Source organism: Cupressus sempervirens, chromosome 7 (assembly GCF_028749045.1).
Source record: "Cupressus sempervirens isolate cs-2001-9-10 chromosome 7, ASM2874904v1, whole genome shotgun sequence".
In the NCBI taxonomy this organism is placed as follows: domain Eukaryota; kingdom Viridiplantae; phylum Streptophyta; class Pinopsida; order Cupressales; family Cupressaceae; genus Cupressus; species Cupressus sempervirens.
Genome location: NC_143124.1, coordinates 437,021,657 through 437,093,745, shown reverse-complemented (window position 1 = coordinate 437,093,745; position 72,089 = coordinate 437,021,657). Strand labels below are relative to the sequence as shown.

At 32.8% G+C, this 72,089-nt stretch overlaps 1 pseudogene; it reads left to right on the top strand.

The window, feature by feature from the left end:
- Positions 1-36,754: 36,754 nt before the first annotated feature.
- On the top strand, positions 36,755-69,001 carry LOC149547452 (cellulose synthase-like protein E6; annotated as a pseudogene).
- The last annotated feature ends 3,088 nt before the right edge of the window (positions 69,002-72,089 follow it).

The window sequence follows — 72,089 nt, the reverse complement described above, 5'->3', positions numbered from 1 at the left end:
TAATGACATATAAATTAATTTAATAAAAATTATAAAATAAAATAAATATTAAAGTTTGAGTGACTGTCACTTTTTAACATTTAAGAGATAGTTTTGATTAATAAATAATGAAAAAATAGAAAGTAAACTAATAACACTATAAAATTTACATTTTTGGAATCAAAACAGTAAGACCTATAATGGGTTTTTGTTTCATAAAAAAATTCAATGGAGACGACTATATAAAATTATGACAAACCCTGAAATTGTCGATTAAATACCTTAGAAAAAATGTATCATAAAGGTGTGGTTTGGTGGGACCAAGCCTATGCCATTCCTTTGCCCAAGGCAAAACCCCATGCAAAAGCTGTATGCCATTCCAAATTCTTGCTCATGTCTCAAGAATTAGGCTCCTGATGTGTAATTCAAAAATTGGGTGCCCGATTGCATGTTAACCGTTGTAAGAATCAAGTACCCAATTTTTTAAACATTGGGTACCTGATTTGTAAATGGGTACCCAATTTTTAAAGAATCAGGTACTTGATTTTTAAACGATTAGGTACCTGATTCTTATGTACCTATTGGGCCCCAAAAGTTGCCCCACGGGTTGACTTTCAATGATTGAAATGATTGAATAATAGTTTCGATCTGCAACAACGAATTCTATCATAGTTATTCTATTTTCTTGTCTTCTTCTACAATTTGCAAGCTATTGATTCAAATTCAAAACTGGTCCAAACATGGGATCAAAACAACGAAGAAAGAAGAAAGAAAAAGTTTTGACAAATGAGGAGATTGCAACAAATAAAGAGAATGAAGCACGATGTCAACTAGAGAGAAGATAAAGAATTAGATAGTTGAACAATGTTTCAAAGGAGAAAGACATTGAGGATACCATGATGGATGAAAAGGTCAAAGAAGAGAATGCAATACAAGAAAATCCAAGTGCACATTCTAATCATGCATTCAATATAGGTGTGTCTTCAAACCCTCGAATTTTTTCTTGTGATGAAATTGGTATTTTTTAGAAGCAGGTTACGATTTAAATGATTTAGATTTTCTTCATGAGAATAAATTGTCAAATGATCATGCACAAAAAACTCCAATGGAAATGCATGCCCCAAAAGAAATACCAAGAAAAATTGAAAATGAGATTCAAATGCCAAATAACAGTGAAAATGAAATGTTAATCGAAAATAAAAATTGCATAAATGTAGACATAGAAACACCAACTACTAAACAAACATGTTAGAATGATAGTAAAGTGTATCAACATAATTTTCATATTCCTAATGATGTGCTAGATAATCTTGAGGGATTGGTTTTATGGAGACAAATTAGGACGCATGCTAATATATTGTATAGAAATTTTTTTATAATAAGAAATTTAGGTTTCAACACCAGTTGATGTTGCAACTAATTAAAATGTCTAAAATGTGAAAAGTAATGAGAAGGTTGGGAATGTATGCAAAACCCAAGAATAAAAATGAGTCTTTAAAACAAGTTGTATCCACTGTTGCTAGTGACTTTGATGTTATTGGAAAGAGAAGTCGGTCTAAAGATAATAATGCAACACGATGAGCAATAACAATAGCTTTAGTTAACAAATCAACAACTAATAAAATATTGATTAGCAATAGAAGTGGATATCTTAATGTGAATCATAAGACTTTAAAAAGAGTTGTAAAGAGAAGAGTTAACTTTGAATTTGATCTAGTAAATATTTTGTGGACTTCTAGTGGTAGACTCCAGAGATGTGATATGGAACTTACTAGTGAAGTCAAAAGTTTGGTTGAAAAATTTTGGCATGATAATACAAGAGTATCACCTAATTTAGGAGATGTTCTTAAATTGAGAATTGGGTCAAAAATATGTGATCCACATCCTAAACACCTTTTGGACATGACTCAAATTGAATTGTTTATAAAATTTGTAGATGGTAAGGTATTAAATATTACCATTAGTCAAAGATCTTTTGAAAATTCTAAACCATGGTATGTAAGGATTAACAAGGAAAGAATCACATGTTGTTGTAAAACTCATATTCAATTTTGTTACCATTATGATGTATTTCAATCTATATGTGGTACCATGCATAGTAAAGAAATGTTGCAAGAATGTGGTATAAAAATACCACCTCAAACTATAAAGGATTTCATATTGGGTTTGTTTTGTAAGCCACCTAATGATCAATACTTTCTTTCCAATGCATGTCTTTCTGGTACATGTGATATGTGTGGCAATATTTCTTTCTTAGATGAATATTTGCATGAAAATGCTTTGAGTACTTTTGGACAACAATCAGTTGAGGTGAAAAGATTCAAAACAGTTGAATATCCATTAAAGGATGGGAAGGTTGGAAGAAGGTGTGATTTAGTTACAAATAAAGTTAGTTGTCATGCATTTATAGATGAGTTTAAGAGTGTGATTATACCAAAATATGTTAAACACTCTCAATATGCTAGATGGCTTGATGGACAATTTTTTATATATAAGAATACATTTCCAATTGGTACTATACTTTCAGTTGTTGACTTTGTAGAGAACTACACACTTGCATCGCAAGAAGAGGTACAACCACAATATTACAATTTAGTGCAAGTAACAATTTATTTTCATATAGTTTATAGGCATGCACCTGATAGTTCAGAGAAGGATCGAAAAATATTGAGAGAGTACCATTTTTATATGAGTGATAATAAAATCCATTCATCTTAGTTTGTCCAATATTGTTTCAAGGTTTTTTATGATAATTTAAAAGAGAGACAAATTCAAATAACACAACATTGGATATGGTCAAATAATTGTACAGGACAATTCAAGAATGCTAGAATATTCTATTGGTTGAGTATGACACATAGGCAAACTACCATCCAACATGTGTGCAGTTTTGCTAAGGCTAGACATGGTAAAGGAGAACATGATGGTGTTGGTGCATACGTGAAGAGAGCCCTTAGTAGAGAGAAATTAAAATTTGAGGAAAAAGCTAAATTCAAAAATTTATATGAGATTGTCGAATGGTGTAACAAATATTTATACACGGGATCAAATGAGAACTCTACAATCAAACATTTCTTCTACCTAGTTGAAGAAAAGAATATCCTTTCAAAATATGACTGTGATATAATTAGTGGGTCAGCTAAATGACGTTCATTTAGGAGTTTAGACTCTAACACTATATGGACTAGGGAGCTTGCTTGTTTTTGTCAATTTTGTCTTGCGGGTGAATGGGAAGAATGCGAGACTACATAATGGGTTGAAGATTGGCAACAAAAATCATTAGCACCTACTAACACGCATTTTCAAGATGATATAGTAAATGAAGGCTAGAATGTTACTTTTGCATCAGAAGACTATGATCATATTTTAGACCTCATAGAACCTAGTATGCACAATTTAATTAGATTGTGTTGTGATATCATGCTTCAATTTATATCATTTGCATATGTACTCATGTGATTAAAGTGTTTCTATACTTTATCTTATCTTGTAGGACATGTTTATGTTGTTATTGCACCTAGTAATAATGATGAACAAACTGAGTATTGGCTAGCTAGATGTGTGGAACCTAAGAAAAAATTGATATGTCATCAAGCAGACGATGATGGTTTTGAGTATCTAATTGGGTCTATTGTTGTAGCTGGCACTTGGCTACGTAGATACCTAGCAAGAAGAAATGGTTTACCAGCATTTGAAGACTACCAATTCCAAAAGAAGATTTTACACTATTCTCATTTGGTTGTGGCAAAGAATATCAAATTATAAAGATACAAAGGGAGACCTGCCAATAAGGTATTATGGACAATTTCAATGGATGAGCACAAGACAATCATAGATGCATTGTAAAAGTGAGAGGATGTAGATGGTATAGTGGGATGACTACATTTAAATCAAACACATGTAAGTTTTTTCTTTATTGTGTTATTTTTATATATGTACTTATATAATTTAATTACATGTATGTTTGTGCTATCAATACCAAATTTGAGAACTTATATATATTCCTCAATTTCAGGTCTCAACTACAATTTATGCAAATTTAAATGTTAAAGTGGATCGAGCATCAACATCTTGTGCAATTCCACATAGTGAGTACATAAAAATTACGCATATATTTACATAGTTTAGATACCTCATATTAATTTATGCATTTATTAACATGTGGTTTTGTTTTTCAATTTTATTTTACAGGATCTCATTTGAAGAGATGTGTTGAACCAATTTTATATTTTGAGTTCACTTCTCTAAATTTATCATTGACATTGTCTTACATATATTGTGAAATATGTTGTACAAACAAATTTAAAAGTAGGAGTTTACTTCTATTTGAAAGTTAAAGGTGTGCACTTGATATTATAAATTAATTGTCAATTTAAGTAATGACCTCCTATTTTTTTCCATTACTTTTACATCCAAGCATGCTTAAATTAATGCTTGTTTGAAGTTTCAAATTACTATTGATGGTAATTAATAACCCTTCACTTGTACATGATAATTTAAAGATCATTACTCATTGTATTGATTATATGCTATTATTATGTTGATAATTGACATGTATGTCTAACCATGTCAACCATATTAAGTGAGAGGGAGGGAAGGAGGAAGAGAGGGAGAGAGAGGGAGGGAGGAATATGGGGAGCATTATAAGTGCTTGAAATTTATCAGAAAGGGGTCCCATTAGGACACCTTAGGATAAATTAGCACCTCTCACTAATACATTTGGCGTCAATTTGTGATGGCTAAGTGTCACAATTACGACCACAATGTGTCGCCACTATGACAATAATAGACGTCATTGTTTTTTAGTCACAAATTACAACGTCTACCCTCTACCGTCGCAATTACGATGCTTATCCATCGCTATAAAACTAGTTTATGATGGCATGAACCCTGTCGCAATGCTTGTGACATACGTCGCAATTGCGACGTTCTCCCCAAACATTGCGATGGGGTTGCGACGGCATTGGGTGACAGGGTCGTTGTGGCGACGACACCAACGTCTGTCACAATTGCTTGCCCAGGACGTGCAATTACGACATCCAAGGAAGATTGCGATGGGGGTCGCAATGGCAGCTGGCGATGAGGTCTCTATATTGACGATGTCGATGTCCATCGCAATGCTTGCCATGGACGTCACAATTGCGACATCCTCAACAAGCAGTGCGACGGTGCCACTATGGCGAAAATGCCAAGGGTTGTCCCAATGGTTGGCTGGCATCACAATTGCAACGTCCAAGGGAAGCATTGCGATGGGGCCGCTGTGGCGATGACGCCAACTACCGTTGCCGCCACAACGACCCCGCCGCAAGCATATTTAGCCTGCTACTTTAGCCACAAACATTAGCAATGTTACACCCATTCTGAACCACACCAGCTGTAATTTCTTATGTAATTTTATTAGCATGATGCCGAGTAATAATACCTATCAAACCATTTGTAGAATGTTTGACATTCTCATGACTGTTACCATTAATTTTTGAATAAGCTTCAAAATTTCTGCCAATATAGTTCTCATTATCATTGCTCACATCACAGTTTTGAGAATGTCTAACAACCATATCATTAAAATTACCCACAGAATCAGTTCCCTTTATTTTAGATTCCTGCTTCTTAACATTGTTACTAGACCCATTCGATGTGCATCCATTACTTATGGTATGACTTGAGAAGACATTATTTCTTTGAATACCATTGGTTCTTGGAGTCACCATCTGTAATGTAGCATCATGATCTGCTAATGATCTGGATGTACTGCATGACTGGCCAGAACTTGTGTTCTTTTCTAGACTTTCTGAAATGAAATTGACATTTGACAAATTTTCTATCTGTTGGGGTATCTTGTTTACACCTACAACACTAAAAGAGATTGTTTTCGTTTGGAAAGAATGCATGTTTTCTATCACCTGGGGGGCATATGAATCTTGTAAGTGGTTTTCCTTTGGATGTCCAATGTTCAATGACACCGTCTTCTTTAGTTTAGAGCCATTATACTGAGATTCAGACCCACCCGTTGTTTGAATACTAGTTTTCTTATCTTGTATATAGAATAGCATGTAAGCTTTCTAGGAAAGCACACTTTTCTCACTGACTGAATAGACCTAGAGTACAAAATTTCATAAGAATAACTTCAATCAGTCTAAGCAACTTCAATATAATTAGTGTTACCATATAAAGAAAAGGTTCTACATAAAATTGTAGTTCTTTTGTGTATTCTGTTATACACAAATTATAATGAGCTTGCTCCGCAAGATTAAACATGTCTTCACAACTGTAGCAAATGTATACCTGATTATCATCTAAAGCATGCCAGATGCCTGTGGATGAATGAATAAAGCAGAAATAATGACCAGAATGTGTGCTCCAGCCATCATGAACAAGAACACCATAAAGAGTGTACTTAAAATTGACCTCCTCTGATTGATCAATAGACAGAGAAACTAGAATATCATTCAAATGTGCAAAATTTATTATAAAACTAGTAGATATTACAAAAACTATATTATTAGATTAGACTAAAAATGTGATCCACTGGCAAATAATATTGTAAGGGCTACTTATATGTGAACTGCTAACAAATGGTTTAAGATCCAACGTACAACCAAAGTCTACTTTTTTGTCAATTTTTCCTCCAAATCCATTTAACACAAGAAAAAAGAAAATTACACAACAATATTCTATTCAAACAAATTCACAACCGTCTATAGTCATTCCAGATAAGATGGAATTCAGTCACGATACACAACTAGATAAATGTAAAGTGAATTTTCTTTATGATACCATTATAAGGATACTAAACAATGGTTGCCTGCAGAAAAAACCAATCTGAAAGACATGTCACAACATAATTAATGAATCAAAAGAAATTCTCTGATTAGAAGAATTAAAACAGAATATAAAGATGTCTTCAAATATGTATATGGACAATAACCAGCGTTTCACCGACAGCTAATATGGCTTCAATTTCACTTGGAAAAAATGTTAGCCCAAAATCAGAACTTGAGAGTGACCAGTTCTTTGAAAAACCATAAAAAAACTCTTTCTAAAAGTGTTAGAATTGTCTAAATTACAAATTCTGGCAAGGAAGAAAATGATTCTGAATCTGACAGCTTGTGTCCTGTCTCTACACTAAAAAAAATCATCATAATCCAGATATGCATGATCATAGTATAGTCAATCTTTCCACTTTACCCAAATTATTACTCTTATATCAATTGATAAGGTTGAAACATCAATGAATAATAATATCCCAAATATTAACGAAAATATGCAAGGCATCAATTAACAGATTACACAACAAAAGAGATGTTTATGGGCCAACCTAACCACATCCAATACATAGAAATAGAATAATTTCCCTTGAAGTATGATCACACCAAACACTACTACTTAGGAAGCAATCACTTGTCGCATATTTCTCTCTTGAGAATCAACCCATATAGAATACTCTCCTCATATCCCTCACAATGATATGCACTTACCATGCATAATTTACTCTAAAGATAATTGTAAATTTGTAGTAATACACATGATCACCGCACAGGACAACTCATTGCACAATATAACTAATTTCAGAAGTTCCCTTCTGGCATTCGTTACAATGATATTCATATAGCATATGTACTTTATAATCACCACCTGGAGTGACTCATTGCGCAATATAACGAGTTCCAAGTAACATCTTGGCATCCTTGGCAATGATATACATATGCTATATATTCTTTCTTCTAATGATAATTGGTGGGTAAACCTGTTATCACCACTCAGGTCTGGTTGCCCAAAAAAACTAATTCTACAAGTTACCCATTTGAACAAATACAACTAACATGGGGGATTAAACACTGCATATCATCTACTCTATCACCTTGTATACATCATAATATGATATGCATGGGTAGAACATAATGAGAATGGTTCTATGAATAAATATTTCAATCAACCCTGCAAAATCATCCAATGAGTTGCAGCTAATAAATCAAGATTGAGGACAAAATTAGGTGAAAGATTATCGAGATAGAAAAAAACATGCATTAGTAAATATAATCAATCATTTTCTAACATCTTTTTATTTTTTTTATCATGTAGTGCGTCATTCTATTTGTGGATGACTCTGATTGGTGAAAACAAAGTGAATATTGTTACCAGTCACAAAAATTGTTTCCAGTGTTGAACTAGAATATACAGCAAACTATGTGACTCGACTTCTATTAGTATATAAAGCTTTCACAAAGCTTCCTCTTATTATATGTAATATGTTAGGATACAAAGCAATCCAGATTAATTATTTAAGAAACAAAATGGCTAAAGAGATGAAATTCAACTGCTTCAAAAATTTAGCTGGGCATATAACAAATGTAATGTTGTAATACAGAATTGAGCCGGCCTGGCATAATGAAAAAAGAATGGGCAAATAATATAAGCCTGTAATTCTCAAAAAAAGGTGCAATTTCTGGGATATTTCAATAGCCTTTACTAATTTTAATAAGTACATGCATAAAATTGAAATTATAAAAACAAAAATATGTTAGTTCAACCTGGGAAATGAAATTAACCTAGCGTCTGAGTAAATAATTGTTTAGCAAATGTATAAAAATGTAATTCTACATCATGCATCTCATTCTGTAGAAGATCAATACTTCATATTCTGGTGTTGATGGATAGACTTATAGCATTCACTCAATCATGCCTGAATTTCATAAATAAATAATCAGCAAAGTTTATTTCCCCTCCATGAATTTTTTTGTCCTGGAACTTTTGATAAATTCGGGTAATGAAAATCTAGAGAAAATAAATGTTGTTTCACATGTAAAAATGAATGCTTAGTGTTCTTTTAATAAATTAATATCTTCCATGACCTATATTTACATATTTTGATATCTTAAAAATGTGGCTAACTTTCGTGACTAAAAAACTATATGGACCATATTCATTGTAAACACTGCTTTAAATTGAATCAAGAGTAGTGCTCCTCACTATAATTCTATTTCTTTTGAACATTCCATTTTATATTAAAATAGAAAGCAATAACATGGTATTTAGAATTGGTTGATGGCCTGTACATATCATTAAATTCTAAATTCCTACTACACATTCTCATTTGTATTGGATGATGTCTACCCTACGAATATATAGCTTATTTAACATTTGATAAAATGATGACGGCAAATGAAATACAATAAGAAAAGACTAAGATTTCTTTAAAAATGAGAACATTCAATGAAAACCTGTACCTAGTAAATTTAGATTAGTCAAAAGTCAACTTCAAAAAGCATGATAGTTGGCCCAAATAAAACATATATAATAGATGATGAGTAGGCTTACCCTTCCAAAATTTTCTCAATTTCTTGGATTCGCTTCTCAGAGGACAAGAGAGACTCCCATGCACCAACTAAATTATCAATACTAGACCTTAGAACCTCAAAATGATGCCTAACTTTGCAAAGCTCCTGCTCATTTTCTGTTGCATGTTGTCTTTGTCTTGATGTTTCCTGTTCCATATCTTCAAGCTTCTGATACATTTCCTTGAGGACACCACTGGTACCCCTGGAAACCTTCTCCATTTCTTCTACTCGTGCCCACATGCTCTCAATCTGCAGTGCCTTTTTCTTCACTTGATCCTGACTAGCAGAAGCTTTTTTCTTCTCCACAACAATCTCTGTCTCAACTATAATAGTTCTTTTAAGAAGCACCTCCATCATGTCAATCACTAGCATCATAGTTGTTGCTATTCGCTCCTTGTACTCTTCATCACTTTGTTCTTTAGGTTCTACCATGTCATCTTTACCTTTTGAAACAAAGTTTTCCTCAGTTTCCTTGGCCTTGGAGCTTTCAAATAGAGATAGATTAACATTTTTGCACCACTCAGACATGGGAACACCTTTTTTGTCAAAAAATCACACACCTTCTTAACATTTAATCCCACAAGATATGTACCCAAAATGTGGCATAGACATAATCCTTTCTTTTGACTTCAAATATGACAGCAAATTATCTGCAGTCTTGACACATCAACGAAGAAGATCAACTTCCTTCTTTTGTCTCTTCTCAGCATTCAAAAGACATTCTTTGACAATTAACAATTCTGATACTAAAAGGTCCTCTCGATCCTGATCTTGGGTAACCTCCTCCTAACAAATATCCTCCATCTAGCTAATTTGGGCCTTCAATAACTTTTTCTCACCATCTTCATTCATTTTTTATTTGGTTTCCCTTACAATGTTTTCAAAACAAGACTCTATATATGAAAGTTTAGCCTGAATCACCACAAAAATGATATCAGACACTACCAGGCGACTGCTCTGATGGCTGAATTACATGCAAAAGTTACAAACAGGAATTTCATTCCCCCATATAATTGATTCAAATAAAAGGTGTACTTGCTTTCTATGACATCAAAATCAACATTAGATTTACAAATGATAATGAAGAAAAACGGGTTTGCAACATATGAACCCAGGACACATTTACTGCATTAGATTCATATTCATTGTATTGCACTTAATATATTCTTCAATTTACATAAAATTGCTCAGAAAAAAATAGAGTGGAAGGTAATGTTGATTGATATGGATTAGAAGTTTTCCAACAAACTGGGTTCAATAAAAATATCCGGGTGAACTTCCCTTGCCAAAAAATCTCCATCTGGCTAATTGGGCCTTCACTAAATTTTTCTTGGTATCTTCACTCATTTTCATTTGATTACCCTTACAATCATTTTAAAGCAGGGACTCATGACAATTTAACCAGAATTGCCACAAAAATGATATCAGATGCTACCTGGCAACTATTCTGATGGCTGAATTACATGTAAAAAATTCAAATAGACATTTCATTCCCTAAAATAGGATTTATTTAATCGAAAGAGCATGCCATGACTTCAAAATCAATAGTAGAGTCACAAAATATGGTGGGTGGGGAGTATTGGTTTCACAGGTAACATGAACCCATGACACATTTATCATTCTTTTCATTTCTAACTGTGAAATTACCACCTTACAATCATATTTCTTGGATTGAACTTAATATATTTTCTTCAATTTACATAGATCTATCCAGAAAAAAAATAGAGAAGAGTAATGCTGATTGATGTGAAATAGAGGATTTCCAACATACTCAGATCAATATAAGTTGAAGGGAGCACTAAAAATATCAATACTTTGTTAACCAAATTCTCTTTTTCTAGTCAACAAGGTGGCATCAAAATAAATAATAAATAAATAAGGAAACACTAAAAATAATAAATTAAGGAAGTGGCATGGTGAAATATGCTAGCAATGGCCTCTATGTTGGTAAATGTACCAAGCCATGTGTGAGCTCCGTAGCTGGTTCAGTCTCTAATCTCCCCTATGGATTTCTCCCGTAGCTATCTTGTACTCAGAGATGAATTAGCAACAAACTAGGATTTATACAAGACACACATCAATACAAGGGGCAAAAGTGAAGAACCCAATAACACAGATTTTATAAGATATTGAGATGTACTTTTATCAAACTTCATCAAACCCCTCCACAAATTTTCGTAAACCCTTAAGCATCAAACTTGCTATTTATCATTGATAAGTCATTTTAAGGTCTTGTTCCTAAAAAGTGATAATATCATTAGAGTAACTTTTAAGCTATGAGACCTAAAACTAAATATTTTATTAATCTAAGGTTCTCTACATGGAATGCTCTCAAATGAGATGTATGGATGTGTATTTTCTCCTATGGATGTGTGTTAATTGTCTATGTCATTATTTAAAGTTTGTCTATGGATCTATGATAAATTTGTACATATAGATTACACAATTATGAAGATAAAGGCCATTATGGAAGCTGAACTAGTTGGGCTTGTGTACATAACACTTCATCTCCTAATGATCAGACTTTTGATTGCACACTATGCTAACAAGTAGTGTGTCTTAAAACTACTCCAAAGGATGCACAAGATTGTAGCATGGAGTTCTGACATGTTATGCAGCATTCTGCTCTAACTATCAAGCAAAAAGAACATTCTACTAAGTTTCAAATTATGTGCTAATGTGCATGGATGTAAACATGGCACAAAAATCAAAGTTTCCCACAAATCACTATGGCGTTATACTTAGCATTATGCAAGTTGCACGTGATGAAAATTGTTGCACTAGAGTTGGGAAGTGTTTTTGGAGTTGCACAGCATGATTCCAAGTATTGAGTGAGTAGTACATTAAGCAAGAAGTTAAATGTGGGGATGCCTATGGTTCTTCAAATTTAGCAAGTGGCAAATGAAGGAAGTAGTTACACATAAGGTTGCACAATACTGTGCATGTGACTGAGGTTGGCATATGGGAACAAGCAGCTGGAACATTTGAGAACTACCAACTGCTCTAACTCAAATGCGCCCAGCTTCACACATAGGTCAGCTAGTAATGTTCTTATTGCAGTTGCACCATTGAATTTAGCAATCATCATAGACATCTTTAAGATATCATTCATCCTTGATAGCTTCTAAGAAGTTCTCCAAATTGGCACCGAAATTCTTTTTGTCTAGTCCTCTCACAAATCATGGGCTCGCCACCACTTCTCAACAAGTGAAGAGAGATTTAGAGGAGCAATCATTTCATCAAAAAGGTCATTTGTAGATACATATGAATTGAAGTAACTTGACTTATTATCTGCTATGTCTACATATGTTTACCATCAAATAATAGGAATGTCTAAATTCACTTGGAATCTAGGAAAAACTCAATGACCAAAGGTTTTCCATGACAATGAAGCCAATAAAACCACCCATTCAAAGACTTCAACAAAAAACTTGAACATAAATGTTCATTGTCAAAGGGCCTTTGCAATTCGTCTTTGATCATCAAATGGACTGCATCTCACATTTTTGCTATCGAAGTCATTTGAAATGACTTGGAAGGCAATTTGATGGATCTTGTAGGATCCCAGACTAGGTTTGTAAAGAGCTTTTTTGATCTTAGTACCCCCTTTTCTAGGGCAACAGTAAATTGAACAAAATTGTGGATATACTGAAATAGCAATTAGATTCTTATTGCAATTTGGAAACGAAACTACAACACAGAATAATGTTCAAGTTAGATTGACTTAATTAACATACAAGTCAATGAAAAGTTTTAATATCTAGATTCCAAGCAATGTTGTAATCACCAATGCATTCTCAGACATGACACAATGGCTAACCTAGGATTTGCCTTGTTACAACCAAATTTGAGCTCAGAACTAATGTTGTAAATACCAGGCAATCTGCAAATGATTAGAAATGTAAATATATGATTATCTAATTCTGTGCCCACCCTTGGTATTTTCCTTGTACAACTAATTTTGGATTCATCCATCAACATAATGTTGAATCGAGCAAAGTTCTCTACTTGTAGTCCTTCATTTACTACAAAGTTCTCATCAAAAAAGTTATGTGTAGCACTGCTCTCCGCCATATGCATAACTTCCCGTCCTTTGTCAAAGATGATTTTTGGAATACTCAGATAGGGATGCAAGAGTTCATTTATCCTCATCACTACCTGCATTAGAATTCACCTCAATAAGGTATGCCTTGCCCTTACCAAGAGACCTATGTCTGGTTTCCAATTTTCTTTGCAATGAAAACAAAGATTCATTCTTCTTAACTCATTACTTGATTCTTTTCCTAACTTAAGAGATGTGACTTTAGGCTGATTAGGAGCCTTCACATCTGATTCATCATCTGATTTTTGATTCTTGAAGTTCTTCTTGTATTGCTCAGAAGGAGGTGTGACTTCAACATCAAGAGCATGGTAGAAAATTGTATTGCCTTCTCTTCTATAGGCTTGAGTTCCAAGAAAGATTCTTATTTATGAACCCACGGCCTAGCTAATATTTCTTTGGTTCCATTAAAAATTGGTATATTATTTGTTCAAGGCATCTTTATACTCAATTAGTTGTAAGCTTTGTCTAGCTTGTCAAAGCATGAAGCCTTAGATGCATACGACAATAGTCTAAACATAGGACAAAATAGAGAAATATTTAGTATCTTATTGAGCTTCACTTTGTTTTGAGAATAGTTTAATATTCTCTACTAAATAGGGCCAACCACGTGAAGGTGGAAGCTCATTTGGCCCCACTCCCCTCCCCCTAACATCACTCTACATTCCCCGTTAACATCTAACATTCATTCATTCTTTCAACCATTAATAAAATGTAACATTCAATCAATATCACATGATAACATTCATTAACACATTAGATTTGTTAACATGGAACATTCATCAATATTTCGCATTAACACATAATTCATGAACATCCATTAGCACATAATTAAATTCATTGAGACATAAAATTCAGTCATTATCAATTAAGGTATGTAGATGACAATCATTTCTTTTCTTTTTTTCTATTTCTTTTTTCTATGTAAGCTCTAAGAGGAGCATCAATGTCATCATCAATTCCCCCCTCATCAGTTGTTCTGTTCTCTGTTCTTGATGATCTCAAATTCCTATGTTGTTGCAAAGGGGGGTCCTCTACAATAACAAATAAAAGAGTTAAATTAAAAATAATTTATTATAATTGTTACAAGTATTTAATTATTTTAAATAACATAACTGTGGTGCTCTTTACCTGACCTGACCACATCATTTTGTTTGGACTCAATGTCAACACGCTCATGAACATCGACCCTCGATCCTCTACAGCTGCTATACAGAATGTTACGTTAATCCAAACACCAATTGTAATTACATATAAAAAATTTAATAGCAAATGTATACCTCCACCACTGGGATGCACATCATGCGAACCTTCAGCATCCACAGATTGTGTAGAAGGATTGTCAGGCTGCATTCCAACATCCTACACATTGTTATCATTGCTTGCTTGAAACAAATATACTCACTTTATATTGGAACTTAACATCAAATAGACTAATTGGTAAAGTATTCAATTTGAAATAAATTTCATTTAGCTTATTTACCTATGGCTCAGATGCATCATTATTAGAACCTTCCACACTGATTTCAGCTCGTAGTTGTTCAGCCACAGCTCTATAGCCTTGTTGGAAGCCAATTCTCTTATCCTCTTCTGTGAGGCATCTCTTGAACTCTGAGCCCTGCATTTTTGCGTGGTATGGTGAATTTTACTTGCATTGTCTCATCAACCAATGGAGGGTAGTTAAAATATCAAAAGGAAATGGTAAATAGTTAGTAGGATTTCCAACCCTTGTTACACCTTATTTTGGTCATGTTGGAGTTGTTCTAAACTGTCTTTGGTCTTTGGGAGTCCTAGAGGATCCAATTTCACTCTTGGTTGGGTGTGTAGAATAAAGGTCAAGTGTTGTAATCTGCCCTATCACTGGTAACAGCAAGTTTGCCTTAGACCTGATTTGTTTTGGGTTGTGTTGATGTTTTTTTTGGTTTTCATTTATGTTAGAGGGTTGGAGTTGTCCAAAACACTTGGTGTCAAGGTTGGGTGTATGAGGCCTTGAATGGTACAAGGGAGAAGTAACTAGTATGCATCCTTATGTGATGAGTTGGGTCCATGAATTAAAGGAGTAGTTGTAATAGTCGATTACATTCTTGTTTGAAGGTGAATCAAACCTTGAATGTTCTTGTGGAGAATAGAGGATTGGGGTGATAACTTGAATTGCTTAGTTGTTCCAAGGTTCTAGGAGTTTGTTGGTGCTTCCAAAGCATGTTACTTTGCATCATATATTGGTGTGGAGGAACACTGAGATCTAAGTTGAGGATCAAGAGCATAGACAAGCTAGTCTATCCTAGCATTTCCCATCACATTATATAAAAAATTTGATACAATTTTTCATTTACTAATACTTAGAACTCTTGCTTGAATTTTCGAAAAACCACCAAAGCCGAGCTTGTGTGTCCTGTGCTTTTCTAGTCTTTCCTTTGTTGCCTTTGATGTGTCAGGCAATCTATGAAAAGTTTGAAATATGTTAGATAGTATAAATATAGAGGTTAATTAGTACATAATTATATTCTCAACAGTATCACATACCTTGTTGTACTCTCCACTGGTGTAATATTATTTTTCTTGTCAGCTTTATACTTTCCATCCAAAATCAAAGCCTGCCACTCAGCCTCAGGAACATAGGGCGGATGCTTGTACTTGGGGTTATCCCGTAAATTTTTTTTGTACTGGTCCCTAATATACTTCAAACATAAAACCAGCTTTTTCAAGGAGCTTGTTTCTCTCGAATGCACGAGGTCCAAAGAGTTGGGTCATGCTCTCTATAAGATCATCCTTCAACGGTTTTTGTTGGTTATTCCACCTTTTAAGTAATAAAAAACATGTTAGACTCATAAATGAAGTGAAGCTACCTTAAATATAGTTCAAGAAATGGATGAAAAGGAAAACTGTTATAGCAATGATATGAAATCAAAATAGTGGTTTGGGGTTTTAGTTAGGATATGATGTTCCACCAGGTACGTAGGGTGGGCCCAAATATTTGCAAACACTCATCACCAAGTTTTCTCCAAAAAACATCATTCCTTACGAAACAATCATGGGATCATTAGTCGATGAAGAGTGATCAAAAACTAAATTACTATTATATCACTATAGAATAATAATAACATTAAAGTACCTAGAACTTTGGCTACTTTTAATGGAATGCCTTCATCGTTGCTGACGATCAATATGACATCCTTCACCGTTCCCATACTAGGAACATAGGAACATCCAGGAAATGATGTTGCAGCTCCTATTGCAAAAAGTTTCATAAGTTTCATAAGTATTTGTCACAAAGTATAAAAGAACAAATGATAATTGATGTTAAAAAGTTGTAAAAAAAAAACTATTTGTTGCTATCATAAGAGAGAAAAAGAGGGATTTGTGTACCAGCAGATGGTGCAACAGTCGTTGTCTGTAAGTTGCGTGTTGCTAACTCAGCAGTCGAAAAGAGATTTGTGGTTGTCCTAGATGGAGGCGACGTCATCATAGGATTCAATTGATGTGAAGCTGAAGAATAAAATTGTTAGAGCATGCATAAATATAGAACGCGTGGACTAGCATGGACAAGATTGTTAGAGCATTAATAGCATGTATTGTCAATGATTATGATCATTCCTATATATATTCAGTGGAAAACAGAAGTGGGGAATGGAACATGCGATCTACCTAAACCACCTACAACACCCTCATCATGGGAACGGGGCTCGAAATCACACAAAAAACTCTATAAAGACAACGCATCCATATTTTAATTAATGCCATAAAAGAGCATAACATAAAAAACCATTATTGAACTCTTGTTATAATTAAAAATTTCATTAATTAATACTTACTTTTAAGGTTTCAGAGGTGTGCATCAATTCAGATCCCCTATCTCTTATTTCCTGAGTAGTAGGCTTTATGGTTGCCAAATGTTAAATTTCTCTGCCAATTTTCTTTAGCAACTTTTTAGTTGAACCGATCGGGTCATCAGTGTCTGCTAAATCAATATTAAAAGGGTCCTACTCAGGGGAGGGTTGCTGATCAGGGACTGTAGGTTCCTTTCCCTCCCTCCAACCACTAGCCCTCTGTGACAACAATAGTATTAGTATTATCAAAATTACTCCAAAACAATGAAGAAAACAACATTAAAAAAATAACATTTTGCTTCTATCTAGTTTGCACAATTACAATGAGTTTTACTTGCTCATGTGTAGATGAGTCAGGAACATCGCCAGCATCCCCTCCGAGTGGTTGCTCCATATTGTGTCCCTATGTCAAAGATCAAGTATAAAAATGTTAGCCAAAAATTTATTGGTTAAATGGTATGTTGGAGTCATTGATTAGAAGTTGGTTTAATAGTATGTACCACCCCCATGATAGTAGCCTCGTTTGTATCTATGCGGTTCAAATTGTAATTAATAAGAAGCTCTTCCCCTGCACGTATTGATTTTATCGCACAGATGAATACACGATTTCCCTCGCGTGCCTCAAATATGCAATTGGGTTGCTTTATAGTTGACCTAGGTTGTGTACTATTTATAAAACCCACAATATTCCCTATTTCTTTTGGCCTTCCATCAATGTATATAGCCACACTTTTACTTTGATTATAGTCTTTTTGTTGTATATAATTTGTTGAGAGGGCATACCTATGCATACTTTTTTTATATTGAACAATATGCATCCAACTTTTGTAATTGTAACATGGTCCAACATACTCGATCAATTCAGAAACTTTTTTGTAAGACACCTTTATGCCATCCATAGAAAATAGGCCCAAACCATGTAGTGATGATGGTGCTATGTGATATATCCTCTTGTTAACACAAAAATCAGTATTTATTGGAGGAAGTTCCTTGGGTACCCAATGTTTCTATAGATGTTGGTACCTCAAGGGCACCTCGATGTCGCCTTCCGTCTCATCATCATAAGAACATGACCCCCCTTGACCAAGGGAAAATTTCATGTGTTTATTGAATTTCCTTCTATTCTTTTGACCTCTAGTTAATCTCCCTGTTCTAGATAAACTGCATGTTTCACTTTCCTCTTCTATTCCTATATTTCCCTCACTCGAGGAAGACACTTCTGACAAAATACCTATTCGTTGGTACCTGCAAATGGGAGAGATCTTAGAAGACATCAATCTTACTATTGATAAGTGTATTAAATAGACTATCTATAAGGAGTATTGACTTATACTTGTCGATCCATGAGACTGTGCGGGATGCTCCTAAAAGGGATTCAGTTTCCTACAAATGTAATTCAATTATTGTGAGCATAATTGCATCATAATCATAATCACATCCATCATTAGCATCACATAAAAATTAAAAACATTAAAAGGTACACAATATAACACTTAAATCAAGCTCACATTATAAGCCTACTAGGGAAGTAGGCCTAGTAAAGGGCTAACATTGGGTTTTTGTATCAGCTAATGAGTTGAGGGCTTAGTCACCTTGGGGACATGCTATTTGAAGTTGTTTGATGTGTGTGGAGGTGGAGGAAACACCTAGTTAAGGTGAAGTCAAGTTTGGCGCCTATTGAGGCATTGTGAGCATTTGATAGTTTGTTGATTAGATTGCTTGGATGAATCCATTGGATGGATTGAGGGACATTCATGGGATTATTCCAAAGATGTAGAACCTAAGGTGGCATAAGGATTTGGTGTGCACTCTGATAGGTTATGGAGTTGGCTTGGATCAAGGAGAGGGATCTTATGAAGATGCTTGGTTGGTGTTGTGAGAACACTATGGAAGTCCCTCTTGTTATGAATGATTGTAAGTCCACCTAGGGTCTCTGCATCACCTACAAAGGCAAAATTGTTAACCAACAAATTGGGTAAGAAATTATATTATGTTTTCCCTATGAATTTTATTCTATGTACAACTCCCTTTTATAGATTTTTAATGAATTCCCTTTTCTAAACTAAACACTTACAAATGCTTTTGACCTGAAAGAAAATAAGGCTCAATAAATTCATGCATCAATATGTGTTTTAAATAGTTTTATTTAATTAATTTAGATTAATAGTTAATTTAGATTAGCAGTATTCTATTTGTAGTTGAAACTAGTAGCTTTTAAATAGATAATGAATAAACTATGTAACCATATATATAAGACAAATATATTTCCATCAAGAAATAAATATTAAATAGATTAAGGATTGATGGCATACCTCTAAATTTCATCATCATCATCCTCGTCGTCGTCATCATCATCATCATCATTGTCATCATCATCATCATCCTCGCCATCATCGTTGTCATCATCATCATCGTCATCATCAACATCATCATCATCAACATCAACATCATCTTCATCATCATCATTAGTAGTAGCATCATCGTCATCATCTTCTTCTTCTTCTTCATGAAAATTTGTGTCAGGAACATCATCCAATAACTGTCGATCATGATCACCATCTACATCATCTTTTACTTCTTCAGTATCTTCTTCTTCCATCGCATTATACTTTATTGGCCTTCCTCTCAGTTCATGTCTAACAAAAAATGACCAACCCAGTTAATGTGGAACCTCTGAGTAAAATACCTGCTCACATTGGCTTGGAAGAACAAAGGGCTCATCCCCAACTAGCTCAAACGACCTTGTATTAACCATTGTAAATCCATTATCATGTTCAATAACAATTCTATCAGGATCATTTGGATTAAGTCGTAGCTTGTACCATTTGACAACGAAGAGTACTAATTTGAAGGAACTAAAGTCACACTCAAGTATATCATCCAAAATGCCATAGTATTGATTTTCAGACTCTCGAGGATGTAAGTTGTTTCTAGATGAAATATTAGTCACTTGAATGACTACAATTATTCCTGAATCACAAGTTTTCTTCGTGTCATCCAACACTTTGGCGTGAAATTTTTTACCATTACATAACATAGCCTTGTGGTGTTTAACCTGCAATAATATGTGAAACATGTCAAAATTATTGTATCATGAGTTGATAAACATACGGGTGATTAATAAATTTGTATGTACCTAGAAATCTCTTAAACCACTTGCTAAATCTATTTCCCTTTGCGTAACATTGGAATCTCTATTATGATGAGCTTCTTTAACCAATGAAAATACACCTTCCCATGTTAATGTCCAACCAGAATGTTGACATTGTTCAATCCATACCGTCATCCAATCATTGTTTGCAATATACAAATGTAGTGCATCCCACTCTCGAGCACCTGTACAAAAAAAAAATAGACAACTTACAACTAATTTACTTTGAAGATTAAGAAATAATTTATTACTATAACATCTTATAATTTATTACCTCTCACTTTCCTCAATGTACCTTTCCCCATCAAGTACTCCCCTTCTAATTTTTTAAAAGGCTCGAGATCCCAAATGAGATCTACATGGATATTTCATGCAAACTTAGGAAGATATTCAATAATGTACACCATAGTTTGGTATACCATATATCCCTCTACCATAGAACCCTCAGGATGTGCTCTTTGTCGAACCAAAACCTTCAAAGATTTCAAGTGTCACTCAACCATCCACATTGACCTACTATGTATAGGTCCACACAATTCAATCTCCTTAACTAAGTATATGAGGTAGTGTTCCTGTGCATTGAAAAAAGTTCGAGGTAGACACTTTTGCATTTGACACAGTAAATGAGGAATTCTTCTCTTCCAATAGTTTATATCTTCTTTATGGATTTCTTTAGATGACAACCACCTATATTGAGAGATTCAAGTCACAAAAAATATATAGATAGGAGACTTTACAAAATAATATACAATAGATTGCATAGCAAGAAAAACAAATCACGAATATAATTAATATATACAACAAATTGAACAGATATTACTGCTTACCTCATGTATTTTCCAAGATCGTATATCACTTGTTTGATGTTATTGTTGAAGGGCTCTAGGAGAGATAGAGGAAGCATGTACTGCAGTAATTATAAACCAATCATTTCATTTTTTTCTAACATAACATAACGAATAGTACATGTAGTTTATGAATATATTGTAAATATAGAAGAACATAACTTACCTTGATGAAAGTATGCCAATCATGCATTTTGAGCCCTGGCCCAAATTCACTTTTTTTTTATATGAGATTGTTTATGTTCGCAGCAAATCCTATGGGAAATCAAATTTTTCATATGACTTCTTTTATGGAATCACTTTGTTGCTCCGTTAATAACCAAGGAAGGGCACTTATATTAATCTGATCTCTATTCCTATTTGAGTGAATGAAATTCTTCAATGCATGATTGGATTCATGAATGTCATTACAAATTTTGACAATTTTTTCTTTGTCACGCCTTCCATCCAATATTTCCCACAATGTCTCTATTATATTCTTTCCAATATGTATAGTATCAAACAAATGCACAATGTGTAAGTGCTTGTAGTAGGGAAACCTACTATATTGTCTAGAATAGATTTTTAGTCCCTTTGGAAGGTTGTCATTGCTGCCTTGACGACCTTCATGATCATCAATTACACAATTAGTAAACAAAAATCACAATTGAAATATATAAATTACAAACATAAAACATTAGGTGGAACGACATTACCTCGATGATTAATTCTATTATATTCCAACTTCCATAGGTGAGGTGTCATTCTTCGTGGCTTTGATGTAGTCTCTTCTTTCCCATTGAAAATATTTTTTTTCGTACTTTGATACTTATGATTCCTGTGGAGGAAGTGTTTACACTCATCAAACACCTACTTTCCTAAACTTTTTGAATGAAGAGATTTCATCTTTGGACCACAAACTGGACATGCAAATTTTCCCTTTGTTTGAAGACCTACAAGATAATGATATAATTGGATTATTAAATATGTTGATTTTTATAATTAGAATTATCGTGTGCAACTTGAATTCACTATAACATACCACAAAAATGTGTTAGCCCTAGGGCATCATGTATTGTCCATGCAAGTATTGCATGGAATTGAAATTGTCTTTGTCCTATTGGTCTAGACACGTCATACATAGTGACACCATTCCATAACTCTGCCAACTCGTCGATAAGAGGCTCAATATATACATTCATATCTTTAACTTGATATTTACCTACTTGAATGAATAGTAACATTACATAATTATTGTGACCATTTTACTGCAAGATTTGTAAGTACATGTAAATTCATAACCATCAAATGATAAGATACCTGGAACAATCATTGCCAACATAATGTGCTCCCTCTTTATTGACATCCACAGAGGAATATTATTGTTGATAACAAAAATAGGCCACACCGAGTAAACAGATCTCATCTCTCCAAATGGATTGACACCGTCCGTTGCCAATGAAAGCCTGAGATTATGAGGTTCTTCTTTGAAGTGTTGCCACTCTTCCTCTATGTGCATTAATGTTCAACCATCTGCAAGGATTTGAATAATGTCATCTCAACTTCTATTGCATGCATGATAATCCATAAATTGAGCCAAGCTACTACACCTGAATAATTGTCACATCCGTGGAATAATGGGGATGTAACAAAGAACCTTTTGAGGCACCTTTTTTGTTAGTCAATCTGTTTGATATCTAGTCGTATGACATACAGGGCATTGTGTTGCAAATTCATGTTCTTTATAATAGATAATATGATCATTGGGACAAGCATGTATTGGTTCATACTCCATTCCAATATCTTTCATAACAGCAAATAATTATTGATATGAGCGAGGTAGAATATTTGATGGTGGTAACAGAAACTCGCCTATCAATCTTAAGCAAAAAGTATAAGTTGTTAATATAAATAATATTAGTGGTACATTATTCACCCTTTGTTAACTATAAAGACATATATGACATACCTTAACATACATGACATTGTTATGTTGGATAAACCATTCATAACCTTTAAGTTCAACAACAACAATATAGCAGAGAGAAGAGTTGTTTGGGAGTCTTTGTATAGGGGCTCGTATGCCTTCTCAAGTAGAGGTACATCGAGGCTATCATCATCATCATCATCAGATACGCTTGGACTAAATGTGTCATGGATCAATGTATTTATACCATCATCTTCAATTGTGTTTTCTAGCGCATGATCGTCATCTTTCATGGGATCATTATCTTCACCTTGGATATTCGCACCTCCATGTTCCTCCACTTCAAAAACCATATTCTTTGGATTTTTGTGGTTCATATCATGTACTTCCCTGGGGAGATCAACCTATATAAAATTGATCAACATAAATTAACCATGATCATCAACTAATCATCAAGTGATTTCATATATATATATATATATATATATATATATATATATATATATATATATATATATATATATATATATATATATATATATATATATATATATATATAAATTATTAAAATGATATAATGAACAAATTACTAGTGGATGATAGTCATGCCCCCCTTCAATGTGACCATTCTCCCTACAATGTCTCTTAACTGTTCTAATTAACAGTCTTCTACGATTTAAGCCCTTACAAATTTTGCAAGGACAATAACATTTTTCATCACCTTTTCTTTTCAAGTTAGACCACAATCTATCGATTGTCTCACTATTTTGTTCTTCACTTATATTATCTGACATGATCGTTCTTCGTAGGAAGCAAAAATTGGGCTATGAAAACTTTGGTCTACAACTTTCACAAACTAAGCAAAACTGTCGAAAGTACAAAAATCTTCTTAGACCTGGCTAAATACTTTAATATTTTAAAATTATTTTCTTAATTGACTTTATTCCTAAGACATTTAACCCAATCACCTTTTATAACATTCAGTCAATTGCTCTAGGCAAACTTGTGGATAAGATTATTTGTAAAACTTTGACCAACTGCCGAAGGTCTTATTTCAAGAAACTTTACGACATTAAGCCACTAAAAGCAATTTCAAAACATATAAGCTAAAAGCTAGTTAAAATATACATTAGATTGAAAAATATACAATTTTCATACCCAAGCACGCAGCTATAACTCGTGCAACGGCCTTCTTGTTTAGCTGTAGAAGCTCTCCAGCAATCAAATTATACAAGCTACAAGGACTAACAAAAATTTCAAAACATATAAGCTACAAGGCAAGACATATTACATGACATGGCAAAAGGAACAAAATTTACAAGCTTTACCAAGACATATTAAACGACATCATAGTGCTAGAGAGATCACAATTATATGAGTCAAACATAGTCATGAAAAAGCACATAAATTATCTGGTTATTGATTTGTTGACATATTGTTGTTGATAATGCTTTGTTATTATCTAGTTCGGAGATTTGATATATACTCATTGTTGCTGTTTAAATGCTATTTAAATGCATATATTTAATTACATTATTATTATGATGGTTTAAATGGTGATCAGATATGAAAGGGTCAATGTCCTAACATTCAATATATAAGAATGATTACGCCGTCCAAATGCCCCTTTATTGTTATGTAAAGGGTGATGCTGATATCTTGGACTGGTGTGAATGATCTTTGTAATAATATCTAAAAAAATAGGAGACTGTATTTTTAAATTTTAATTATTAGAATTTGGCATTATTAATTTTAGGAAGATTTTTCAATTATTAATTCCATTCTTCAACATGCATCTGAATTGTCATGTTGAAAGGCAATGGGTAGTGTGAAGCCGTTTTTCCATTCGTTAAGTCTTAGTTTAGAATCTGGAGTTCTTAGAATTATTGCCTCCATTTCAAATTCTTAAGACAGATCTAACCAAATTTTGATTGGATAAAAATGAGTATTTAAATGTCATCTCTTATGTTCTAGACTATTTAGTGTTATAGCTTGCATTTGCTAGAAGACAAATTATAAATTTACATTGCTTAGTTTACTGATAGAGCATGCAAGATCTTGGTTTTTTGGCAATGAATTGCTTGCCAGATCTTTACTGGTCCAAGAATATTTTCCTTTGATAGGAGGGATTTAACCATGTTTAGATGAATCCATAATATCTGCCACTAATTCACCATTTAGATTCTTCACTTGACAACTTCCTTTTTTCCAAAAAAATTTAGAACTATTTAGGCATGTGACGGTTTTAGCATACTTGAAGAGATTCCAACAATGTTCTTTTCATAGTTGGTGGCATAAATGTTAACAATGGTAAAGGGGATGTTGACTTCTTAAAGTTTGAGACTGTTCAACGTGTTGAGCATGCTCCTTAGAGTAGGTAGTGAAAAGACTTCTAGAAGCTCTTTTCCTTCAATGATATGTATGAAACTGATTTTCCATGGAACTCAGAATACAAGAGACAAGAGATGGTAGAAGGGTCCATTATTAGATTTTTCTACATGGGGCAAGGAATTAAGGTGGGATCTGTTATATTATCCCCATACTTCCAATGTTCGGCATTTATGCAAGTTGATAACTTTAGTGACCTAAAATTATATTCAACGTCTGACAACATTGGAGATACTATTATTTGGAGAAACATTTCAGTCACATTTTATCAAAGGTAGACTCTTGGAGGCATGATATATTTTTTAAAATGCATTGATGTGAATGGCCATTTGTGAAGAATCAAACCTTAAATGCTAAACATTATAGTGGTTGGCAATAAATTAGGTCCAACAATTATTAGGGCTATTTGGATGGTTTAGAACTTCAACACCTGCATTATTCATCGATTACATCTGAGTTTCATTTGATTATATTGATTGGTGTTGATGTCTATATTATGTTCACCCACAAAGGTCTAAATGCACTCCAAAATCCCTCAAGTCTTCATTTCAGCATGCAGAAAGTTCCCAAATGCACCAATGTACCCAAAATTGTGACATTTTTCACCACAAGTCCCACCTATCCTCTTAAACAACTTAGAGCTTCATTGATAGTTTGATTTGACCCTACAACTACTAGATTCAATTTGAAGGCTCCAAGAAAATTGTCCTTTATGTGGTTGGCATGAAGTCAAAGAAAAATCGATGCTCATCCATGCCACATTTATTATTGCATGACCCAAAGATTTACATATCATCTCTAGGCCACTGCTTCAGCTTCTTTTTTCCAGTGATTTCATCATCATTGCACAAAATTTAACACACCATCAAGGGTATGGTGAATGTATAGGAGGCTCTTCTAGCAGGAAACAAGTGAGATCACAGATTTTCACATGTAGACGCTGGTGTTTACAACTGTTTGTGCACAAGCACAAAGTGATAGTGATTTTTTGTTCATTTTTGTTCATGTTGTTAGCATTGTTGTCCTAATTTAAGTGTGTAATGATGCAATTTCTTTAAAAAAATCCCCTGCATGTTTTACGCTTAGTTCCAAGGGTTCCTTGGCGGGGCACTACATAGCCAGTACAACCAAAATACTTTCAAATAGAAACTATTTAGTAACCAGGACAGAAAATTCTTCTAATAGAGAACACTATATAGAACTAGATCTAAGACACTATCATGCATAGAACTGAATGTTATGGTTTTGATCTTCTTTTCAAATATATGCAGCACAGAACATTATACTTATGTGTATAGACACACTTCCTGTATGCGATCCAAAGCTCATATGTTATCAAGTGTGTCCAATGATGGGGAGAGACCTTCGTGCAAGCAGAAGATCTACAATGAAACAAAAGAAAAGAAAATTTTCTTATAGTAAGAACAAGTTTGTTGTGCTGCACAGGATACCAACAAAATAGTGTATAATATCTTTTTTCTTTACCTGGCTTTCAATAAGGGTTGTCAATGGCAAGTAATCAAAGAGATCTGTAAAATACTTCCATACATTTGCATTTCCATATTTTCTCAGACATTCATCGTAAAATCCATACCTGAAATTGCAAGAAAACAAAATAATTCTTGAACACAGTCAAAAAATTAAGATAAATTACAAATAGATTGACAAATTTTAGTTAGCTTTCTAATCTCCCCATTCAAATACTAATATTTTGCCTCCCATAATTTAGATATAGCCTCAAATGGAAAACAATGTGCGTGTCTGCTTTAAGCATGATGATATGAAGAAATACTATAGTTAGTGCCACTCGTCAAACAAGCCAAGCAACAATTTTTTTTGGTAATTTGAAGTTCCTAAACTGAATTATATTCCCCTACGTAATTTGAAATTTATGTAATAAATCCTCTTCTACCTTTCAATGAAGTCAAGGATGGTGGAGGAGTTAATTTAATATTTACTAAATTGTAGGACAATTTATCTTGGGAAATATAGGAGTTGTACGTGTGTTACGACAATGATTTTTGAACTCTAACCAGCTGCATTTCATAAATGTTGACTTGGGTGAGAAAATGGTTGCATTTAAATTGAGAAATGATGTTAATTCATTTGAATTTAAGAGATTATTGTTTATTGAGCTCACCATTTGTTACAATTCAGCATGAGAGCCTTTAATAGAAAAGTCAAGTTGATAACATATTTAAAAATAATGCATTTGATGCAATCATGCATTTTGTTGTTGTTGCTTATGTTGGAGATAGTAGTCTTGACCCATTAAGCTATATTATGATTATGTGAATTTATATTCTATCCGTTTGCAAGTTATGGATTGGAATTATTTGCAAAAAGTTTTTTTAATATCAATTTCTTCTAGAGAGTGAATCAGGAGTGTGCAGTGGTACCAGTGGATTTGGAAGAGAGCAGTGGATGACCCATGTTTTTTTAGCTCTAGTATAGTCGTTCATCACAAAGCTTACATGTCATGTGTGGGAGTAACTCTAGAATGTCACAAATTAGTATATTATTATAGTTCAAATCTTGTTTATTTTAGTTTTATTTTTATTTTGTAAAAGTCAATCTAGATTTAAATAATTATGCCTTTAGTTTCAAATTTAATGGGGGATTGAATTGAACTAACTATTTCCTCTTATTAACTAGTATACCAAATTACAACATTCATTTATTTATGAATAAAATAGAGATGCTTAGTAAAATAAATTTGCTCAAAAATAGGTATGGAGGTTTGTGTTTACTAGAGGGTAGCATGACCAAGCTTAAAAATAATAATAATGGAAATACATGTGATCAGTGGATTTGTGAACAATGTGGCAAGCTCAGTTTGTAGGGGTAAGCCATATGGATGCCTAATTTTCATGGAAGCACCTTCATGCTTGCCTTCAACTTGGGACCTCATTGCTCCATCTGACAACATAACAACTCAGTGTCCATTTTTGGCTACTCAAAGTCTTGTCTATTTATCTCCAATATTTGGTGCATTGAGATTTTGGTGAAACTATTTTTATTTATTTCCCTTATTTACCAGGGTGAATATGTTGAAACATATGAACTGCAGTTGTTTGCATTAATATGGTTATGGTTTAAATGTAAAATGATTGTCTGATTCTCATTGTAGATGTTATCATAATATTTGATTAGACACTTTGACTCTATCAAAGGCAATACTTTCCAATAAAGATTCATCTTAGACCACACTCAATATAGAATCATATACTTCTGAATTCATATTCCAGGATTCTCAATTATGTATTCAAATGTCTTGTACCATTATTGTAGGAATAGTAGATTGAGGAATAGTGTTGGTAGATCTTGAATTTAGCATGCAACTCATCCATATCTATTCATAAAAAATTACTACACATTCTATTACAATTAAGGAGGGTGTACCCTATTCACAAATGAAACAGTTGAGAATGAACATAGAGACCTATTTCCCAGTTTCCTTGAGTAGTAGAACTACTTTGACCACTTATGAAGTACTTTATGCTCATGGCAATGTATTTGTGTCTATTAGATAAGTTGGGATAGATTTAACCCACAAGGTCAAATGCCCACTGTTGGAAGGGATAATAGGTTACAAATGGAATAAGCTCCTTGTCTAGAGCATGTATCAAGTGATCATGAATTTGGCATTGTTTGCAAGATTTAGTAAATTTGACACTATATTTTTCTATATATAGCCAATAGTAGTCAAATCTTAGTAGTTTTCGGGCTAATGTGGGATAGTTGAAATGAGATCCACATACATCCTCATGGTCTTCACTTAACACACACTTAGATTCCTCTAAGTCTAAGCACCTATGAAAAGTACCATATGATCCTCTCTTATACAAGTCATTAGTGAAGATAAAATTTGTGAAACATTTCAAATAATGTGGTTTTTCTTGTTTTTGTTTAAATTTTCAAGGATAACTTGATCCTATAGGTAAGAAAATACATGGGTAAATTGATATGAGTTACATCCAATGATAGAATTAACTATTTAGGATTTAGGTGAATTATATTCAAGATAGAGTAACTCTTCCACTAGGAGCTCATAATGGAATCCATGCTCCTATATCTGCAAGATAGATTCCAAAGTTTCTACTGCATTAACTTCCTTGTTTTCTTCTCTTGGTATTTGTTGGAAGGTGAAGAAGACAAAGTACTTTTTTACATCATCCATCATTCTCTTATGAAGAATCATATTCTCATCTCAAGTTTAATATTCATCATTGGTTTGATTAATAATAAGGTGGGAGTCTCCATAGATATGCAATTCTACCATCTTCAAATTAATTTTCATTTTCATCCATTCATGAAATATTCATATCGAACAATGTTGTTGGTACATGAAGACAAGAGCTTGTATGCTTTGGGAATGGTGTATCCTTTTGGTTTTATGAAGAGGACTCCTACACCTAAGCTATGTTGAGTGAAGGATCCATCAAGAATAGGATATGAAATATGAACATGCAAATGCTTAAATCTACCAATAAAATTAGTCACTTTTTCCTTAGGACCTTGTTTACATTACATCAATCTATAAAGGACACTTGAGGACCAATGTTGTTTTGGGATCATCGAATAAAAACATTGGCAAGTTTGTGAAAGGAATAAATAGAATAAGATAGAAAGGAACAATACCATTTTAAGGCCTTGTCATGAAAGGTATGAGAAAACAACTTTGGCTAAAATCTAATGGTCATGGGCATAATCACTATATAGGACTTGAAAAGTTTTAACATGAGCTTAAGGGGCTTTCTAATGAATGGTTCATAAGGCACAACACTTGGTGAAGGTTTTGCAAATGGGGTTGCAAGCTTTGGGTTTAACCATGGAGGAAACTCCGTAGTTAAGCACGCTCAGGCTAGAGTAGTACTAGGATGGGTGACCTCCCAGGAAGTCCCGGTGCTTCACCCCTGTGAGCATCACCTAGATCCAATGAGTGCTAAGTGTTCCATTTATTCTCATGAGAGATGGATTCATGTTGAATCACTATTTATGAAATAGAGTCAATGAGTTTGACTCAAAAATTGCACAGTTAAATCTTGATAGCAATATCACAATTTGACTAGTTGTTGAAATTATCTCCTACTTATCAATTGATGAGCTTAAGGGGCTTTCTAATGAATGGTTCATAAGGCACAATACTTGGTGAAGGTTTTGCAAATGGGGTTGCAAGCTTTGGGTTTAACCATGGAGGAAACTCCTTAGTTAAGCGCGCTCAGGCTAGAGTAGTACTGGGATGGGTGACCTCCCGGGAAGTCCCAGTGCTTCACCCCTGTGAGCATCACCTAGATCCAATGAGTGCTAAGTGTTCCATTTATTCTCATGAGAGATGGATTCATGTTGAATCACTACTCATGAAACAGGGTCAATGAGTTTGACTCAAAAATTGCACAGTTAAATCCTGATAGCAATATCACAAGTTTTAAGATGAGTCACAAGATCACCCTTACCATTATAAGTATCAAGGTGAGGCATATCAGTTTATTAAGGGGAAATAATATGGATAATGTCTAAGGAAAAATGACTATCCATATCACATGTAGGCACACTATATTTAGATTGAGTTAAGAAAGCAATTTTCTTGTTGTAAAGAAGAAATAGTTTGAGCAAGACTAATGATAGTGGAATCACTATAGGAAATAGTTGGAAATGATACATTTGACACACTAGAAAGAGTGTATGGATTATCTGGAATAGAAGGTTATATGGATGAGACACTAGGAACCACAACACTAGGAGGATTGGGATAAGTGTAAGGAAACCTATGATATGAAAGTTGTGAGGTAGCAAATGAAGTAGACAGAATACTCAAAAGAAGAGAAGGAATACGAAGAATCATAATAGGGGTGGATGATGGAAGAGAAGTAGTCACAATAGGAGGAACATATGTAGGAATGCTAGATATAAGAGTGGAAATAGGAAAGAAGGGTTCAACAATAGTGATAGGTGGAACCATTTCTATTTTAAATACAACTTGATCTAGAGGCTTAACATGTGAATGGACAAGGTGAGTAAGACCACACAAAAGGTTAATACCATGTTAATCATTATGGATCACTTTCATAAGAGTATAAAAAACAATGATAGTATCAACATTGTGATTCTCTTGAATAAGCCAATCATGCATCTTTTTAATCTCATTAGAAAGCTTATGAATTCATTCAAGAGTAACTCTTAAAGCCCCATCTTCATCAAGAGATGAATGTGAAGTGTCATCCTCCATGAAAGGATCAGGTGTTAATTAGATTGTAATGGTTAAGTATTTAAGGGGGGAGGTGAATCAATACTTAAGAACTTCAACATTCTTACAATATTTAATCGATAATTTTCTTCTTCATTAATATGATAACTCTTAGATATAACTGATAGTGTGATCAACTTAAAAACTCATATGCATGAATGCAAATGAAAATAGAGAAATTAATACACACATAAAACACATATTTGGTATTGTAGAAAACCTTTGGTTAGAGGGAAAAACTACAGTGGGGATAGAACCCACAACTTTTTCACTCTAGTCAAAAAGATTTTTCAATTAGGCTTACAATGGTGCTTACTTTTGAGAAACTATTCCTGTGAGGAGTGATTGATACAATGTTAATTAGTTTATTAAGGCTACTTGACTAAGATATTTTATCCTTCCTGACTAAGCATTCACCTTGTCATAAGTTTTAATAAAAGTTCATACAAGAACTCAACAGTCCTATAAAAGAGTTTACCAATCTTGTAGAAATCTAATTAAGTATTTATATAAGATGACACGCTCCTTGCTTCTTCTTGTAGCTTTTCATATCCCTTAGTTCCCCTGTTCTCTCTCTATGATACCCTCTTATGTTTCTCTCTATTCTCCATGATTTTTCTCTATCTGTATGTATGTCTATCTTTGTATCTCAATCCCTTTTATTATCTCATACTTCTTTCTAACCCTACATGCAGTAATGGCCATAGATCTTAGGTTTAATCTCATTCTTTCACCCTACTATTAACATCCAAAATAAAAATTCTCTCATAAGCTTCTAATTACATCGATCATACACTTCTCTGATAACCAAGATTTTTGATAACTATACATACACATATACTTTGATACTAACATTTCCTTATTGATACTAATAACTGGGTTTGTTTGTTTTGCACCTTGCCATCATTCTCCTCTGAATGTTTCCCTTGGCCTTTTCGCCGCAGAGATCACCATAGAATAGTAGGGCAAGCAAGCAATTAGCAGATGCAAGTCTCTGCCCCTCTCAATGCCTCAAGTTGAGGGAGATAGATGCAAGCTAAAATGAGAAGTCTGGACATAGATATAATGAATGTCTGGTCATTGCTAAAGTCTCCCGCCTTTCCTTTTCGAAGAATCCAAGATACCTGTTTCAGTCCATGTCTCGCTTTCAAATGAGTATTTTTGGTTTTTTTTCTCTTATATCCCGTTAGCATCGCAATTGCGACGTTTTTGAGTTATAGTTCAAAAAAAAGGGCCAAAAATCACATAACATTTTTCGTCGTCGCAATTCCACTCCATATGTATTGGAGATAGCATCGCAATTGCCACAGTATTGGGCTAAAATTGAAAAAAAAAAAAAAAGCCAAAAACACATTACATTTGCTTGCCGTCGCAAATTGACCCCTAATGTATTAGTGTCTTAGGACCCCTTACAACACATTAGTTATTGTAGTCCTAAAAGTAATCTTTTCTGTTGTGTCCTAGTACATTTTAATATTTCCAAGAGGTTTTGATGGGTCATATGTGGTCATAAGAAACCTTAGGACCCATTATGGCTCCTTGGAACCCATTCATACCATTAACACACTTTATGAACACTAAGAACACATTAATCATCGTAGGATACACTTTAGGGTTTTAATGTGTCCTATTCAATCCTATTTTTTGCTAAGGAGTTTTAGTGGGTCCTAAGTGGTTCCCAAAATCCTTGAGACTAATTACAACCTCCTAAGAACCATTATGACCCATTATGAGCCTTTATAGCATATTAGTCATTGTAGGACACTATTTAGAGGTCTAATGTGTCTTAATGAGTCATATGTTCTAAGGGGACATTAGGGATTTTTAGGACCCACTAGTACACATTAGGTCTCATTAGGACACATTAGGTCCACTTGCACACATTAGAACCCATTAGACCCCATTAAAACCTCTTATAACACATTAACCATTGCAAGATATAGTAATGTGTCCTAAGTGGTCCTAATATCGCATAATAGATCATGATTGGTCCTATGTGGTTTTAAAACCCATTAATAACATTTGGGGTGCACATTATGACCATTTAAAACATATTAAAATCCATTAATGCCTCTTAGATAATCTTAAGGGGCATAAGACACACTAATGGGTTATAATATGCCCTAATGGGTCCTAATGTGTCTTAAGGGGTTCTAATGTGTTTTAAGTGATCCCACGAGCTTTTAGGACCCATTAGGAACCCTTATAATCCATTAGGAGCCATTAGGACTCATAAGAACCAATTATAACTCCTCTAAACACATTCACCATCATACGATACACCACTATGTCCAAAGGCATTATAATAGTTCCTAAGTGGTTGTAATCAGTCCTAATGTTTCCTCTTGGATTTTAAACTATGGTCTTAATATATCATGAAGGGTCATAGGACATCTTAGGGTCTATTAGGATCCCTTAGAACACATTAACTATAATAGGACACACAAATGGGATGTTAATGATTCTAATGTATCATAAGGGGTCATAATGGATTGTAAGTAGCCCCAAGACCCATTACAAAATATTAGAATATATTAGGACCAATAAGGACACATTAAAACTACCTCAATAGGTTATTTAATTACTTGGAATGTAATTAAACCTAAGTCAAAGTTACAAGGAACCATCTAGGTACATGACTTTCCTAGGTACATAATTGTATGAACATACGTACATAGCCTTGATGAGAAAATGTGTGAAAGGAAGGGTATCATCCATCATTTCATAAAAAAAATCTTCAATCTTTACCTAAATATTATAAATTTTAACTTTTTACGATGAAAAATATTTATAATAGTAGGTCAATTTTATTTGTATGAATCTCAATGCATAAATTTGATGTGATATTTATCCAATAATCTTTTTGATATTAGTACTAATGCTCTATAAATAGTTAAAATTATTGTTCATGTAGCATATATACTTACAAAATGTGTCTTATGTTCATGAATAAAATATGTCACAATAAAGAAAATGGTTTGAATACTTAAAACATGATGAAACATAATAATATATACTACATACACTAGCATGATAAGAAGTCGTAAAAAAATAGTGCATGGTCTAACATGTCATAACATGATCTATGAAGTCAAAAAATACATATAATACAGTTAACTGTCCTAATGCAAAGTGTGTCAAAATAAACAACATGTGTCATAAAAACATAATCTAAAGGTGCCACCAAGACCTAATATATCTAATCGAATGTCCTCTTTACTCCACATGAAGAGGACTCAAATGGATCATCTTGTTTAATTTGAGTTGTCTCATCATGTGGGACACCCTGTGAGGTAGATGGATCATCATGTGTAACATGAGGCACGTCTCATCATGTACATGCTTAATTGAAATGGGTTTCAAAATCTAGCTTGAAAACAAATTAAATATTCACTATATAATAAAATAAATACCACATGAGATGTGTGTCCTTCTGTAATGGGAGGAGGTGCACTATGAAAGCTACCAAATATAGCAGTGGTGAGGTCCTATAATTTACAATACATACATTTTTAAAATTTGATAAAGATCATAATGAACTATGTATGTACATAAATCACAATACTGACCTCAAAGGATGATGTAGGTACCTCCATCTGGCGAATTCCCATACTCTCAGCAACACTCATGGTGACATAGTCCTAAAATTATGGATACATAAACGTTGAGTCAAAATTATATACACATGAATAATTACAAAGTATGTAAATGAAAAATTACATAATTTTATACTACATTTTTTATACACTATAAAAACATGTGTGTGTGTGTGTGTGTGTGTGTGTGTGTGTGTGTGTGTGTGTGTGTGTGTGTGTGTGTGTGTGTGTGTGTGTGTGTGTGTGTGTATCATACCTAAGTAGCAGCCAATGTCACAGATGGGTCAACAAGTATGCTAGCACGATGATCAAAAGATGGAGTCAAAAATAAACTATATCGAGGCTTGTATGGATGAGTACGATCCATCTCCTATATAAAACCAAAACACATAAAATATATACATGAGTCAAAATTGTTTAGATTATAAGTGAATAACAATGTACATACATAAAAATAGTACAAATTATTTGTCTTCAGTCAAAAGTTCATACCATCTATATTTGAGGCTATGCCTTAGTGGTAACTGGATGGGAACTGTACTGACATCAAATTGTTTAGCAGTGGAGAATCCCTAAAAAATCAAAAAAAGAACATATGAGCACATGTTATTAAATTGAATTTTGAATGTACATTTTTATAGTGTAATTCAAAGTGCATAACAATGTACATACATAAAAATAGTACAAATTATTTGTCTTCAGTCAAAAGTTCATACCATATGTATTTGAGGCTATGCCTCAGTGGTAACTGGATGGGACCTGTACTAACATCAAACTGTTTAGCAGCAGAGAATCCCTACAAAATCAAAAAAAGAACATATGAGCACATGTTATTAAATTCAAGTTTGAATGTACATTTTTATAGTGTAATTCAAAGTGCATACCATATGAGGGATGCCAACATCTGTAGGTCTCGAAAAAAGACTATACTGCCTCCTAGGAGGAACAATATCATCCATCCTCTATTATTTCAAAAGTAGAAACCAATATGGTTAATACAATTACACATGTATGTAGAAAGTAAATAATTATGTACTTTATATTTAAATTTTAATAAAAATTTACCTGCTACTCTTGACTATCTTTGGGCTCTCCCTGCATGAGGTCAACAAATGATGACACATCAATCTCATCACTATCATCACCATTGGCAACATATATGTCATCATCAAAATCAGCACCCTCAGCATGATGGTCATCATGTACTACATCAACATCGCTTTGGGGACCTCTACTTATGCCTCCATAGCTAGTACAAATATGTCCAAGTGGACAAACATGTGTTGCCTGTGTCCACTGCTATACTAAATTGCTCGAAAGGGTACTCTAAGAGGTCAGAGCAGATGAAACTACTCGATGATGGTGTGGATTTGGTACAATGGGCATAGAAACAGGTACAAGGGGTTGAGGTCACCTGCAATTTCTCATTCTATCACTCAACTTTTCCCCAAGTCTATCCTAAGGCATCCCTCCACCAACCCCCTGAAATGATCTGATATCAAAATAGTTGGGTTTCAAACTCAACCCATAGCTTCTTAAGGAAGTACATGGGCACCTCATGATTAGTGTGAGGTGGATGGTCAAATACCATTGACCACCACTCCCAAAAGTGTGCTACTATGCATGGATGTGTGCACCATCTAATAGAAATGTGAGGCTTCTTCTCGTTAATCTCCTCTCCCATCTTAGGGTTTACAAAATATCTTTGAAAATGTCCTTTACCTATTTTGAGGTTATGGACCTCTCTATATGATAAGCCATTATAATAGAAGGCACGCATGTTTTGCCTCAATAATCTAAATGAATCGATATCGCAATCCAGATGCTATATGGAGTGAATGACACCTTGCATGCTATCTACAAGGCATAGTAGGTGAGGAGGGGGTGTACCTCATGTCTGATAGCCTCAATATCTTGCATGAGGTCGTTAAGGTTATGCCTCATGCTCTCTCATAGATCATCTATGGTGGGTGTTGGAGGAGGACTAGGTGGTCGTAGAGGTGGGGGTGGAGGTGGAGGTGGAAATGGAGGGGGTAGAGGCAGGCGTGGGGGAGGGGGAGGGGGTGGCGGCGGGTCCATCAAATATAATCTGTATATATGTTTAAACAACATAAAAAATGACAAAATTACTATTTAATAAAATTTAAATCTAAAATATCAATTATATAAATGTGTAGATATTTAAAACCATAACAATTAAATAAATAAAGTTAAACACTTAAGTAGACATTAATGTTAAGGCTGATTGAATATTATACCAAATTTAAGTCTAATCATAAAATAATACTCCAAAAAACTATATTAATAAATCAACTATATAAATATGGTTTTTATGTTAGATATGAACTTGTTTTGTCTATGCAAGTTCAAGTGAACATTTTTTTGAAATTAAGGAAAAGGATGTTAAAGTGCCCAATAGTTTAACAATTGTTTTGTTAGATTATGATCTAGATCCTAAATGGAATTACTTTATGATATATATTGTAGTGATTTTTTTATTATTAATATTTTATATTGAATGCTAGAGTACTTATATTCCTATTCTATTTAGTTTTTAAAGTCTTGTTGAAAAAAATTATTATAGTTATATGTTTCTGTCCTAGACCCCTAACTAACCTTATAGATAGGGAAAATATATTTTGATACTTCTATAAGATTTTTTAGTCAACACTATTTATGCATTTATTTGGCCTACTAAACTTGTGAAGAAATGCACAAAATCATTAAGAAATATAAGGATAAGATGAGATAAAAATGAGGATAATTAAGATTATGGAAGGAAAGTATGAAGAAATTGGCAGGGGGGCTAAGAATGCAACTTCTAATGTGTTGTTTGTTCTAGGGTTGTTTGCCTCAAAATTGTTTCCCTTTTCTCTATTCAAGTAGCTAGATCAATATTTATGTACACTTATTTTGTTACACTGGGGGATTGTATTCTCATTATGGATTATATCTTCATCTCAAGATCAAACAAAGTTAAGATTATGGCAATGTTATGGTTTAGAATTTTGTTATGTTGAGGGTTTTCATGATGGCTAAGTTTAAGATTATTATAATGATTATGACTAATGTTAGTGTTTACCTAGGATTATGATATTAGTTAGAATTATATTTAGGTTTCAGATATTTATTATGGTGCTATTGCTAAAGGATATATAATAGATGGCTTTAGGATGAGAGTTAATATTACAATTAGAATGAAAGCTTAGAGATAGAATTATGATTTGATTTATATTTATGATTATAGTTCATCCTAAATATTATCTACTAATGCAAACTATAAGTCTAGATACTAATTCTAATAAATGAACCCTATCCCTAACCATAATAATCCTAATTCTAATCATAATACTTAAACTTATAATATCTTCTTTAGTAATTTAAATCTTATCTTATCATTTAACAATTGTTATGAATTTTGCTAATAGAATTTTTCTTCCCTCTAAATCTCTATGTTGGAATGTGTTATATTAATTGCATTTTCTAATTATGACCAAAGTCTTTTTACTATTAGAAAACTTTTTATTATATTAATCACATGTTTTATAATTACTTTTGGATGCTTACTTGTCTTCCACCTACGAACTACTCTTAGCTCATCCAAACATTAGCCTCAGTAGTTTCAATTATTAAAATAAAATATGTTTTCCTAATTCTAATTTGTAGGTGGAAGCAACTTCACAAATTATCATTTTTCTTAAGGTGTTTTAATGAGTTGTTGGATATAAACCTTAATTATAAACCTTAATCATAAATCTTGATTGTAAACCTTAATTATAAACCTCAATCATAAATCTAAATATAGACGTTAATTATAAAATCTAAATTATAATACTTATCCTATTTATATTCTAGAATTGAATACAAATCATAATACTAGATCCTAATCTTAAATGTTAAATGTTAAACGCTAACCTTATATGTAAATCATAGTTAAGGTCAAGATTAGGGTTTAATATTTAAGCTTAATATTTTTATTTAGAATTAGGAGAAGGGCTTGGCATTTATGACTATTTTTAGGATAAAGGTTTAGTATTTAGGATAACTTAGTTATGCCAAGGGCTAATAATTTAGGATAAAGGTTTAGGATAAGGGTTACACTTGAGATTAGAATTTAAAACTTAATGTCAAGGTTTAATATTTTGTATTAGGCACATGTTTTACCATTTAACGTACAATTTTAGCATTTATAATTAGGGATAAGATTATAATATCATTGACAACTATAGTTTAGTATTTGAAGAGTTTAGATTTTTTCATTTTAAATTATCATTTGCTATAACTTAGGGTTATTGCTTAGGTATGGATCTAATATTTAGTATTTAATACTTTAGATTTATGTAAATATTTTAGGATTAGGGTTAGCATTTTAATAAAAGTTAGAGATTGTATAAGGATTAGGATTTAGGGATAGGGCTAGGATTAGGAATATTAATATTTAAGATAAGGGTTAAGCATTTAGGATAATAGTTTATCATTTAAGGTTAGGATTATGGTTTGACATTAATAATTAGTACTTGGTTCTTAGGATACATATTTAATTATTTATATTAGGGTTTAGGTTTTGGAAAATTAAGATTATGGTTAGGATGACAGAAAGGATTATGATTAGAGTTTTGGTTAAAATTGGGATTATAGTTAATCCTAAATGTTTTCCCTTAATCCAAAACTATTAGTGTAAATCCTCTACCTAGTACTTGAACCCTAACCCTAACCATAATAATAACCTTGATGTAAAGTAAGGGGGCACATTATGTAATGCCCAACCAAGGGATCCAAAGAACTAACCTAAAGTTTTACTAAGCAAGCAATAACATGTACAATAATTTACATAAAAAACATAAGAGATTGCGTTCCTTAATGATTCCTTAATGAGCACATTTACATTTCATTTTAAAATAATTATAAGTACTAGAAGTAAAATAAATAACACATCCACATGAAAGAATAACTACAAGTTCAATTCATTCAAATAATATATATTTGTTTTGAATGCCACTTGGAAAATTAATTTGGAATGCACAATCATTCACTGTACATCTCACAGGGTATGAAAGGCTGAAAGAATATACATTTATAACATAGTTTACATCATCCATTTTCGATCCATGAAACAAAATACAATACAATAAGTAAAATCATTAAATACTAAGTTTTGTGTTTGGATCCCTTGGCAGGGTGTTACGTGATTAAATACTTAGTTATATGTTTAGGGTTTTATTGTATAGTTATATGGTTAGGTCGAGGTTAAAGACTTACGAATATATTTAGTTTTACTTTCTTTGAACAAATGGTTTACAAACTAATCTATAATTAATCACTAGTTATTTGAATTCAATATTTGTTTGTAATTACATGTTTAAACAATGAATTTACATCTATAATCTAATCATTCAACATTGTAATTTACATATTAAATACATTTTAAAACATCTAAAATAATAATTTGTAAATGAACAACTATGAAACTATTATTTAAATTAACAAATACAATAATCTAAAGATAATACTCATTAACAATGAAAATTTACAATTTTATGTATATTAAAACTGAAAAAAAAAAACAATAAATTGACAGTATATAAAATGTAAAACTGAAAATAATTAAATTGTACAAAACAAAATAAAATGCCTGGTATGTCAGAAAATAGCAGCAGGGGGCAGTTGGTAGAGGTCAAAAATAGGCTCCCATATTGCTCTAAAACAAGGCTCCCATTTTCTAAATGCTAAAAATGACACTCAAAATGCCAAAAAGGGGGTATTTGTAATTTTTTGAAATTTTTAAGTGGTTCAGGCACTCACTTCGCTTTTCAAAAATTGGGTATCCAATTTTTGAATCACGGCTCAGGTGCCCGAAGCATGATTTTAGAAATGGGTACCCAATTCTAAGCAAATCGAGTACCCATTTCTAAGAGGCTCAATTCTGCGGATTTGACTTCTACAGAATTGTGACCCAACTTTGTTCTCTTACCCAATTAATTTTGTTCAAATATATGATCTAGATAAATTCATTCTAGATCTAAGTTATACATATTCTCACACTTTTCCAATTCGAAATGTGTATTAAATTCATATTTTATACTAGTTTGTGTCCAATTACTAAAGAAATAAAATTATTTTAGAAAACTAATGTTTCAATAACTCTTACTATTTTTAATGATGTCTTTTAATAACATATAAACACCATTTTATAGAGCTCAAAGTTAAGGATATTCTCATATAGAGTTTATGGTCTTGTAATTAGATATAGTATATTGTAATTAAAAAATACTACAAGTACGTATTTTAATAGACGAGAAGATGTTGCTTTTGAGAAAGGAAAAAATAGTAAATCTTATAAAAAAATATATGTAAAAAAGGAACAATTTTCTAGAGGAGAGAGTCATCTTCTAAAATTCATAATTTGTCTTTTTGTTAGAATAGTTTTTTTTTCAAAAAATGTGGTAGGAGATGAAAATTGTCAATTTTAGGTGAGTTGAAATTTGAATTGTTATAAAAGAGAAAATATAGGTCAAAAGACAATTTTTATTTTTTATGGATCTAGATATATATGTCATCTATAACATAGTCTAAGATCAAGGGGAAAAAGGTTTATTTCCATATAGTTTTGTGGTTGGAACTAGACCCCTCACTTTCAACATTTTTCATTAACTAAAAAATCATCCTTAAAATTTAGGAAAAGAGATGAATTCTCGTTCCCAATAATCATTAAAAATAATAATCGTACTTCATCCATTTCTACACATTTTTTTAGTTAACTTTATTTTTAAATTCTTAATTATAATGCTAATTTTATATCATTGAAGTTGAATAGTTATAATCTTGTTATCCCTTTCCTTTATAAAAGGGTGACATAGGTTTGTCCTTTTACCATCCTATTGCTAGATTAAACCTCACATTCATTTCCAAGCTTCAATTTACCCTATCTTAGTTCTCATTCTTTTTATTTATTTTTCTTTTCTTCTCAAGAAATTAATATATTTGTAATTTCAGCTATAGTTGCTATAAATGTAGTGGATTTGGATTCAACAACACCTTTGGGTATGCCTGTATAATAACAATCAAAAGACATTTCGATGGGGATGCAACTATTTTTTGTTTTTTGTTTTGAGATTAATATTTATTTTTAATTTTTGTACACATTTCAAACATGTAGTACCTATTGATACTAGTTACAATAGCGACATAGGCACACTTTTTTGAAAATATCATTGCCTTTGCTAACTCTCATTTTTCATGTTGTGCTTAAATCATTTCCTTTAATCTGTAAATAGTGATGATGATAGAAAATATTATGGCTTGATTTTCTTTTCTTCTTCTGAATAGAAAGATGTTGAGCTTGAGAAGTTAGTTATTTCTTTCAGAGTATGCACAATTTGTTTTGTAATGTTACATTTCCATTTTATACTATTTTCATTCCATTCCCTTCCATCACTAAAGTAATTAAATAATGTTTGCCCTTGGTAAAAAAATATAATTCCTTTACTTAAATGATGTGAAGGTATCTTAATAAGACACATCTAGTAGAATTCACCTTCTACACTTTCTCTTATTCTTCACATAACATTTGTTACAACTAAAATTTCTTACTCTTAAGCCTCTGATACTCTTATGGCTTAGACATCTCATCCTTCATTGTACCTTCAAAATTAAATGGAAATCCAAATGCCATTCAACAAAAGCTATTGCGAGAGAATTGACGAGTGGCTGACAATTCAGGGATAGCCTATGGATTGCAAAGTTATATCAAAGTGGCAAATGGTAAATACAACAGTGGTATCCATAAGATTGAAGCTATAAGGAAGATTAGGTTTATTATCAACCACTTGTAAATCTATATTACTTTTATACATTATTTTCTTCGTGTGTGTTTATATCAATATTAATGCTCTATATTCTTCCTATGTTAGCTAGAAAACATAAACTTTATAATTATGCTCATAGATGATTTAATAAAATTCTTTTATTAGTTTTGTAATTTTATGCTCATAGATGAATTAGAGTTTTTTAAATACAATATTATGAAGGAACTCAACATTTAGTGATTTGATACATTTATTTGTTTGAATTTATTTCTTTGAGATATTGAATCTTCTTTCTTTTTCTTTTTGTGAGTCCCAATCTCATTTGCAATGCCCATCTTTTTTCAAAAACTAAGTCACTAACATAATTTTTTTTGTTCTCGGCTTTTACCCTTGTCCTTGTAATTGGTAGAAATTGTCTATTAGAAAATAAAATGAATTAGGATGTATTGAGAATAGTAGGGTTGACATATAGACATGGGTTCCAGATTGCCTTTACATTATTTGTTTAAATTTCCCACAACTATTATATGAGCTAAAAAATTATAAGAATAAAGTTTATACTACAGCAATATTATTAAGAACATTCCCTCTATATTTCTTTAATTTTGATTATTATGATTTTGATTATAATGAGTTACGGTTCTTTTTTTAAAAATATAAATAGAGGCCTTACTGTACTAGATCCCTTGTTACACTAAAATATGATTTTATTTCAAAGAATTAAGGAATATAAATAGTGAATATTTCCCTCTTTACACTACACAGACGAGTCACTTTAGAAAGGTTTATAGAGCTTACACTTTTATTTATTTTATTGCAATTGTAGGACTCATATATTATCAAATAGTGTAAATTCCAATTGAAGGATTTGTTCCTTGGATTTTGGTATTCAGATCAAATCTAGGATTTTCCTTCATTTGGGTATTAGATCAGGCCTCTAGATAACTCTATTAGCTATTTTTCCTACTCTCTTTTCAAACTTTTGTCAGTTAGATAATAGATTCTTAATTTAACATAATTTCAAACACTAAAAAAAAAGTTCTAGCACACTTATATTAGATCACAAAAGACATCTTAGTATAGACTGTAGAAGTTTTAAGACCTTATTTTTTATTCTTTTATGAATGGTCGGCCTGTAAACTCTCTTGTTATGTATCTGCAATGATGCAAGATCAATTCTTCCAATTTACACTTTGTTTGAAGCCTCATGCATTGCAAAAAATTGGTTTCCTTTTTTCCACAAGTGTTTCATTCAACAAAGGTTCCTAAATGTGTATTTCTCTGAAATTTTGAGAACACTCTAAATTCATCCTTGAGAAAAGAATGGGAGAATATCAAGGTCAATGTAGGGTAAAGTAGATTGATTTTTTACTCTAAAAGTAGTGTTTCATCACAAAAAAATCCATGTTTTATTTTTAAAAATGTACAAGGACATGGAGGATTGTATCAATAGTATTGTGGAGAGAGGAAATATTCCAAAAGAGTTTAAGATCCATGTCCTAATCAATAGTTAACACATCATCAAATTGCTAGAAATGAGGAAATAAACAAACAAAACCCTAGTTTGAAACTCAATATTCATTTTATTAACTATAGTTAAGATTATTATGTCTAGTTATCCATAAAGGAATATATCACATGAGATTTATCCAAGGATGCTGATAACATGTCATCCATCCATCTCAATGCTTGATTTATTAAATATAATATATACATTATCTATTGGATACAATTACATCTAAATGTTCATTATAATTTTATTATATACATGACATCTAATCTAGGCTTAAAAGATGCTTCAAATATGTGTCCATTTACAAGCTCCAGTCTCCTCAAGAATCAGACATCAATATCTGCTATCTATGACATGAGTGTGGCCCGGGAGCTTTGACCACACCAGCCATGACATGTTTAGCTCTCCTAAGATCATTCCTAAAATGAAGAATGCCTTGACCCTAACATGAGAAGCCTAGAAACTCATAACAAAAGGATTGGATAGGTTTGGTGTAGTCATGAAACATACCACCTTCCAAAAATATCTAAGTAGCCTAAACATAGAATGTGGTAGGGAAAAAATATAGCAACATATCTAATCACATGTAGAAAATAAAATCACAACATAGATACTCACATGTAGAAAATGAAATTGCATATCTACTCCCTCATAGAAAATAAAATCACATCATATTCACTCATATGCAGATTTAAAAAAAAAAATTGGCCTACCCCAACATTAGTTGAGTGAAGATACAACACATAATGTATCCATTCTATCAAAACTGGTGGGTAGAGAGAAACAAAAGCATAATGTATCCATCTCTAACCCTCTCTTTTAAAACCCAAATTACACCCATCCATTAAGAATTGAAATGAATACTTAGGACAACCACCATGACATAATTATAATAGAATAACTCACAAAGGGTATTTCTCTGGATTCAATCTAATAGTAACCACTCAAAAATTGAAGTCAACTATTTCCCATAGCAACATATTTCATGAATGTAACTCTCAGATTGCAACAATTCATAATGCATATATTCACAATGTTCTTTAGTACAAATTCAAATTTAGCAATAGTCTCTTAGGCATTGATGTCAGCCTAATCAATTTTATAACCCAATTAGAATTGCATTCATCCAAGTGGAAAGTAGTATTTCATTCTGAGGGAATATGCCATTCTTAAACATGGATTCATAAGGAACATTATAATAAATCAATTCAATGTGCTTTATCATCTTACATATACATTAAGTATCATGTAAGAATACTCATTATATTGCTCATCCTAGTTTAGAGAATTTAACATTTAACTATCTCAAAAAAAAAAAATCCAAGCACTGAAAGTTTTGGCATCAACACCTACACAGGCTTGTCTAAGTTTTATGGTTTCCAAGACAACAGTGTCCATAGGCCAAATTAATTTATGCATTGGTTTGCCAATTTTAAGGAATTTTAACAATAAATCATAGTGTGGAAAAACCAATCACTAATTTCCATAATATGCAACTAACTTGCGTAGTCCATATGACTTAAACATACAAGAAGATGTGACTCAACCGATTGCAAGGTCTTCAATGCTTCATTTATAGAAAGGATAAGTTTAGTGAGCTCTATTTCATTGGTTAGACTTGCATCATTTCAACATTTATATTATCTATGTTATTTCAATTGTTGTTCTCTAACACAAAGCTACAAGTTATCAAGTTTTGTGATTGTTCTCTAAATCAAGAGTACAGATCACTGCATATGACACATTTCTATATGAAATCTTCCTGATTGAAATCTTCCTAATTGTATTCAATCATGGAAGTTTAGCATTGACTAGACTTGGGGAAATGGTGATTAATACCATGAATGCATATTTGTTTAGAATGGATACATTTTTCTTGAAAAATAATGTCATCCTACAATTCATGCAATCAAAAGGAATCTAAAATATATATTATGACATGTGCAACTCCATACACATTGAAAATTAACTATGTGTGTGTTGCATCAAAGAGGAAATTTCTAATTTGTAAAAAAAAACCATTCAAATAAGATTCTAATCATTGACATTTTTTGGCATATAGAAAAAACATGGCTTTTATATTTGTTCCAACAAGGTTTAAGGCACTTAACTATCTCTGGTTATAGTCAAGGAGAAATTGACAACCTCATTCGGGTCTTACACTCTCATATACTAGCATTGTATCCATAGTTTGTGTTCTACTAACCCAAGTGTGAACTTGACACTTCTATTTACTCGTTAGACCCAACAGCTCAATCCAAATTAGATCATAATAAAGCTATTAAAAATCAAAGATAAGGAGGTCTCTACTATGATAAGTTTTTTTAAGTTTCCTTACAATGTAATCATATATCAATTACTCTTCTCATTTTGGATGATTCGGCTATAACACATCATTTTTCTACAAACTTTTCTGTAGCTGAGCAATGTAGAGGTGAAATTTTAAAATAGTTGTTGTGGTTGCACTAATTTCTAAAACTGGGACCCTATAAATTTTCGAGATTTGGCTTAAAGAAAAACCAAATGACATAATAAATGGGGATTTTTCCCTATATTTGTCTGTGATCCTAGATGAAATATAGAGACAAGAGTCAAAGCAATAAATTGGAATAATAAGAACCTGGTTTCTGATATGGTTGTTGAGCTTTCCTTCCAAATCCTCTTCTCTTCCTCTGGCCGTCAATTCTATGGTGTTTCAGATCATAATGGTTTATAATATATAATCCTTGGATTAACAACTCACCTAGTATCCCCTTTCCTCCTCTGATCAAGATGATTTCATCCAACTAATTATGAAAGAAATAAGGTTATTTATTAAATCAATTTCTCAACAAATCCATGTTTCAATAACTTCCCATCTTATTTAGATTATGGAGAAATAAGTTGTAACATCCTCCTTCCCTTGAAAAATGCATCGTATCAATATATTATCATATGAGAATTGTAATCATATCTAAGGACACTTAGGAAATCAATTTCATCATTCGTGACAAGATGTGTTGTATTCATTTCTATCACAAAGATATACTTCCAATCAAATTTTATTTTCTTTAAACACTTTTAATTAAATAAATTTTAATACTATACACATGAGTTCTACCTACTCTATTATATGGCATAATGTAATTCATTTGTCATCCTCATATATCACAATGCATGAAATAAAGTGATTTTTATGTTTCCATCACAATAGCTTAAAATTAGAAACAAAACTCAAAGTTGACTTAAGAGAAGGGAGAAATAATTGTTAGTAAGCCAACAAGAATAATAATAATTATGTGGTGTGTGTAGGCTACCAGACGATTTGGTGTTCCCATTCCAAGATGCTAACCTTCTCTACCTCAACCACACTCTCACCTTTTCCCTACAACTACTTAGACACACTTGAAACCACATCGATAAGTCAGTTCTCATAGAAACATGATTAGATATATCAGTCCATCGTAAATCATAAATCAAATAAAATATCTAGCAAAATTTCAAATCAATCACTTCCTTATCTCAAGGATTCAAAAATTGAAGTAACGTATTATCTTAAAATTGCATGATATCACACACATACCTATGTTTACTTTCCATACCTTGGCATCACATGGATTTGATCATGTTGGTAGATAGTTTATATCCACTTCCTTCCATACTCATACACTCACAATACCTTTAACTCATTCGCATTATCAATAGCTCAAAGATAAGTATTCAGTTATAAATATCAAGAGTCAATGTTTCCTTTAAACTCTTCTTTAATCACACCTTTATCATGAGTAACAAAAATAATCAATCATACATACCATCTAGCATGTCATTCTCACTAAGTGGGTAAATGTCCATTGCATAAAGTTAGTGTCCACAAAACATAATCAAGTAATGCAATCACATTACGTCTAATTCATCATCATTTAAATTATCATGAAATATAATGACACCTGCATATAACATCATTAATGCACTCATTACATTCAATCATCATTATGTATATAAATTCTTGTAACTATGGACTTTTTACATCAAAATGCATCAATTAGTTCAAAATTAGCAACATATATTTACCAATACAATAAGTAGATGAAAGATAGAAAGCTAAATAGTCAAATGTATCAAGCAAAATTGACCCAGAGTTCTACATCTAATAGACAATAAAAATCACATCCCAATCACACATATCAACCAAAGGTCTAAGTCAAATACATAATGACTAAGTCTATGTCAAATAACATATGACTAGGAGTCCACAACCAACTCAAGTTGACCAAATCATTAGTCAATGTTCATCAACCAAGTTGACTAAGTTAAATTTCTCAACAACTTCCTATAAAATACGAGTGACAATATAAACTTCTCTTTGGATTATAACTCTAGTAAAACCCATATTTCCATACACATGCCACCTAGGCCAAAAGTCGAGTCAAGTCCAATCTTGACTACACAGAGTCAAATCAACAAGCAGTTAAAATATCTTTGAATTAATTATGTATCTTTATAGTATTTGTTTACCTACATGTCAAAATGCTAGATACTGCAATGATAATATATGTACCAAGTATCAACCAAATTTTCGAACACAACTTGTCATCTCAGTATGTTTACATATATGAATACATATGAGAAGTTGGTGTACATGTCAAACTTCGTTCCATCATATTTTTACATCCACTATAATCTTGAAGTGTCACATCATAATGAGCATCATAGAAAATGTTGACCTACACGATGAACATGGAATAATAAGTACACCATACAAGTACAATACCATATGTCATGTGATCCCCTCAAATTTTTTAAATCATCTAGGTATGCGCACTAATCATGTGTATTAATTAGTAGACCCAGCTTTCTCATTTCTGTGACCTAGGTCGTTAAGCCTGTCTCATCACCACTATATTCCAAGGAAATTTTAAGTGAAAATGTTACATATTAATCTTAATATTCAAAGTTTCATTAAGTAAGTGTGCTTAACCAACATATAGGCACATGTTGTGATACATGACCTACTCGCCATGCAATCATCACATAGAGTATGGTTGAGGTGCTTTCTTGCCCAACCTTGAAGCCTTACACTTCCTTGGGATTCTACCTAACAAATAGAATACCCAACCCTGAAATGCCCAAATAATGCAAAATGAACTTCCTTGGGATCCTACCTAACATGTAGAATTCCCAACCTAGCTATTCCCAAATAATCCGAATGGTACTTTCTTTGGGATCCTACTAAAACGTAGAATTCCCAACCCGACAATGCCCAAACAATGCAAAAGGTAGGAGGTATCTAGTGTAGCCATGAAACATACTACTTCCAACATATGTCCAAGTAGTCCTAATCATGGATGTGGAAGGGATATGAAGCACAACACCTCAAAACATAGAACTAGCATCATAAAACACACACACCCTAGCCACCTCAAGATCAAAGAAACCTTAAATCAAGTTTCAAAATTCTCAAATCAAAGTTCAAAAAGGAGAAACAAAATCGATAAAATTAAAGTGAAAAAGAGTCATACAAGATGAATCATCAAAAAATAGGTGGCTAGGTGGTCACAAGAAAGATTTAAAACTTTTCAACCTAGCCCTTCCTTACTTTAAAATTCATAAAACCTAAAAGATCACATTAAACACAATGAAAACCAATTCACATAAAACACAATGACTCTCACTAGTCACCATAGGGAGTAGAATTGTCATGGAAACTTATGTCGAAAGAGCGTTAAGGATAGGACCAAACTTCAAAATATTCATCACAACTTGTTAATTAAATTTTTTTTTTTACAATTTCATACATTGATCCTAAATGAAAAATAGATCATGCAATATCTTTACAAACAAAATCCCTTGTTCTTCCTCCATATCATACTAGATTACTCCAAGTATTTCATGAGTCTAATATCATATTTCTTGCACCACCTAGATGTTCCACTTACACCATGTAAGATATATTTCCTTTCTAGCACAAGCTAAGTTTATAGGCATTCATAAACATCAATTATCTACCGCAATGAATATTGACAATTTACATCCTTCTTACTTCTCACATGCAAGAATCAAGTACTTGATTTTTAACTATAAAACCTCATATTATAGAAACATAGAATTCATACAATCATACACAAATGAGGCACTCAACTTATCAATCATTTTAGGAAAGCTCCATTTTGACCACCATTAAATGAATGCAAAGTCAACCCAATATCATGACATACTTAAGGAGCATCCTATCCTTTCTTGTTAGATTTAATCATAACTCCAAGAGACAATAAACAATCCTAGAGTCTATAACTATACACATAGACTATGGTTATTTGATTCACAATTGTGAGGATTGGGGTCACATCTAAGCACAATGAAATCAAGGCCCTAATGTAGAACAAAGAGCTCCAGTTCTAATTGTGATGATAGACTAAACACTTGCACTTATAAAGTTTTGTGTATGTTAGCATAGTAGCCCAAGGTCCCAGGGTTTAAAAACCACTGTGATACCATATGTAAGATCCATGTCCTACTTAGGAATTGGCACATCATCCAATTGCTAGAAATGCGGAAATAAACAAACAAAACCCTAGTTTGTAAAGTCAATAATTATTTTATTAACCATAATCAAGATTATTAAGTCTAGTTATTCATGAAGGAATATGTCACCTTAGAATTATCCAAAGATAATCACTACACATCATCTATCCATCCCAATGCTTGATTTAATAAATATAACAGATACATTATCCATTGACTACAATTACATCTAAATGATCATCATAAAAGCGTCTTATACATCACATCAAATCTAGAGTTAAAATATACTTCAAACATGTGCCCATTTGCAAACTCTAATCTCCTCAACCATCACACATCACCATCTATTATCAATAAAGGAGTGTGGCCCAAACATGTTTACCACCCCAACCATGGAGTGTTTAGCTCCCACAGGATCCTTCCTAAAATGAAGAATGCCTCGACCTTGGCACAAAAAGACTAGCAACTTGGAACAAGAGGATCAAATGGATCTGATGTAGCCATGAAACATACCACTTTCCACAAATGTCTAAGTAGCCTAAACATAGAATGTCATAGGGAAAAAAAGATAATATCATATCTACTCACATGTAGAAAGTGAAACCACAACATAGCTACTCACATGTAGAAAATGAAATCACAACATATTTATTCCCATGTAGAAAATGAAATCACATCGTATCTACTCATATGAAGATTTTTTTTAAAACAATTAGCTTGATCAAACATTATTTTAGAGCCAACATTAGCTAAGAGAAGATATAAAATGTAATATATGCATTCGCTTAGAGTAGGTAGGTAGAGAGAAACAAAAATATAAGGTATCCATCTCAGACCCCCCCTTTTGAAAACCACATTACACCCATCCAAAATGAATCTAAAACAACACTCAAGACAACCATCATGACATAAATATAACAGAATAACTCACGAAGGGAACTTATTTGCAGTTAGTCTAATAGTAACCACTCAAAAATTGAATTCAACTATTTCCCATAGCAACATATTTTATATATATAACACTTAGATTGCAAAAAATCATAATGCATATATTCACAATGTTCTTTAGTACAACTTTACATTTAACAATTTTCTCCTAGGCATTGATTTCAGGCTAATCAATTTTGGAACACAATTAGAAATGTGTTCATCCAAGTCGAAAGCAGTTTAGCAGTTTCAAAATTTTCCATTATGAGGGAATATGTCATTCTTAAACATGGATTCATAAGAAGCGTCAAGATAAATGAATTCAATCTTCTTTATCATCTTTTATATACATTAAGTATCCTATAAGAATACTCATTATATTCCTCATCCTAGTTTAGGGAATTTAACATTTAACAATTTTTAAAAATGATTTCCAAACATTGAAAGTTTCAAAATTGACCTTACATAGGGTTGTCAGAGTTTTATGGTTTCCAAGATAAGGGTTTCCATTGGCTAAATTAATTTATGCATTTGTGTACCAATTTTAAGAAATTTTACACAAAAAAATCATAGTGGGAACAAATGGATCACTAGTTACCATAATATCGAACTAACTTGTATAGTCCATATGATTTAAACATACAAGAAGATGTCACTCAACTGATCATAAGGTCTTCAATGCTTCATTTATATAGAGGATATAAGGTGAGTGAGTTCTATTTCATTAGTTAGACTTTGCATCATTTGTACATTTATAGTATATGTTATTTCAATGGTTGTTCTATAACACCGACCTACTCGAGTTATCGAGTTTTGTGACTATTCTCTAAAACAGAGCATAGGTCACCGCATATGACAGATTTTCATATGAAATCTTCCTAATGGTATTCAATCTTGGATGTTGACCATCGACTAAATTGGGGGAAATGGCAAATAATACCATGAATGTGTATTTGTTTAGAATAAATACATTTTTCTTTAAAAACAATGTAGTCCTGTGATTCACACAATCAAAAGAAATCGAAAAAATGTATTACAACATGTGCAACTCCATACACTCTAAAAATTAACTATGTGTGTTGCATCAAAGAGGAAATTTCTAAGCTATAAAACAAGAAACTATTCAAATAAAATCATATATCAATTACTCTTCCTTACAATGTAATCATATATCAATTATTCACCTAATTTTTTATCATTCATCTATAACACATAATTTTTAAATAGACTTTTCAATAGTTGAGCAAGGTAGAGGTGAAATTTTAAAACAATTATTGTGGTTACTCTAATTTCTAAAACAAGGACCCTATAAATTGTGTAGATTTAGCATAAAGAAAAATAAATGGCATTGCAAATGGTGATTTTTCCCTATTTTTGTATGTGATCCTAGATTAAATATAGAGACAAGATTCAAAGCAATAAACTAGAATAATAAGAACCTAGTTTCTCAAATGGTTGTTGAGCTTTCTTTCCAAGTTCTCTTCTCTTTCTCCATCTGTTGATTTTGTGGTGTTTCATATGTAATCCTTGGATGAAAAATTGTTCCCCTTTCTTCCTCCAATCAAGAAGATCTCTAAAAGTAGTTTATTTATTAAATCAATTTCTTAAAAAAAATTGCATGGCAATAACATCCCATATTATTTGGATTATGGAGAAACGGGTTGTGACAAAGACAAAATGAAAGAACACAATGACTTCAAAGAACAATTTTTTGGAAGCACTTTCCGAGATCATTCTAATATTTTTCAAGTCCAAAATTGTATTCTTTAGCTAAAGAAAGAAATTGTAAAGAATACCTTATTCTAAGGGGTACTGATTATTTCTTCAGGTTTTAATGATGAATGAAAATGAGGTTGACAGAGAGAGGCATGGTTTGTCGGATCTGGTATATGTAGTATGTGAAAAGCATACTAGATATCCACATCATTTTAAAGCTGGTGCTCTCAACGCTTTGGTAATTTAAAATAAATGAATTGACACCTTTTTTAAAGCAAGTTAAATACTTTTAGGTAATGTGTTGTTGAGTTGTGTATTTAAGAAGATAAATAGTTATGATTTCTTAGGGTTTCATATCAAATCTAGGATAATATTGTCTATCAAATGGAAGAGAATTGTTAGAAATCTGAAATGGTTGGTTTGTCCTAGAGCCACATGCCCACCTATCCACCTGACAAACATTAACTTGGTAGGTGAGCTAAAACCCAGAAAAGAGGGAAAAATTTTGAAGCAAGAAAAAAAGGCATGAAACCTCATTCATTCTGAGAGTAGAGAGTAGAAAGCAAAAAAAGAAGAGAGAAGATCAATAGATTAGAGCATAGGAAAAAGGCATATTCAGAGTAGAGTTCAGAGAGTAGGAGGAACAATAGAGGATTCAAGTTGTAGTAACGCAAGATTAGTTGGTTCCTTGTAATTCCATTGAGTTTTCCAACCAAGTTTCTATTGTCAAGTAAACCGAGCTCCCTCGGTCCCATCATTAGCTGAGCTCACTCAGTCATTGTGTTTCTCTGGTGTTGAGTCTTCTGTGTTCCACCCTCATTTAGTGATCGAGTTCACTCAGGTTCCATTTTTTCCAAGCAACTCTACATACACTACTACTAAGCAATCTCCACTCAGTTTCCTTAGCATGCTGAGTTCACTCGGCACCCACTGCCTATCACTCAACATCCACTACATGCCAAGATATTTTTTATGTTGTGAAGTTGTATTTCTCACATGGTATCAAAGCTTTGAGGCCCCACATCCATAGAGAGTTTGGGAGTTTATTTTTCTGCGTATTTGACATGGCAAGAGATACATGAAAGATATGGCAACAACCACTATCCTTCAATGGAAAGAACTATTATAAATGGGCAAAGAAGATGAAAGCCATAATGGTAGCAAATGATTTGTGAGAGTTTTTGATCAATGGGTCCACTGATATAACTGACCAAACAAACTATGCTACCCTCACAAATGCTCAGAAGACTCATTTGAAGGAGTCAAGGAGGAAGGATGCAAAAGCATTATGTCTAATTGAGGTAGCCATGACAGAAACTTATTTTCCCAAGATTGTAGCAAAACATTACTTAAAGGAAGCATAGGATATCCTTGAGAAAAATTTCAAAGGCACTGATAAGGTCAAAGTAGTGAAACTATAGATGATTAGAAGGGAATTTGATATTCTTCAAATGAAGGATAATGAACCTATTGCATAATTCAGCTCAATAATCTCTACTTTGATAAACTAACTTAAATCAAATGGAGAAGAGTATGACAAGCAAAGGATTGTGGAGAAGAAATTGAGGAGTTTACCTTAGAGATACGACAATCTTGTAATGGTTATTGAGGAAGAAAGGGACCTCACCACATTTACCATGGATAAGTTGACGAGATCTCTTGAAACCCTTGAGCACCAGATCAACATAGCAACAACAACTTCCCAAGAGAAGTCTTTCAAGGCTCAAGTGAATTCAAGAGGTAGGGGATGAGGAAGAAATGGCTCTAGTAGAGGCTCAAGAAGTAGAGGTCGTGGAAGGAATGGTTAAATGAATGCTAGTGCAAAAATCTCAGTATGAGAAAGCAACCAAGAGGAAACAAGAAGCTCTCAAAACAATTCTAAAGGAGGTAAGTGTTGGAAATATAGATGGAGTAACTGAGAGGGGGGTGAATTAGTTACCACAAAAAAATTCAGATTCCTTGGATATTAACAAAAAAATTGATTGTTACTATTATTCTGTAAACACACAGAAAATGTTGTAACTTAGTAAAAGTAGAGTGTGATTTACTTTTAACTGAACTTAAACATTCACAATGATTAACTTGCAAGCATAAAAGAAATAACATAAACACATGAGATACCAGGATTTAATGTGGAAACCCAATATGGGAAAAACCACCAATGTAACTAGATACTATTTTTTCACTCTTCTGAAGTGAGCCCTATTACGAGCCAACCTGCTTAAAGGTTACAAAACACACTATTAGGTGTGACCTTGTTAGAGGATTTAATCATCGTGTTACGAGTGGCCTTGCAAGAGGTCTTAAGACAATTCAATGGAACTATCACCTTGTTAGAGGATTTACAACTAGTTGTTAAACTAGCTTTTTAAAGAGATTTTGGAATCACTGATACAATGGTAAGAAAGTAACAATGAAGTGACCTGAATGAGATGCAATTGAATTTCTGATTATAGATCTCTATTCTACTTCATACTAGATCCTTCCTAATCAAATATTACTTTGCTGCTCCACAAGGATATCTGACCATCCTTCTAATTCACTCGCACTTTCCTTCTCAATCAATCAATGCACTTGCATACTCTTCCATACACTAGAATCTCAACTTGGCCTTTCATTTATACCATCTTGATTATCAAGTCATCTTATTTCCAAATTACAATGACTAATAAACATTTCCATAGTCGGCTAGAATCAATACTTGAAATGATTAAACTTCATATCCCAAATCAACAAAAATCCTTCATTGGCTGACCCTACTTTGTAAACACTAGTCCTGACATGATTTCTTGTGTTAACCAAAAGAAGCTTGGTTAACACTACAAACTTGCAATATCCTTTGGCAATTGAGTGAACTCAGTGAACACTAATTCTGACCAACTCTCCTTTGTTAACCATGAGAACTTAGTTAACACTACTTTCTGTCATAATTTCTTTCGATGCTCGAGTGAGCTCAGTAGACACTGTCTTCACAGAGTAATCTCAAGGAATGCTTGGTAGACATGAAAAACTATCTTACTGACCAGGTGAGCTTGGTAAGCACAGACTGACAACTGATATGACATTTGTGTAACATCAAAGACAACACACAATTAGACAATTGTATCCAACAATCTCCCTCTTTGGCATTGATGGCAACACAACATGTCATAGCACAATGAAATTTGAAAACAAGACTTTCTCTGATAGAAAGTTTCTCCCTCTTAGATTTTATACCACAAACTTCTCTTTCATGTAGTAATCTCCCTCTGTGAATGAATTACATAACTTCTTCCTCAAAACAAATTTCAAAAAGATATGACAATAAACTATCCCTCTTTGACAAAACATGCCAAAGACAACACATACCATATAAGTATCAATGTACCTTGAGTACTGATTCATATGCAATGTTCTCTTGACTATGCTACATCAACTAATAGATCTTCAAATTGGTTCATGTTGATGCATCACTAAAACTTTATTTAGTCAGCTTCAGATAGGGGAATGACCCCTAACTTACCTCTTGGATACAAGAATGCATCCTTAGGTAATGGCTTGGTAAATATGTCTGCAATCTATTCTTTTGTATGGACATATTCTAATCTAAATTTTTTGTCCTACACCAATTCTCTGACAAAATGATATTTTATAGCAATATGCTTGGTTTTGGAATGCATCACTGGATTCTTTGATATGTTAATTGCACTTGTATTATCAAAAAATATGACAACTGGTTCTTTGATCTCAACCTTCATGTCTTCCAACAACTGTTTAAACCAAACAATGTTAAAACAATTCACTGTCGCTACAACATATTTTGCTTCTAGTGTAGATTGGGATGTGCAGTTTTACTTTTTACTTGTCCAAGATATCAACCTTTTACCAAGAAAGAATGCTCCACCACTTGTACTCTTTCTATCATCAATATTTCTTGCTCAATCAGCATCAGTAAACACTTTTAGGTCTAGCTTTCCTCCAAGTTTATACCATAAGCCATAGTCTTTAGTACCTTTCAAATATCTCAAGATTCTTTTGATTTCCATCATATGATTTTCTCTAGGTTTTGCTAAGAATCTTGCCACTATACCAACTGCTAAAGAAATATTAGGCCTTGTATGAACTACATACTATAATTTTCCAATCATTCATCTATATAAGGTTTGATCTACCTCTTTTGAGTCATCATCTTTGGTGAGCTTTAATCCAATACACATGGGGGTTCCAACTGGTTTTGAATCTTCCATACCAAACTTGTTGAGTATCTCCTTGATTTACTTAGACTGAGTGATGTAGATACCATTCTTGCTCTACTGTATCTAAAGTCCAACAAAGAACTTAATCTCACCAAACATAGACATTTCAAACTCTTTGTTCATTTTCTCTGAAAATTCTTTGCATAGATCATCATTCCCTATGAATAGAGTGTCATCCACAAATATTTATGTCAATACAATCTTGTTATCTAGTCCTTCCTTGATGTACAAACTATTTTTATCATTAGTTCATCAGAAACCAATCAGTATAAGGTAGTTATATAATCTTTCATACCATGCTCTAGGGACTTGTTTAAGACCATACAATACTTTGTGAAATTTGTAGACCATGTCCCTTTTTTTTGGATCAACAAATCCTTCTGGCTATTCAATGTAGAGTTCTTCATTATGAATACCATTAAGAAATGCAAATTTAACATCCATCCGATATACCTTAAATCCTTTGTGTGCTACATATGCAAGTAAGATCCTAACACCTTCCAATCTTGCAACAGGAGCAAAAGTTTCACCATAATCAATGCCTTCTTCTTGAGGGTAGCCTTTACATACCAATCTAGCTTTGTTTCTTGATACCTTACCATCTTCATTCAACTTATTCATGAATACCCATTTTGTTCCAATCACATTTTTATCTTTAGGCCTAGGTACAAGAGTCCAGGTTTTGTTCTTCTCTATTTGTTCAATTTCTTCATTCATGGTCTCAATCCAACTTTCATTTTCCAATGCATCTTTAACAATTCTAGGTTCAAAATCAGCAAGTAAACATGTACTTTTTAGCTTACTTCTTGTCATAGTACCTTCTAATTTATCTCCAATAATCTGATTTGGTGCATGATGCCTTCTGACATACTTAGCAAATATAGGTTCTTTGCCTTTTGAATGATCTGTATTATCTTCATCTTGAACTTCAAATGCTGGTTCTAGTTGATTAGACTCAGTAGGCATTGGCTCAATAGCTTTAGAATGTGACTCAACTCCTTATGACTTGGTTTGAACTTCTTGCAACTTGGTGACTAAGGAAGACTCAGGAGTAGAGGTTTCCTTATTCATAGATGTGTTTGGAAATGTATCAGGTTTGATGTAAACAAATTTCTTGTAATCTTCTGGTTCCTTTTTACTTTCTTCTTCAGTCCTTTCTACAAACTCATCAATTCTCACATGTGGACTTCCTATGATTTTATGAGTAGACAAATTCAAACATCTATATGCCTTACTCTTGCAAGAATATCCTAAGAATATACCTTCATCACCTTTCATATCAAATTTGTCTTTTCTGGATTCTTTCAAGATATAACATTTACTTCCAAATACTTTTAGGTAACCTACATTGGGTTCATAGCCATACCATAACTCATAGGGAGTTTTATATGAGTCCTTCTTTAGTTGTACACGGTTTAAGGTATGAACTATAGTGTTGATAGCTTCCTTCCAGTATTTGATAGCAATATTTTTTTTAATCATTAGAGTCCTTGCACAATCCATGATAGATCCATTTCTCCTTTTAGCTATACCATTCTGCTTAGGAGTTCTAAGGGCTAATACTTGTCTTTTGATTCCTCTTTCAATGCAAAAGTTATTAAATTCATTGGAGATGAATTCACCACCTCTATCTGATCTTAAGCATTTTAGTCTTTTCCCTATTTCTTTCTCTACTGTTGCTAGATACCATTTAAATTTCTCAAATGCTTCTGACTTTTCTCTAAGATACATAACAGTCGTCATTCTTGAATACTCATCAACAAAAATAATAAAGAATTTTTCTCCACTATAGCTTTCTATTCCAATAGGTCCACATAAATCAATATGCACAATTTTCAAGATATCTTTAGATTGATAGTTTTTGTTTTTAAAACTAGTATTTCCCATTTTGCCAATCTGACAATTCTTGCATAAACCAACATCTGGCTTCTTCAAACTAGGAATGCCTCTTACTTTCCTACATTTTCTTATTTTCACCATGTTATCAAAATTTAAATGACATAACCTTCTATGCCATAACCAAATTTCTTCAACTTGAGCAATAAAACATGAGCAATCACCAAGATCAAGATAAAATAGGTTACCTTTTGTTTATTTGCCTAATCCAATCAATTTTCCTTTGTCATCCAGTAGTCTTGCCTTGCCATGCATGAATTCCACTTTGAATCCAATGTTGATTAGCTATGCCACACTCAGCAGATTATGTTTTAGTCCTTTAACCCAATAAGCATTGTCACATACAAGTTCTTTGGTTAATGAGATTCGGCCTTTCCCTTTTATGCAACAAGGTTCATTGTTTCCAAACCTTATGCTACCACCATCATAGTCTTCAAAGTGTTCAAACTTTATTTTATCACCAGTCATATGATGTGAACATCCACTATCTATGATCCATGTATCATTTTTTTTCACATGAGAGATAAGTACCATCTTATCTTCTTCTTCATTAGATTCATCTTTTACAGCAATGTAAACTATCTCATCTTCATTGTTATCTAAATCCTTAGCCATAAAACAAGTCTTCTTACCTTTGTCCTTGAATGATTTGTGATTTTTGAAATCCTTCTTTCCATTGCACTTGTGACTTTTCGTTTCATCCTTGCTTTCTTTGTTTGGGCACTTGCCAGCAATATGACCAATTTCTTCACCTAAAAAATAGATTAGGGGAGCTTTACCTTTATATTTTCCTCTGCCTCTATAATTTTTTTTGCAAGTAGAGCTTCAACAACTTCAAGATCACTATTAGAACTTTCCTTTGATTCTTCTTCAGTTTCTGACTAAATTTCATTTATTTTCTTACCTTTCTCCTTAAGTGAAAGCTTAACCTCAAATGTAGATTCAATATTCTTGTAAGTTGAAACATAATTGTCAAAGTTATCTAGCTTAAAGGCTGTCAATATTCCTACTAAGGTATCCAAAGTTATCTTATGATTTGTTTCACACCTCCTTTCTTGAATAGTAGATACTCTAATTGCATAGATAGTAAGCAATGTTCTGAGAACATTACTTACAACAGTTTCTTCCTTGATATCTCTTCCAGAAGCTTTAATCGGACTGACACTTGCTTTGATTCTTTCAACATATTTGGCAATATTTTCATCTTCTCTCATTCTCATTTGATCAAATTTTCCTCTAAGGCTTTTTAATTTGGCTCTCCTCACATTGTCATCACCACCATAGATGTCCTTTAGCTTGTTCCACAATCCTTGATATCATCAAATTCTTCATAGCTAAGAGCAGATGCAATATCTATCATCATGGTGTTATGGTTCTTTTTCTTAGCAATGTCTCCAATAGATAATGTACCAGTAGGAGTTGTGTATTCTTCATCAAGATATTTGCATCTTGAATCACCAATGGAAGCCAGATGAAGTCTCATGAGTCCCTCCCATGCTGAAAAGTTATCTTTGTTAAGCTTTGGAATTTCTCTCTTATAATACATCTTGATCTTTAGCTTAGATCCTTGAAACCTTTCCTACAATCACTAAGAGCTCTAATAACAATTGTTGGAAATATAGATGGAGTAATTGAGAGGGGGGTGAATCAGTTACCACAAAAAAATTTAGATCCCTTTGATGTTAACAATAAAATTGATTACTGTTGTTATTTGGTAAACGTATAGAAAATGATGTAACTTAGTAAAAGCAGAGTGTGATTTACTTTTAACTAAACTTAAACATTCACAATGATTAACTTGCAAGCATAAAAGAAATAACATGAACACATGAGACACCAAGATTTAATGTAGAAACCCAATATGGAAAAAACCACCAATGTAACTAGTTACTATTTTTCACTCTTCTGAAGTGAGCCCTATTAGGAGCCAACCTGGTTAAAGGTTACAAAACACACTGTTAGGTGTGACCTTGTTAAAGGATTTAATCACTCTGTTAGGAGTGGCCTTGAAATAATTAAACTTCATATCTCAAATCAACAAAAATCCTTCATTGGTCGACCCTACTCGATAAACATTGGTCCTGACATGATTTTCTATGTTAACCAATAGAAGCTTGGTTAACACTACAAACTTGTAAAATCCTTTGGCAACTAAGTGAACTTGATAAGCACTGATTCTGACCAACTCTCCTTCATTAACCATGAGAACTCAGTTAACACTGCTTTCTGTCATAATTTCCTTCGATGCCTGAGTGAGCTTCGTAGACACTATCTTCGCAAAGTTATATCCAAGAATGCTTGGTAGACATGAAAGACTATGTTGCTGACCAAGTGAGCTCGGTAATCATAGAATAACAACTAATATGGCATTCGTGTAACATCAAAGGCAAGACACAATTAGACAATTATATCTAATAATAAGAATAATTACAACTCTAATAAGAACAATGTAGAATGCTAGTATTGTCATAAGTATGGGTATTATGCTAGTGAATAGTCAAGACAAAATGAAAATGTGTTTGATATAAACATGGGAAGTGCAAACAATCCCACAACCTTCATCATATATGCAACATTGGTGAAGAAGGAAACCTTGAGGTATGTTACTTGGATGGTGGTTGTAGTAACCACATGAATGATAATGAAAGTTTGTTCTCTTTCAATAACAAAAGTTTCAAGTCTAAAATTAAGATGGAAAATAATAAAACCATTCCCATAGTGGACAAGAGATCTATTATGGTCCCCACCAAGCAAGGTGAGAAGAAGGAAATACAAACTATATATTTTGCCCCGAGTTTGAAGCACAATTTGATGAGTGTTAGAAAAATCATTCAAAATGGTTATAAGGTGCTGATGGAAAATGATAAGCGTGTCATTCATGAAAAGGATGGGAGTAAGAGAATGCTTGTAGTAGTCCAAATGACAAAGAATTAGTTGTTTCTCTTGAAGATAGAAACATGCTTCTCTTCTCAAGTTAGTATTGCACCTCCCAAGCATGCATGTACAGTAGTACATCAGCAATCAGATCTAAGGAGCATGACTGAAGACCCCTCCAAGCTATGGCATCTCAGGTATAGACATCTTAGTTTTTTCTGGTTTAAATTTGTTGTCCAATGAGGAGACTGGTAGATGCTTTTTCAAGCATTGTAGATTCATGTGACAAGTGTAAGGATTGTATTTTGGGTAAGCAACACATGCTTCCTTTTAATTCTGGTAATTCTAGAAGGCCAAGGGCACCATTAGAATTGGTGCATTCTAATTTAGTTGGCCCTATGCAAACTACTTCTATTAGGGGGAGTACTTATTTTATGACATTCATAGATTATTTTAGTCATATGACATGGGTGTATTTCTCGAAAAGAAAATCTGGAGCATTTGATAAATTTGTGAAATTTAAAGCCCTAGCTGAAAAAGAATGTGGACACTATGTAAAAGTCCTTAGGTTAGATAGAGGAGGGGAGTATACCTCCAATTATTTTTTAAATTTTTGTAGGAAGCTTGGCATTAAGAAGGAGCTTACAACCAGTTATACTCCACAATAAAATGGAGTGGCTAAAAGGAACGATATGACTATTGTTCAAATGGAAAGAAACATGATGAAAGAAAAGGGACTCCTAATTGAATATTGGCAAGAGGTTGTAGCAACAGAAATGTAGATCTGATAAATAGATATCCTACGAATTCAATTTGTGACAAGAATCCTCTTGAGGCATGGTCGATGAATAGATGGATAGTTGAACACTTGATAGTGTTTGGATGTGTAGCAGATGCACATGTGCCAAAGGAACAAAGGCAAAAGCTGGATGATAAAGGTGTGAAGTGCAACTTCATAGGTTATAGCTCAAAATCAAAGGCTTATAGGTTGTATGATCCAATCATCAAGAAGATCATCATTTCAAGATATGTGGAGTTTCTTAAAAATTAGTCATGGGATGGCTTGATAGATGAATCTTTAAGAACTTCAAGGGAAGTTGCTACCATTGAAGAAGATGAATACATTGGTGATCAACAAGATGTTGAAGCAGCAAACTTAGACAAATGCAAACAAAGGAAAAAGGGCAAGCAACCTCTAACATTGTAAGGAAACTCAGGTGTGGAAATAGCTTCCTACACTAATCTCATAAGGAAAGTATGATTGAAACCCTATTAAAATTGTCTACACTTACAAATTCAATATCATGTAAACAACAATATTGCAGCCAACCATGCATACAAAAAATAGACAAAGAAAGAAACACATAACACAAAGATTTTTCGATGGGGAAAAACCTTTCGGTGAAAAAACCCCACCCCTTCAGAACCTGCACAATGTATTATCTTCAACACAAGGTTACAATACACTTGCAATGCAAGTTCAACATCAACAACAGAAGACTCTAGTAGTAACTCGCAATACCAACAATACACCTTTTTTGCATCATCTCTCTTCGCAATCCTAAAAATGCTTATAACATGTGCTTCACTTTAGGGTGACTCCCAAAGGTAAACTGTATTAGGGTTTTACCATTTTTCGAGAAAATAAGAACCCCAAAAAAATTTTGGGGCGATGCCCCGAACCCCACTATTGGGGTAGAGTGTACAATACTCAAATATCTTAGTTGCCACATGTCTTCACCTGTTATTGAGTCTTCCTAACATAGCTCTTACGTGTCGTAAGAATCCATCATAATCATTTTAGCCATGATCTCCTTACACACAATTCAAGATGTCGACACATCAACATTATTTACAAGAAATACATTTTACAAAACAAATAATAAGAATAGGAATTATACAAGGTTCTAAAACCTTATTCCTAACAAACATGCCAATTTTTTGCTCCGAGTAGTTGAAGAAAACCTCGAGCTAGCATGCAAACTAGTAGTAGCAACAGTACTGAGAATTCAGATCCCACTATCACCTCCCTATTATCAAGAAAGACTAAGAGTCTAAGGGAGATATACCAAGAAGAAAGGTATGATGAAGAGTTTGGTGAGAGTGTAAATTTTTCATTATTTTCTCATAGTGATCCAATCTACTTTGAAGAAGCTATAAAGGAGGAGAAATGGTGTAATGCCATGGATGAGGAGATAGATGCTTTGAAAGAAATGAGAAATGGGAGTTAACTACTTTGTCTCCCAAGAAGGAAGTAATTAGAGTGAAATGGGTTTATAAGACCAAGTGCAATGCTAAAGGAAAAATAGATAGGCATAAGGCACATTTAGTGGTCAAAGGGTACAAGTAGCAATATGCTAGAGATTGTGATGAGACATATGCCATGGTTGTAAGAATGGAAACTATGTCTTGTCATAAAAATTGCATCCCAACACAAATGAAAGGTATATCAAATGGATGTGAAGTTTTCCTTCTTGAATGGTGTATTGAAAGAAGAAGTATATATGTAGCAACCACCTAGTTATGAAGTTGCAGGTGAAGAACACAAACTATATAGATTGAAGAGAGCTCTATATGGGTTCAAGAAAGCTCCATGAGAATAGTATAGCAGGATTGATTCATACTTGATGAGTAATGGCTTTAGGAAAAGCGATGGTGAGCCCACTCTCTAAATCAAGGTAGAAAATGGTGAAGTCTTGATTGTTTTCTTGTTTGTAGATGACTTAATCTTCACTGGAAATGATAATTTACTAATTTGTGAGTTTGAAGAGGCTATGAAGAATGAATTTTAAATAACAGACCTAGGTATCTTGAAGTGTCTTCTAGGCATTGAAGTAAAACAAATGCATGATGGCATCTTCATCTCTCAAGAAAACTATGCAAATTAGATCTTAGAGAGATTTAAAATGCAAAATAGTAAGGCATCCCCTACACCAATAGTAGTAGGTCTAAAGTTGAGCAAGGAAGATTTCAACAAAAGTGTGAATCCAACATTATACAAGAGTATGGTTGGAAGCATAATGTATTTGATAGCAAATCGACTTGACATGATGCATGTAGTAAGTTTGATTTCTAGACTTATGGAAACACCAAGGGATTCTAATTGGCAAGCGAGAAAGAGGATCCTAAGGTATGTTAATGGCATCAAAGGATTTGGGATTTTGTATACTATAGATAATGATTTCAAGTTGGTTGGTTACATTGATAGTGATTGGGTTGGAAGCCTAGATGATAGCAAGAGCACTTCTAGATAAATGTTCTATATGGGATTGGGTGCAATTTCATGAGCATCCAAGAAGCAACTATTGTTGCTCTATCTACAATAGAGTATGAATACATAGCAATGAATTTAGAAACATGTCAAGCTATTTGGTTAAGGAGAATCTTGACGTATTTGAATGAAAGGAAAGAGGATGGAACCTTAATATTTTGTGACAACATTTCCTCAATTGCACCGTCAAAGAATATAGTCTTCCATGGGAAAAGCAAGCACACATAAATCAAATATCACTTCATCAAAGAGTTGGTGGAGAATGGAGATATCAAAATGGAGTTTTGTAAGTCTGAGCAACAATTAGCAAACATTTTCACTAAGCCTTTGGGCATAGAAACTTTTTGTGCACCTAAGAAGGATGCTTGGTGTAGTTTATTTGGATCAAGACTGATCCATGTTCATATGGCTCGAGACAAAGGGGGAGTGTTAGAAACCTAAAACAATCAGTTTGTCCTAGAGCCACATGGCCACCTACCCACTTGACAAACATTAACTCAGTAGGTAAGTTCAAACCCAAAAAAGAGAGGGAAAAGTTTTGAAGCAAGACAAAAAGGCATAAAGCCTCATTCATTCAAAGAGTAGAGAGTACATAGAAGAAAAATCAGAGAGAAGATCAACAAATCAAAGCAAAGGAAAAAGGAATATTCAAAGAAAAGTTCAGAGAGCAGGAGGAATAGTAGAGGATCAAAGTTGTAGCAGCACAAGATTAGTTGATTCCTTGTAAGTTTATTCATTTTTCTAACCGAGTTTCTATTACCAAGTATACCAAGATCACTTGGTCCCTTTGTCAATGAAGCTCACTTGGTTATTTTGTTGCTTGGGTGTTGAGTCTTCTGCGCTCCACCCTCCTTCGGTGATTGAGTTTGCTTGGGTCCCATTGTTGCTTAGCAACTTGGCATACACTACTACCGAGCAACCTCCACTCATTTTCCTTAGTGTGTCGAGTTCACTTGGCACCCACTGCCTATCACTTGGCATCCACTGCATGCTGAGGAAAATTTTATGTTGTGAATTTGTAATTCTCAAAAGAATGAGCTGAAACATTGTTTTACAAACTGATGATTAAGGGGTGTTTACAAAAAACAAAACTAAAAATAATTGTAGGGAAATATTTTGGTTTTATCTCTCCTTCTCATGTGGGGATCTTTTATTTGAGAAAATGATTAGTGATTTATCCCAATTTGTTAGATTTAATTTGAGTAGGATCTCTAGTTTTTTTTGAAAACTTAAAAATAATTTTATTGTAGTAAATTACAATTTTAGGAGCACACCAAGAACTATTTATAAATTTTTCTATTGTAGAACTCCATGTTATAAGACTTTTATGAGTGAATCCTTCACTACAGTGGTTGGTTAATTTGATTGAACTACTAAAGTTGAAGTAGCTTACATAGCCCACTTTTTTTTCATAGCAATAGAAAATTATTGTTTAAAGTAGTCATAATTCAAAATATTAGTATGAACATGCTGAGTTTTCTTACTAAAGTTCTACCCCCATTAAACTTTAAGAATTTTGAAGTTAAAAATATCTTACAAATTTAATCAATTTAACTTTAATTGGTGTTCTTGATAGATTAGAGTGTCTTCTCTAATAAGCAATGCTCCATTTAATCTTACTCTAGACTGTGACATGTACTCTAATAACTACCATGCATTTCATGAGATATTATGTTTCTTCATGGACACGCAGACAGGGCACCCGTTTGGATATGTCTAGGTTCCTCAAATATTTAAGGACATTATAAAGAATGATCTTTATGTGATCAAGTTCATGAGATTCAAATAAAGGCAAACTATGACAAATGGTGCTATAGAAGTAAATGCACACACATACCAAAGTGGTGGACAGTGCAATTAGAGTAAATAGAGAAAGTTGGGATTAATTTCTAACAATGAAGACACACAAATGATTGTGGTTGAAACTCAAAAAATTTCACATTGTTTATCAATTTTTTTTGAAACTTGTCTCTAGAAGAATGTAATTCCTAGTTTTATTTACAAGAGTTGTATTTATATATAGCTTTTCTTGTAACTGCTACAATTTTTTTGGAATAATCATTAAATTAACTATTTGAGGAATAAACATATATAAATTCTTAAAATTTTGAATTCTTTGTTTAGGTGCACCAAATTAGAATTACGAATAGGAATGAGCATTTGCAATTCCACCTAAATAGGTGGAATTGGAATACATATTCCTATTCTTGTTTTATTTCTTTTAGAAAATATAAATTTTGGGGTCCATGAATTCCTAGCTGAACCAAATAGAGAATAGGAATATGTATTCCTATTTTCTGTTCCAGAATAATAATTCTTATTCCCATATTTCTAACCCCATAGCCAAATGGAATAGCTTATTATCCACAGCTACAAATGATAAGGTATTTCCTCCTTCCTTTTAGATATCATGCCAAGGACTGGATGAAATTGAAGGACCACTATATTGTGGAACTAGATGTATTCTCCATAGGGATGCACTTTTCCCCATCAACCAAGAACACAATCATTGTAAGAACCCATGCAACTTGGTAGAAGATGCAAAAGATTTTTCTAAGTGCACATACAAGCAAAACACCCTTTGGGGAAGCAAGGTAATTTCATATTTATTCCTCAATGTTTGAATGGGAAATCGATATAAATCACATATTCTAGTCCAACCCTTTTTTTTGCTTTCTTTTAGAGTGGCATAATGTATGATTGTGTAGTTGAGGATCTAGTGACTAGATTTACCATACAATGCAGAGGGTGGAAATCAACTTATTGAATTCTCACACAAGACACTTTTGTGGGATACCCAATAACAGTCCATGTTCATGATACACTGATTCAACAAAAGAGATGGACAATGGGCCTTTTTGAGATTTTTGCTCATCATATTTTCTAATGCTATTTCTCTTGATTAACTTGCCTTACATTCCTCAATAAAAAGGTTAATTACTAAATACTTTTTTCACCATTTTTTCATTAAAATCGAGATCTGTGGATCCTCCCCTCTATGTTTTTTTTAAGGAAAAAGTGGGTGAGCTACTCTAATATTATATTAATAAAACTGAATCAAAAGCTCAACTAGGAAAGAATCAGGAGGAAAACCCAAAATCATCACTAAATATAAAGAAAATTGATTCATCAAATATTACATGCTAAGTATAGTTCATAGGTGCAAAAGATCAATCGGTTTACATTATGGAGTACATACTACCTCTAAACATATAACTAAGAAAAAAAACCAAAATACAAAAATCAACTCTTCAAGCTTTCATTCTTCCATCACGACACAATCTTGAGTGGCCTACTTTGTGTGAATATCATCACCCACATCTTATACCCAACCAATAGCAATGACATCTTGAATTTGCAAATCTCACCCTGAACTTGTAGCTGAACCCCTTTATGTTTTTATCAATGTGTTCATATTCTTACAGTACAATTGAATTTGTGTGTGTGGGAGGTGGTTCATTGAGATGATGGTGGAATGAACAGAAAATGTGGATGATAAAATGCATGTCATTCTATCTGTTTGGACTAATACAAGTCCTCTTTAAATTAATGGGTATTTCTAAAGTGGGTTTTGAGGTAACAAGAAAAGTATCAAACAATGAGGCAATCAAAAGATATGGGGCATAAAGTTTTGAATTTGGGGTGGCTTCTACACTATTTATTCCTCTGTCCACACTAGCAATGATCAATTTGGTAGTGTTATTTGGTGGAATGGTACAATTGGGATTTGAGAAAATGTTTGTGCAGTTGATGTTATCGGGCTTCTGGGTAATAAATAGCATTCCAATTTTGGAAGCAATGTGGGTGAGGAGGGAAAAAGGGTGTATGCCATGATTAGGAAATGAGTTTCAATAATGCCATGATCGAGAAATAAGTTTGACAGACAATTTCACTCTGGAACCACTTATTTATGAGGTTGTTGGGTGATGAGGCTCAACTTCTCTTCTTACTACCACAATCTGGCCTAAAATTTGATGGTTGTATTGGTCGTCTTTCCACTTTTGAGTTGTATATGATAGGCTAAAAATTTATGTGACTATATTGATTGACATGCTAATTTTTAATATAACCATCAATATGATACCTAAGTTTATAAATAAACTATCAAAACTTATAATAGATAATATTTTTATAATATACTATATAAATTTGCTTAACCAATTTAAAATATTAGTATGCAAAATATAAACTTAGAAACTTTCTTGAGTTGCATATATATTTTTCTTTTAGTTAAAAGATGGACGAGGTCATTGATAGTTAATATTACTAATAACTATTTTGATAACTCCACAGGGAAAGAACTAGTAAGAAAACCATGCTTCCTCACTACTCTACAAGAAATAAATAAATGCTACAAGATTAGCCAGATATGAAAGGAGATCAACTTATCAATGCTAATAAGTGTTGTTAATAACCAACTAGCAACTCAGAATTTATTATATTCTATCCATACCACCATTTGGCACAAAATCCTCTTGCCCTTCTTCATGGCCTGCATACATACATCCATATATTATTGATTTTTAATTACTTTCTAGAATTTTATATTATTTTTAGAAAGCATGAATTTATAAACTTTAAGATGTGAGATTTTTTTTAATATTACTAATTTATACATATATTATATTGATTTTCAACAATCAATATTTATCTTAAAACATAAAATAAAAGACATTAATATGACCAAACCACCATTAAAAAGTAAGATGATAGGCAAGGGTGACCATCAAATTCCAGGCCTGGTCGCAATTGTTCTTCAAGTTTGTCAATTTAGTTGCTCTATTTATTGTAGGTACATTAGGAATTTAAAGTTGTAAGTAAAATTATTATTTAAAAATGTGTTATATATGTTAATAATTTTTATTTGGTATCTTGGTAGATAAAGGGGAGTTCGTTATTTCATTTATAATAATTTTCTAAAGGTAATAGTTATCTATAAGCTTTTTCTTCCCTTGAATTGTATTTATTTTACTATTTTTATTATTCTATGATGGTTTTCCTTATACTTTATATGCTATTATAGAAATTCTATTTAACAATGTGATTTTAGAAAAAAAAAAAAAAAAAAAACTAATTTATTAATAATTACTTTCAAAAATAAATTAGTTTTATGTAAAATACATTTTGGGGTAGAGGATTAAAAAGGTTTTAGTTTTGTTCCATTTTTTATTATTAGTTGAAAATAGACATTTATTCCAATTTGATTTAATAATTAAATTTATTAATAAATTATTGTCATTTAAATTAATTTATTTTCTCAGAAATTATTCTTATCTAGTGAACCAAGTTGAGCCCATGAATCTATTCTAGGATGCTTTGTCTTGTGTTAAATTTGACCTCTAATAATAACTTTACACCTTAAAATGTGTATAGTGTAGTATTAACACTATCATTTAATACTTGAAATTTCATCCATGAATTAGTCAAAAAGTACCTTTTAATTTTGATATGGTTGCCCTTTTAGAGTTGAACAATTGAATGGTATATTAATATGTTTTTGGTACAATATGCAAGCTTCACACCTTTGCTAGGATATAAAATGATGGAAAAGGGTATGTGCAAGATCATGGTCAACCAAACTATGCTCTTAAGTGCCAATAAAAATTCAACAGATTAGGGTAATGTCAACTTGATGTGCAATTTTCTACTTGTTAAAAACTTTATATCAAAAAGTTGAGAGAAAAGAATCTATAGGAAATTGAATTTAGTTTCTAAACTACTAGGCCTTATTTGGAAAAAAAAAAAAATGATTGGTCAAAAAATTTAATTTTAATGCGATAGTAAAAAATTTAGGAAAAAATTAAGAAGTAGACATATCTCTGACCACCTTAATCAAATTGAAATGATAATAATTTTTTTATAACTTTCTAGGTATAATAAGTAGACTCGTGCTTGGATGTGACATATATTTTTGGATATTTTTATTCTAAACAAATTATTAATTATGAATTTCTTACTATAGTATTTTTGGAATA